Raw genomic sequence first — 72,089 nt, 5'->3', positions numbered from 1 at the left:
AGAAACAAACACACAGAGCCAGCCTTTTACAAATCAAGCTGCTTTCTATGAAAACTACCATTTGGAATTTTGTTAAAGATATATTTGATCATATTCAGAGTCTTCGGCTCTTACATTTTTCTTCTGCTTCTTGTTACATGTACTTCATTCAGTTCTTTTTTCCTATAACATGCTTTCAAGTTGGTATCTTTGAGTTTATCAAGCTACTCTACTTCTTGAAGTGGGAAAAGAAATTGTATTAGCTGTCTAAAGTCAGGTTCCTAATGTGGAACCGTTCTAGGAAATGAAGTCATTCTTTTCTCACCCAGATACCTAATTAAGAAAATATTAGGGATGAACAGAGCTGTTGAATCTGTGTTCTAGCCTTCCCTTCCAACCTACCATGGGCTTTCCAGGGCATCAGGAGTGAAGAAATACCAGTGGAGGAAGAACAGCTGCAATGCCCCAACATTCTCTTTAACTGCCTCGTGTTTGGCTAGCACAACCATTTTACCTGGCATGTAACATGATGCCTGGCACAAAAAAAGATGAATATAAAGAAAGATCCAAAGGGACTAAAAGGTCAATGGATTATCCATTAAGCAATCAAGTCTCAGTATGCCTCAATTTGTCTAGGTCATGATTTATTGCCTGGGATAAATGGATCAAGATCTGTGAGCATACCCCTAGGGCCATTCTTTATCAGATCTTTACTACAGTCATTTTTTAAAGCTCTGGTCACTATTGTGTTTATTTTTACTAGTTGACAATATTTTAAAATTACTTTTAAGCATCATACTGCTCAGATTATTTTAGCTGATAAGGGCACATGGCTTTCTGAAGGTCAAAGGCAAATAACTTGGGACTATAATTTGGTAAACAGGGAAGAAGATTTATCTGAATTATGTGCCGTCCATGTGGCACTCATCCAACTGAGGTATTCATTGTGGCACTGTTGTGGGGGTGGGGTGGGAATGCTAAGCTTTGTTACACTTTCAGGGAATTGTACTATATTTTATCTTGTCTTACCTGTTTAGTTTCTAATGTCTTATTTATACTCTGGCACCAAATTTAGGAAAATAAGCAGTTCCCTTTGCATATTAAACACATGTAGCTTTACTCAGACTGTTTTAACATTCTGAAATGTTCCTGAGCTGTGATGTCATACAACCTTTGCTACTTGGGAAATGAGGGCTTTGATGCAATCGGTTGCTTGACATCTTTTATTTGGCAGCTTTGGCTGATAAAAGCTTCACCAATAAGTAGTAGTCCACTAGTGCAAAGCCAGAATGGTTAAAAGTGATTCTAGAGAAAGAAGCTACCCCTTTCCCACAGAGTATGAGTTTTGAGGAAAACTCTATGCCACTTAAATATTTTCTTTTTTAAAAAAAATTTATTAATTATGCCATTACAGTTGTTCTATTTCCCCCTTCATTCCCCTCCACCCTGCACACCCCCTCCCCCATCATTCCCCCTCCTTTAGTTTATGAGCATGTGTCTATAGCAGTTTTCAGTACCCCTTGTTCCAAAATTCCTCACCAGAATTCTTAGACACAGTTTCTTAGGGATAGTTGGTCTTAGAGTAAAGGGAGTATTTTAAAATGATAAATTGTACATATCAATCCATGCATACTCCTCACTTTCAGTTCCTTCCTTTATCTCAAGAGACAGTAAGTGGTTAGTGACATAGAGTTTGGAAAAAACACATTATGATCCCTTTGGCTAACGAGCTAAACACAATTCATGAACTAAGGTTTCTGTCATTTAAGAAATCCTGACCCTCAAGTATATCATGGGAAATATATTTTTTTTAGATAAGCAATTCATTTTATTCAGGTTTGGCTCTTACATTTATATTTACCCAGTTTTTAAGTGTGATCTGGGCTACATGCTATTTCAAGGCTGTGGAAACATTTTTTCCCCCAGGAAGCCAATATAAGTGAGACTTTGCTTCTCACAGACAACAGAAGGCAGAGAAACTAAAGTGGTCACTGCTCTCAGGTTTGGTAGTGAAGGGGGTTGCAATAAAGCAGTCATACTGATTTGAATTGCATTAATTGATTAAAAATAAAAACAACTCCAACCTTCCTAATACATTCTCGAGTACTTTTCCACTAGTTCCTCAAGTGTGCAAAAATTTTTCTGCCTTTTGTTTCTTTTATTTATTTCATTATCTTTATTTATTTATTTTTCAAGTACAGTTTTTTGTCTATTTCTCTTATCCCAGCCCCCCCACCTCCCTCCCATTTCCACTCCCCTTAGTTCTTGTCCCTGTGTCCTTCATATTTGTTCCTCCAAATCCCTCCCCGTTTTTCCCCTTAAATTCCCTTCCCTCTCCCCTCTGGTCACTGTCCCCTTGTTCTCTATTTCAGTGTCTTTTGTTTCCATAGAGGTGAGTTCATTCTCTCCCCTTTATTGCAACGGACCCTCTTCCCTATTGCAATAGTTTAGAATAAAGTCTTCCTTACAGTTTAACACCATTTAGTGAAATTGTTTTTTTGATACCCCACAATCTGAAGAAACACTATATTTATTTTCTTATGTTCCAGTTTAGTCTTTTTTCCATAAATACTTTGCATGCATGTACTCAGACCATGTATAGACCTTTTTTTTTCATTTATCCTAAGCATTTCTCTGTGTTCCTTTATGATGGTCATAATTATGATGTGATGTGCTCTAAATATAACACATATATTACCTTTTTTCCTACTTGAGACAAAATATTAGCTAAATAGCATACCAATGCACAATTACAACATTTTTCCCCAAATACTCAGCCTTTATTATCACCTGGTAGAATCGCAAGAGTGTAATCATTTTTGTGCTCATTTGGTAATAGTAAAGCCCTGAAATTAAACTCAGCTAAAGTAAGGAGGCAGGGCATGATAATTAATACTCATTTTTGTCAGTCAATTCTGGCAAGTTGGCTCTAAATTAGTTCAGGCTGTTTCTCAACCTTTAATTGCTCTCTACAAAGTGTGATCATGCACATTTGGCTATATATTATTGAAGATTATTTCTAAAAATAGTTATATTAGCTGTGACTGCTAAATGACTTGGAATAACACAAAAGGAGAAATAGGTGATAAGCAAGAAGAAAAAGGACAGATATTTCAATGTTAATGGGCACACATTTTTTATACAGGGACATATTTGGACATCGAAAGTAGGGACACAAAGGTTGTCAACTTTGGGGAGAAATAAATAATCTTCATTTGTAGGCACACGCAGTGAGCTGTACAAAAAAGAATTAGATGTTGGTGATGAGGTTTAGGAGAGAGTTCATGTTGTGACATATTTTGCTTATGTCCTTATGTGTTGAATTTCATAAAATGAAACCCCCTTTTTAATGGTGAGGCTGAAATACTCCCCTAAGACATTTTGAATTCAGAGGTGGTGATATATCAAGTTGCTGTTCAAAGGGTAACCAAATGCTCTTGTGAAATGAATACTAAATAATCTTGATTCTTTAAAAAAAAAGTCTTGTGTTTTTCTTTCTTTCTTTTTTTTTTTTGAGGGGGAAATGTTAGGGCTAAAATAAAGATAAGGACTAGTAATTCCAGTGGAGTTTAATAGAAAATGATATTGATGTTAAGTGTAATTTAAAAATTTGAAAAAATATTGGTATAGTAGAGGTGAATACAATTTGGCACCTTTTTTCAACTGTACTGTTAAAAAAAGGAAATTCTCTATAAATGTACAGGTGAAGTAGGAGATGCTGTGGGATATTTAAAAGAACTTGCTGAACTGTGAAGACTGATGTTTGAATCATAAAATCAGATTCTAACAAAGTTAATACATTTCAAGCTTCTTCTGTCTCTAGAATTAATAAAATGAGAATGATGAGTGATTGCAGAATTGAAAACAAATTGGCTTGCATTTTGAACCACGTCAAGTTTAATTTAGCAGAGATGTTAATTTGAGGTGATTTTATGTCAATAGTTACGGGGAAACGTTATTGGGACCAGAACACTCAGCCAGACGTACTGAACATGTGCCCTTTGGATTCACACAAGCCAAAGATGGATTGAAGCAAGCCGAAAAGGTGCTAAGTCATCACACGCCTATGATTCTTGGCTCTCTGCCCGAGTGTCTCAGAAAGCCTGAGACATCAGATTTCCTAAGTCAATATTTCCTAATTATTATACCAAACTCACTTTCTGTTCTGTCAAGGGAAATTTTTATTTCAGATCTCTATGACCTTTACAAAGTGTCACAAGGTAGTGTTATAAGTAGTGATTGGTGTGACCCTGTTTGCTCTACTGAAATTGCCCCACAGTTTTTATATATTTGAGTCACAAGACTCCCATACTTGGTTATTCTTAGTGCCTTTTTGAATATTCTTCTAAATCAGGCGAGGACAATTCCATTTTGTTCTATTCATTGTTGCGAAGTAACTATTCAAGAAATTCTGGAAATTATTAAAAAGCTTCTATGCACTAGGCACCCATCTATGAACTCAAGATACAGGTGTGAACAGCAGAAAGTCAACGTTATGCTCAAGTTTAATGAGGAAAGATATCTGGTGACTAGTAAGTGTAAAATATAATTGAAGGACAATAAAGCAGGATAAAGGGGCCAGCAGTGACTGGACTGGGTTTGCTCTTTTGTGTGTGGATCATGGAGAGCTTTTCTCATGAGGAAGCATTTGAACAGAGGCCTAATGGAAGCATGTGGGTGTTCTGAGGACAGAACATTCTATGCAGTATAAGCAGCAAGTACATTCCAGGGCTGTTTAAGGAACAGTAATGAGCTTGGTATGGATCTAATATGTGTACTTGGGCGTTAGAAGTTGAAGCAGTGACAGAGATAGAAGGGAGTCCTAAGTGCTGATGTGTTATTTGGATTTCACTATGAATAGGCTAGGAAGGCACAGATGTGTTGTCAGGAGAGGAGTGATCTGATCTGAGTTAGGTTTTAAAAAACTACTATGACATCTATGTTTGGAAGAAAACCTAGGTGAAAGTAAGGAGAAGGGTTAGAAACCTCTTGCAAAAACCCAAGCATGAGAAGAGAGTACCTTGGCAAGAAGGTCGCAGTGACAGTATGAAAGATGAGCATATGCAGAATGTGTTTTGAATGCAAACCCAACAGTATTTGCTAATAGATTGAAAGTGGGGTGTGAGAAAGAAGAATAAAGGCTAAAAACAAGGTTTGGGCCTGGTGGGATAGAATTACCCATTAATAAGAGAGAAGACTGGAAAAAAGGTAGGTATTGTATGTATGAGAAGCTTTCATTTCAAGATACTTATTAGCATTTTCATTGCCATTATTGAATAAAATTCTAGATTTCAGGGGACATATTGAAACTGGAGATTTAGATTGGGTCATCAACATGTGGACGGAACTTAAGGCCATGTTATGGTATGAAAACACCAGGGAGTAAGTAAGTATAAGACAAAGAAGCTTCCTGTAGATGGATCCTGAGATATTCCATCAAAACAGATTGGATTAATAAGGGAGACCAATCTACTGAGAAGGAAGCTAAGTAAAGAAACCTTCTTCCCAATGGAGATCTGTGGTGGTTTGTCAGGAATTATTTGTGGAAGATCTGCGGGCATAGGTCTGTCAGGGGTGGGTCCAAGGGAGCAGAGAGCAGTGGCATAAACACTGCTGTTTAGGGTGTTAGGATAAACAGCTCTTTCCAAGATTTTTCACTGGGGAGGGAAAATAAATACTATGTTTATTGATAAGAAAGGTGAGACAAGAGAGACTTGGTTTATGTAGTTAAGATAATAATACAAGAACAAAGTTTTTTATTTTGTATGGAAGGTAAGTTCAAATATCTGATGAAAATCTAGCTTTTACCCCAGTTATTTCTATTACAACCCTCTTTCCCCTTCCCCTTTGCCTTTGGGTAGGTTTTCACTGCAGTATATCCAGCTCGAATAGATTATATTCTAGTTTCTCACCTCCCCAGGAGTCTCCAGTACCTTTTGACATTGAACTGGGCAACAAGAATCCAAACAGCTTTCTGCCAAACAGAAAAATATGTCTCATGCATTGTGATGTGACCACTCTCAGCTTCAAAATGGGCCAGCTCGGAACTTCAAGTTGATTAAATTGGAATCAAATGGACTCATAATTCTGCACAGCAGCTTTCTGCACAATGGAGTTAAATTTACTACAACTCAGCCAAGGGTAGCGCACGCCATATAATTTTGTTGCCCATACCTCTTTGGGTTTTGATTTACTGGGATGTGGTTTGCTGTTGAGTGAAATACAAACAAATGTTCCCTTCTAAAAACTGAGCATAATGATGGCACTTTCCCTCCTTCTCACATACGCACCCTCTCTTTGTCAAACTTTAGTACCACTTCTGAGACAATTGAGATAATTTGGCCATTTAAGTACTAACAGCCACCGCAGTCTTGGAGCCACTTACTTCTTTAGTACTAAAATGCAGTATAAAAGAACATTATTGCTTATTGGAATTTTAATGTCTTTTTATCGGGCTTGAATCATAAAGAGCATTGGAGTTGACTTTGTGTTTGTTCTTAAGCACATATTGAAAAGCAGAAAGAAAGGACAAAAGTTTTTAAAAAATAATTTGCTTCATATCCCTCTAATTTTGAAGCCACCTTTGGGTTGTCCTTTGAAAACAGCACTTTGACTTGGACACAGAGGCTTGTGGACAGCCTACCAGGGAGTTTTTAGGAAGCAGGGAGATGCCAAAGCGAAGAAAAAGGCGCAGCTTGTAGTCCTTTCAAATTAAGAGTCTTAACCAGAGGGAAGGCAGGAGGGGATAATGGGGGGAAAGTGTTGTCAAGGAACATGTATAAAGGCCACAAGGACAAAGCCAAAGGGGGATAGGATCCAGGGTGGGAGGTGGGGATAACTGGGGTTGGGGGGAGTGCTGGGGGAAAAATGGAGGCAACTATACTTGAACCACAATAAAAAAGAGCTTTCTTTCCAAAGATAAAAAAAAAAACTGATTGTATTTATTTTGTGATTGTCATGAAGTAATTAATATCACATATTCATGACACATAGCCTTTAACACTATAGTTAGCTCATGGAAAGACTGGTGAGGTGTGTCCTGCATTTTAGTTGTAATGAGGCTGTAATGGGGTGAGGAAAGTCAGTCTCCCTTCACCCTGCACGGTGGGCACATGTTCAAGTTTGGGATTTGCAGGGATGAGATTATCTGGGGAATGAACACCCTGAAAAGTTGCTTCAGAACATCCAACATTACTGCTTTGTTAGAATAAGACGTGAAAACGCATCTTAGAATGATGGTAGACTACAAGTCTCCATCTTATGGTTTAATCTTAGCTGTGTCAGTTACTAATTGGGCAAACTCTCTGAGCCTCAGTTTTTTGTTTTTTTTTTTTTCAGGAAAATGGAGAGAATGATCACAGCCAAAATAACAAGGATAGCAAACACATGTAAGGCTAGAGTCATGCGCACTGTTCTAAATTCTTTGTATTTACTACCTAACTTCATTCTCAACAATTTAGATAGGGGGATATTAATCTTATCCCCATTTTGTGGATGAGAAAACTGAGTAATGTTTCAGAATAGTAGGAGGCAGAGACTAGGCTTTAAACCAGGCAGCGTGATTCTTTTACCCACATTGGGATTCAACCGAGGGTCGAGGGAGCTTTGAGAAATAAATGAGACAATGCAGGCAAACTTCCTGCCATGGTTTAGTGCTTAATAAATGTTAAATATTATTATTGATGGAGTTCAGAGATCCCATTAGCTTTACTTTCCTATTAAAATTTAGCAGGCCAATATAATAGTAAATAGAACTGTTACAATCTAGGAAGGGAAACGAAACATAAGACCATTATCTAAGAATTTTAGCTATAAAAATTCTAATCCAAAGTGGGAAGAAAAATTGTAATTAAAACAGCATCTCCTCTGCTGTTTTCTTGCTCTTGATGAAATTGCTAGCTTCATTCTTCATCATTGCGCTTTTAAGTTCATAACTGAATTCAAAATCTTCACTGTCATTTAGCATCGGCAGCTGCGTTGGTCTCTCAGGTGGCTTAAATCTACTCATTGTTTCACTTTCTTTGCATCAAAAATAGCTGTTACTTGCTAAACTTTTGGGAAGATGTTTCCAAAACCAGTAATATGGGACTGTATTTCTGTTACTCCTGACACAAAGGATATTGCATGTTTGTCTATCCATTTATACCCATGTTTACAAGTTTCCAGGAAAGTGAGGACATCAATTGCTTCACACTTTATGTTCTTTTCTTCTTTTTATTTGCTTTCTTTTAAAAAATAATACATTCAAAAGAAGAACTTCTTGAAAATATCATGCTGATGTGAAATAAAAAGCACTGAAGTCAAAATCACCCAATTTGGCCTGTTAGTGGAATTATCCGTTACCTTCTCAGAAGCTGACTGTGAACTGAGTGTGCCTAATTAAATAGGGTCCCCTTTAGCTTGGTGAACAGACACATTTATAGGAGCTACTATGTGATAGAGAGCTACCTGAAGGTATACTAGGAAATACGATTTTAAACCTTAGATTTTGTTATGTCTTTTTGTCAATCAGTTAATATCCCTGGAACTTTATAGCCTTCATTGTGAAATAGAGGCATTAATGCCTACCTCATAGTGTTGTTATGAGGCGTTAGATATATAAATAATCAAAATTTGAGTCCACATGTCAGTGGTCCAACACTGACAAAGCAGTTCTCCAAATTCTTTCAAAAACCCTACCTGTTTCTGACTCACTGTTCCACCATCTCTAGGCTGTGCGTCTAATACTTTGTGACCCAAAAGGGTTGCTAGAACTCCAGCCATCACATTTGCCATCACACAGCATGTTGTAGAAAGGTTAAGAAAGACAGGTTCCCAGCGATGTTCAAGATAATTTCATAGAAGCTACATGCAACTAGTAACTTAGTCTTCTGGCCACACATAACTGCAAGAAGGAGTGAGGGGAGAATACCATTCACTTGGACAGCAATGGTCCTAGCTCAAAATTAGACTCCTTCCTATGAAGAAAGGAGAAACATTGAGAGGCAGCAAGAGTGTCCGCTGCAGATGACAATTACACCTGTGATTTTTATCTTTTAACTTGAACTGAAAATTTTAAAAAGTGAAAATCTTTACTGAAATGTGTTTCTATTCCAATGGTTTCTCTTTTAGCATAAACAGGATAATGGATGTGAAAACTCTTAAAAGGAGTAAAATGGCTAAATAATTGTAAAGAAGGATGTTTTTATTTCCTTCTTTTATAGTTAGTGGCTTTGTAAGTGCCTATGTATCAGGATGTTAAAGAATCACTGAATCATGAGCTGAAAGATAATTTTACATAAGAGGGTCAGAGATATTTAGGAAATACAGCTAAGAAGAACATCAAAGGGAGCTGACATAAACTTTGATGGTTGAAATAGGCACTTTTTGAGACTAGCATAGAGTTATAAATTTATAGAATATGCTTTTATTTTCAGCAGACATGGACAGATCTATTTTGTTCTTTCGGAAGACCAATCATTAAACTCATTTAGTATTGTATGTAAGAAAAAACAAGATGGTTAGCTGAGTATATAGTAAAAAATAGCATTAAATGAGTATAGCACATTGATATTTTACAAATATGTACTTGAATATCTACAGAACAGCATGTGATAGACAAGGTATAGCTTGTTCCCGTACTTGGAATTGGCATCCTATGTAAAAGCAGTTTGCCCAAATACTTAATCTATAAACTATGACTAATTGTAAATTACTATCTCCCTAGGCGATTTAATGGTCAAAGAGAAAGTAGAGACTATTGAATAAATAGATGATAGATAGATAGATATGACAGATAGATAAAAGATGATAAATTATAGATATAGCATTAATAATTTATATATGATTTGAAAATATAATGCTTAATAACTGAATATTCCTATAATTATACTTTGTTCTTCACTCTGTGGCTGACCAATGAGTATATAGGATACCTGAGTTTTTTACAAATAAAGTGTCTGAGCCTTCAGATTTTTCTGAATTTTATAGGTGTTTTATGTCTCTTGCAATCTTTGGACTTTCCTCCACGAATTGCTCAGCTGCCCCAGTGCATGCCTATAGAATAAACATATGGGGGTGATTCTCTCAAAACCATTTTCAAAGGAGAGAGAAAAATATAGAGAGAAAGAATTAGAATGTGTTACAAAGTGCACGAGAAATTTTGAATTGACCTAAAATAGTGGTTGTACCTTGGAGGTAATAATTCAGTGTCTAAGGTTATTGGTGCGGATAAGGAAAAAAGTAATCAAAACTGGAAAATCGAAGTGATGTGCTTATTTTTATTCTAGTACTCTATCAACCTAAAAGTGTCATGATCTTAAATGGAATGGCTTGAAAAAAGCAAAATACTACATTTTAGAGAGTTAAGTCAGAATGGCTTCTAAGGATGACTCTAAAAGGCCATCTAGAGTGATAAATCGGGTGTTGGCCCAAGAGCTCTCTAACTTTTAGGTCCTATCACTCATCAACTGTGATCCAGCCATGATTTCTTGTCCTTAAAGTCCTGCCTCCCCAGTGCTTTGTTGGTAATCCTTGAATGCAGGGTTAGGCAAAAGTAGGTTTACAGTTGTGAGTACAGAGAAAACAGTTTATTCTTGTATCATTATTTATTCTTTTATTATTTTCCATACAAACAACTGTAAATCTACTTTTGCCCAACCCCTGTATTATACCTCCCTTGCTCTCTCATCTACCTCTAGTCCTAACCTGGCCTCATCCCCAGACCCCATCTTTATTCACATTTCCCACACTAAGCATGGCACATGGTCATATTTAATAAGAACCTTTCCTGGAAAGTGCTATGGCTTCTACAATGAATTGGTTGTTGGGAGGAACATCTCTTGGAAGATTTGAACACAGGAATATGATGAGTCCTTGAGAAGTATCTCCTGGGTTGCTGCACAACTCTACTAAAATTAATAGATATTTGAATAATATTTTACTTTGGGAAAAACATTCTCTCATGTAGTTTCTCATTTTAAGGAAACACCATTCAACACTATAAAGTACTTGGGAGAACCACTAACTCCATTTAGCAGCTTGAAAAGTAAATTGTACAAAAGGTAACTTACTGTCCTTGAAAGACAAGGTAATTATACAACCTGGGCAAAGAGACCCAGGTCTCATGACTTCTTCCAGTCCATGGCTCTTCGCAGCAACACAGCAGGTCCTTTCTTCCCCGCCAATAGTTATGGAGTAATGCATATATTTTTTAGACTATTTCCAACCTAGAGAGAATCAAGCATCATGTTTTACTATGGTATCTGAAAGACTTAAACATTTTTTGGTGTGTTTTCCCTCCCGGTTTAATGGAAGTGCTCCCCTTGTGGCAATCATGCCATGTACGTCCTATAAAATTTCTGACGCTCTCTCCTGTGAAAGCAAGGTAGTATGCATCCCAGTTACTTACCAAGGAGATCATCTCCATGCAGGGTCCTTCATGACCCCTACTAGTCTCAGTTGGGAATCCACTGACCCAAAACGGTTGCCTAAAGAAATTCACTTTGGCTTCAAATGCTAGTATTCCCCAGAATTGAAGAGACAGTCTTGGCTCATGCAATTCTCACATGTATAAATCAGAGGGCTTTTAAAATCAGTATTTTATTACACAATTAGAATAGTATCCTCTTTCTCTTTTTTTGTCCTTTAATAATTACAGAAAAGAAACTACTCCTTCAGTAATCAGTGTGTTTTTAGGTTGTATGTTTCTAAGTTGATTGATCTTTCTTACTGTCTGTTCTCCTCATGCATTTTATCATTGTGATAGGGGCTTTCTGCAATTCTCTGATTTCTTTCTATTTTCCCCAAACCATGGCATCAAGAATTAGATGCAGTAATGCTTGGGGATAGCTGCCATTACCTAAGACATCCTTCAGGCAGCAGAAGCTGATACAGCCTAATAACCTGCAAATCTCATGATATGTGAAAACCTAGTTTTCCATTTTTCTCTTTTGATTGTCCTTACAAAGGACTGATTTCAAGGACATTCCTTTGAAGCTGGAATAAATGTTTATAGTCTAAGCTTTGACATTTGATTTTTTAAAACTAAAAACTTCCCCTTCAGTAACTTAACAGAGTAATAATTTTTATATGGACAGAGTGAGTTTATAATGTCCAAAATGGGTAAAATTGTATGAGGTACTGACATTTCAAAAAATATTAAGACAATTTCAGCAACTAGAATTGTACCTTATATTCATAAAACAATAAAAATTGTTTGGTGAATTGGGTGAAAGAGAAATAGATGAATAATTTTTTTCCTGGAAAGATTTATTTATTTATTTACTTACTTAGTTATTTATTTTTACTGATGTTCAAGTACAGTTGTCTTTATTTTCACCCCACTATGGGCCCCTGCCCCACCCCTCCCCACCTCCAACCCTCAAACCTATCCCCCTTTGGCTTTGTCCATGTGTCCTTTCTACATGTTCTTTTTTTAAAAATTTTTATTTAGTTATTTTTTAAGTACATTTTCTGTCTATTTCTCCCATCCCAGCCCCCCCCCCCCCATCTCCCCCCTCTCTCCCCTTCCCCCCCTCTCCCATTCCCGCCCCCCCCCCCCGCAGTCCTCATCCCTGTGTCTTTCATACTTGTTCCTCAAAATCCCTCCCCATTTTTCCCCTTAAATTCCCTTCTCTCTCCCTTCTGGTCGCTGCCCACCCGTTCTCTATTTCAGTGTCTTTGTTTTTATTCTGTTTGCTTGTTTGTTTTATTGTTTAGCTTCCTGTCAAAGGTGAGATCATATGGTATTTGTCCTTCAATGCCTGGCCTATTTCACTCAGCATAATGCTTTCCAGTTCCATCCATGTTGTTGCAAAGGGTAGGAGCTCCTTCTTTCTCTCTGCTGCATAGAATTCCATTGTGTATATGTACCACAATTTTTTGATCCATTCGTTTACTGATGGACACCTAGGTTGCTTCCAACTCTTGGCTATTGTAAATTGTGCTGCTATGAACATTGTGGTGCATAGGTTCTTTGAAATTGATGTTTTAGGATTCTTGGGGTATAATCCTAGCAGTGGAATTGCTGGGTCAAAAGGCAGGTCGATTTTTATTTTTCTGAGAAAATTCCATACTGTTTTCCATAATGGTTGTACCAGTCTGCTCTACATGTTCTTTGATGGAACTTCCCTTTTTTCCCCCCCCATTATCCCTCTCCTCCCTCCCCTCTGGTTACTGTCAGTTTATTCTTTATTTCAATGTTTCTGGTTGTATTCTGCTTGCTTGTTTGTTTTGTTGTTTAGCTTCCTGTTAAAGGTGAGATCATATGGTATTTGTCTTTCACTGCCTGGCTTATTTCACTTAGCATAATACTCTCCAGTTCCATCCATGGTGGCCTTCTTTCTTTCTGCTGCATAGTATTCCATTGTGTAAATGTACCATGGTTTTTTTGATCCACTTATTTACTGGTGGGTGTTTAGGTTGCTTCCAACACTTGGCTATTGTAAATTGTGTTGCTATGAACATTGGGGTACATATGTTCTTTTGAATTGATGTTTCAGGATTCTTAGGGTATAATCACAGCAGTGGAATTGCAGGGTCAAAAGGCAGTTCCATTTTTAGTTTTCTGAGGAAATTCTATACTGTCTTCCTTAGTGGCTGCAGCAGTCTACATTCCCACCAACAATGTCCGAGGGTTCCCTTTTCTCCACAACCTCTCTGGTACTTATTGTTTGTTGATTTGGTTATAATGGCCATTCTGATTGATGTAAAGTTGATCACCAACTTACACCATACAGAAAAGTAAATTCAAGATGGATAAAAGACTTAAATATAAGTTGCAATACCATAAAAGCCCTAGAAGAGAACATAGGCAGGAAAATCTCAGATATGCCATGAAGTAATATTTTTACCAATATGTCCCCCAGAGCAAGGGACATAAAGGGAAAAATAAACAAATGGAACCTCATCAAAATAAAAAGCTTCTGCATAGCTAAAGAAAACAGCAGTGAAATGAAAAGGAAACCAACTGTATGGGAAAATATATTTGCCAATGATACCTCAGACAAGGGTTTAATCATATATATATACATATATATATATATATATCTATCTATCTATCTATCTATATATCTATCTATCTATATATATATATAGAGAGAGAGAATTCACATGACTCCATTCCAGGAAGACAAGCAACCCAATTAAAAATGGGCTTGAACAGACACTTCTCCAAGGAGGACATATAGAGGACCCAGAGACATATGAAAGGATGCTCAGAATCACTAGCCATCAAAGAGATGCAAATTAAAACCACAATGAGATAGATGAATAATTTTCATTCATTCACTCAATCAACAAATATGTAGGGCTCTTGATATGCAAGGTACAGTTCTAGGTTCTGGGGATACATCAAAGTACAAAACACTAAAATTGTCTGACATTGGAGCTCACATTTTAGTGAGAAGGAAAGAAAAACAAATAATATAAGTTAATTATAATTAATTTGATGAGAACAACTAAAATAGAGTCAACAAGTTGGAGTATAGAGGTATAGAGTATGTATATAAACTTTTAGATAGGCTGTCCAAGTCAGATGGTGAGATTTGAGGAAGCCCTATTTCTGCTTGGGAGGACAGATTCCATGTTTAAGGGATAGCCAGTTCAAAGGCATAGCAACAAAGCACGGTGCTTGGAATGGAGTGAGAATGAGAGAAGAGGAGAGAGTTGGGATGAACAGGTGAGTCTCTGTAGACTATTAACAATAATGTAGCAAGCATTCTAAGTAAAATAAAAAAAGCCTGAGGTATTTTCTTGGACACGGTATCCTTTTATCCTTTTCTAGAATGGGCCGCCAGGTTGAGAAGACATGACATCTCTAAGCCAAAAATATAGATTTGAAAAGACACATTATGAACAATGAAATTTTATCCCTGTAAGCAACATTATAGGTTAAGAGCATATAATTCAAGTCTTCTATTTTATAGGTAAGAAAATGACTTAGAGAAAGATGTGATTTGTTCAAGACCAGGCAGTTGAGTGCTACTGTTTTGTTTGTTTTTATGCTCAATATTGGATCATTATATGCTGTGTAAAGAGTCATGGGGAGAAATTAAGTCCTGGGTACTAATTATTTTTAAGGCTAAACTTTTGTGGCATGACACCTCATTTCATATCTGTATTTTAACTTGTCTAAAAGACTGAAGATACAATAAAGAATATTAGTTCCTGGGCTCTTAAGTGAAGGACACACTATTCCTAGTGGCTGAAGTCTGGGTTTCTATTGGGGGTCAATTTTTAAGCCATGATGTATAACCTTTAAGTTGTAGCTAAGTCAGGTGGCTTGACCTCTCCAAAGTCGAATCTCCTGATCTGTGAAATATAGGTGTTAATAATAACACTCTTGTGAACTCAGAATGAATTAGTGCTCAACAATCTAATGTAAGTTTTTATGTTATCTTAATTATCATTGGATATAGGCCAGTCAAATAAACATTTGCTGACACCTGTATGTTTCAGGCACTTGGACACGGACATGAAGAGATAGATGTTGTCTTTACCCTCAGAGAAGCCCAACCAGCCAAAGGGATATCATATCCCCAGTATTGCAGTGCACTCACTGAATTGTGATAATAAGGAGGCTACAGGGAGATCGGGGCAGTGCAAAGAGAGAGGAGGAGCATAATACTTATATCAATGCATCTTGTACATTGTTTACAACACAGTAGGGATTAGAAGATTTAATGAGGCAGAAAAGAATCAGAGTTTGTAATTTCTTAGTGGGGAATAATCTTTTGTTAAGGGAAAGAGTGACAGATGAACTAAACCATGAGTGGTATTTATACACGTGGAATTAAGGAGGAATATTCAAGATGAGAAAGTGTATTAGCAAGGAAACAGGGATAAGAAAATAAGTCATAAAAATCACACCAATGATTTAAATGAACAGAAATACAGATTCCTATATATCACCCAAAATATATGGACTCAGTTGGTATGGATTGGGATCAAAGAACCTAACATTTTCATTTCTATGGTTTTGCTCCTGATCTAGCTGTCCTCTTAGTTTGCTGTTGTTTTAGGTGTGGTTGTTAATAACTGGGAGTTTGCTGTCCTTTCACTGTCCATCTTTTTTATCTTCTTTTTCTTAGGTAAGTCCCTTTAACATTTCATATAATAAGGGCTGGGTGATGATGAACTCCTTAAATTTGATCTTATCTGAGAAGCACTTTATCTGCCCTTCGATTCTAAATGAAAGCTTTGCTGGATAGATCAATCTTGAATGTGGGTCTTTGGATTTCATGACTTGGAATACTTCTTTCTGGCCCCTTCTTGCCTGAAAGGTCTCTTTTGAGAAATCTGCTGACAGTCTGATGGGAGCTCCTTTGTAGGTGACAGTCCCCTTATCTCTTGCTGCTTTGAGCAAGAGATTCCATTTTAATCTTGGCTAATATAATGATGATGTGCCTTGGTGTGTTCCTTCTTGGGTCCAACTTCTTTGGGACTCTCTGAGCTTCCTGGATTTCCTGGAGAAGGTACAGAAAATAAGTAGCATAGATGGTAGGTAGAAAATAGATATGGGGGAGGGTAAGAATAGTATGGGAAATATAGAATCTAAAGAACTTGAGACACGTGGTCATAAACTAAAGGGGGGAGTGGTGGGGGAGGGGTGTGCAGAGTGGAGGGGAATGGGGGGGAATAGAACAACTGTAATGGCATAATTAATAAAATATATTTTAAAAAAGAACTTAACATTTTTAGCAAAGCACCACAATGATTGATACTGGTGATCCATGAAATGCCATTTATGAAAATCTAAACTAGAATGTAGAGTCCTTGAAGGGATTTCTCTTGAAAATCAAATTTTAAAGGTAGGTTGAATTTGATTTGTGAGAAGCTTTCTAGCAGCTTTAACCAAAAGCTAATATTTAGGTAATTAACATTTTTTTTCAAAAAGACAGCGAAGTGATAATTAGGGGAGAAAAAATATTAAAAGCTCTGTTGACACTTTGCTAGACTGTAGAAATTAAAAAGAAAAATCACAATGACTCAGGGCTGACACCTTTTCTTCATGCCATCAGCCTTCCTTAGAATGGTAATGTTCCTCTGAGACATTGATGGTGCTTTTGTTTCTTGCAGGAAGATGTTCTGTGTCTTGGAGCCTGAGTGTCATGTGGCAGTTGCTACGGTAACTAGTTTAAGGACTGTCATTGAGTTACCAAGTAAATAGTCCTGTAAGGCAGATATCATAACTGACAGGTAAATTAAGGCAGCCCTGTTCCTGTCAGTTTTTTTATTCTGAATTCCACTGATTTCCATATTTAATAGAGGACTCATTTTCTCTTGCAAAAACCTCACTTCCTTAACTAGCAGAACATCATTTGAATGCACAGTTGACAGTCCCATTTCTCACTTTAGTTCTCCATACCCAGGAATTGATTCCACAAAACAACTCTGAACTGATGATAGTAGATAATTAAGTTGGTGTATGTTAGCCAAATAAAAATTATTTTTGGTGGTTGAGATGAGCAAATGGTAGTTTCTGCTCTTGAAACCCTATAAGACCGAAGTCTTCTTGATGCTTTTTGGTACTGATAGCTATGACTTCCATTTAAGTACTTATTAGGGCATTTGAGTAAACTGTAAACTGCTGATTAATAAGTGCTTTGGTCCAACCCCAGAAAACTTCTTTAGGTTCACCTTGGGGTACACATGAGTGACCCTCTTTCTGAGCAAGCACTTTAATTTTTAGAACTGAATAGCCACAGTTGTCACTTTACTCCCCAAATAGAAACTGATGCATGTGACGGCCTGCTGTGCAGCAGTGTCATGGATGAGATATGAGACAAGTTCACAGGGACTACGGAGTCCTGTGGAGGGAAAGAGATGGCATTACTACTCCCTCTACAGGGAGGCACCTCAGAATGGCCTGGCCACTCACTCTCTCAAGGGGAGAGTGCGCTGACCTTTGCCTAGACAGACTTTTATTGGGTTTAATTTGCGCAGGATTACAGACACAGCTCATTAATCATTGTCAGGCAGTAAGGATCAAACAGTAGATAGCATACAAAGAACTATAAGGCTTCTTCTGAGTCAGGGTCTATCAGGTAAAAGGCTACAAAATTTTGGGGAAAAAACTCATTTCCTGCTTGGGCCTTTATCATTTAACTAAGAGTATTCTTAGCAAAGCAGGCTTCACAGGATTTTACATATCCTTTATCAGGCCTGATCACCTGGGGAGCCTGCCCTTTCCAGCACAGGGCTGCACCACCCTCTGTCATTGTTTCAGGCTTAAGTCAGGCAGAGAAGGCAAGATAGCCAAGAAATTAGGAGAAATGAAGACTCAGGCTTCATCAAAGCTGAGGGGCGAGGGTCCATCACCCACTTTCTCCATAGCCCCCCAAGTCCTTCCCTGGGGCCTCCACGTGATCATGCTTGTCTTAGGTTGTTCCACCCTTGGGGAATCTTACTCCTCACTGGCTAACTGATCAAGCATTGGGGGCCAGTTATGGATGAGGAAAAAGGAGCAGAAGCGGTGCCCCTGCCAGGGAAATAAGCTTTGTCTTAGTGGCTTATGGTCCAAAGGAAGCTCACTCAGGCTTAGCCATGGGGGGTTTACAGCTCCTGAAACCAGGCAGGATGGTTCCCAACAAAAAACCATGTGGGCTGCCTTTAATTACTAAAATTGTGTTTGTGTTTCAGGTACTTGACAACAATGTTAATACCAAAATTATGATGTTTAGCTTCAGTGAGAAGCTAGGCTGCAATGATTTGTTTCTAAAGAGGGCAAGCTTCATGCAAACTGGTATTTCTTCTACATTTTGACATTTCTTCTTTAATTTTTACTTCTGAATCAGGCCATAGATTTAGAAAACAATGTGTATTTGCCTTTTCTATAGAAGGATTTTTACAGTCTTACTATAAGATTTTACACTTTTCTCTTTGTCAAAGGTCACTGTAAGAAATAAATACATGGAGATTTGCCCTGGCCAGTGTGGCTCAGTGGATTTGAGCTTTGTCCTGTGAACCACAGGTTCAATTTCTAGTCAACGCACATGTCTAGGTTGTGGGCCAGGTCCCCTGTAGTGGATGCATGAGAGATAACTACACGCATTGATGTTTTGGTCCCTCTCTTTCCCACTCCGTTCCCCTACTAAAAATAAATAAATAAAAAATAAATAAATAAATAAATAAATAAATAAATTCTTTAAGAAAATAAACACATGAAGATCAACTTACATCTTAAAAAAACTATCAAAAAATACCAATTAAAAACGATTTTTTGGTTATTTTTTAATTGGTTTATGACGTTTGATACTTTCAGTTCCTTTCCACGTGTATGGTTACTAAAAATACCAATCATTTGTGGTATATATTTATTTCGCCCAAGAATTAAAAAAAAAACCAAGTTTATCGGAAAGCTTCGGGCTGATGAGAATTTAGACGTTTGTTGTCTGACACTCTTAGTTCAAGACTTCCACACTTGAAGTCACTGCGTGGTTGGTAAATGACTGGTCTGCGTTCTAGAATGAAGAAAGTAGAAGGGTGGAAAGTAACAGACATATTCAAGCTAAGCCAGTCCGCCTTTTTTATAGTGCTTTTCCAGAAATTTTATCTAGAAAATTTCACTCCTATTCCATTCACTAGAATGGAAATACATGCAGAGGAGCCTGGGAAGTATAGTTCTATACATTGACACATTAATTCTAGAATCCATTAGGAAGATACAAGAGGAGAAGGATTTGGGGACAGGGAGCTGAAATACCTACCTTGTCCCCCTTCAGTCTTGAGTCACATTCTTTATCCTGACTCTGCTGGTTTTACATTTGGACTTTTGAAAAATTTTCTTTCTGCCTTTGAAGCAGGTAGCATCTGAAAAAAAAAAAACCACACACACACACACACACACACACACACACAATTTACTAAATAATAGTACTAATAGCTCAAATGGGGTGAAGAACTGTGCTAAATATATTACCTAAATGTTTTCATCATTTTAGAAGCATAATGAGGTGGGTTCTATCTTTATCTTCATTTTGCCAATGAATATGTTGATATATGAGCATTTAAATAACTTGTGGAGGTCACCCAGCTAATGCATGAGAAATATGGGATTTTAACTCATATTTTTGGCTGATAGGCTCATCTGTTTATTAGTTTATATATTCTTCTGTCCTACATACAGATGAGTTGATTTGTATTCCCTTATATCCTTAACTGAGATTTCTTTTTCTCCCATGATTGCTCAGCCAAAGCGAAACTTTTCAACATTTCTTCCACCTTTCTTTTACATTTCTCCATACTTGTATCTTTATTTCATGTAAAAAATGTAGCTCTGGATATCTGGGGGAAAGATAGCCTGAATTGAATGTACTATAATGTCATTTAACATGTTTGGATTGATGCCTGTGAATCCATCATCTTATAATTAACATTCAATATCTGACTTCTCAGCATATTGGAAACTCTCTGAGAGCAGTGATGGCATGTGTATTTGTTATAGTTTTGGTTACAGTTATTAGTAGAAGCTAACATTTATTTCATCCCTTCATTCATTTAGTACAATTTCATTTCACACCTCTTATGTTCTCAGCACTGCCCTGGGGACTGGTGTCATAGCAGTGAACAAAGTCCTTGTCCTCATGGAGCTTACTGCTCGTTGTGAGGGTGGGAAACAGGTGGGCTAAAGGAAAAAAAAACCAGAAAGATATGTAGCACTTCACAGGGTTATAATAATGAGAAAATGAAGGGAAGATAAAGAGAGGAAGTGCTAGGATGGAAAATGGAAGAGATGCCTGTTTCCTCATTGTGCAGGTGATATTTGATGGAAGACCACAAGGACACAAAGGAGCAAGCCAGGTGGATATCTGAGAAGAACATCTCCTGAAAAGGGAACATGAAGTGCACAGGCCCTGTTGGGGATAGTATGCAAGGGGACATGTGTAATAACACATACAAAGGCTATTGTCAAGGATGCACTGATACATCTGGGTTACAAGCGTAGGCCTTTGAAAGATAAAGAAGAAATGTAGTTGTGAGCTTATTTCTTTCTAACCCAAGTCTTCACATAGACCCCGAATCTTATCTTAGAAATAATGTAAATGGTGCAAAAGCTAAGAAGCAAATGGAAAGCAACTGAAGCCTGTGAATCTAACTTTTTCAGTCTTGTCCTCAGATGATTGCCTGCCTCACTAGGAGAATCTCTTTGACAATCAAGAGCAATGTGTCCTACTAATTTTGGCAAAGCAGATGAGAATCACCACATTGGGGACTTTACATAAAGTCATTATCTTAATAAATACTTTTTAAAAACCTTCCAAGTAAGGTAGTTTCTTCTTTTTACAGATGGCTACAGGGAGATTGTTTTTCCAGGTCCCAGGAAACTACTAGCCAGCAACATATTACAATTTCAAAGGTCTGACAACTTGAAAATTAGATGTCCTCAAAATTAAGATAGCGTTATACAGAATAATTTCCAGAAGAAATAATTTAAGACATAAAATACAGAGATTGCTTTTGTTGTCATATTTTTGAAGTTATTGGTAGCCAAAGAAGTGGAAAAGAAAAAAGGAAAAGAAGGAAAAATATAGATAGTACGAAAATATGGAATAGGCTAAAGAAACAGAAAAAAATAAAATTACGAAGAACATCAAGGTGGGGTTTATAATGGATTTATCAAAATCTATGCCTAGAGTTGAGTGTGATATGATGTAGTTACCATTGTATTAAGTTACACATTGATTCATTTACCTATCAATCCGTACATATCTATTGAGCACCTGCTATGTATTAGGCAGTATTCTAAGAGGTAGAGATGCACAGTGCATAAGAACAAGCAAGGTTCCTGCTTTCACGGAGCATGAATTTTAGGAACATAACTAAGTCGTGATATTGTTAGGCGTCTGTTTTCTATTGAAAAAAACACAAAGTGGGTAAAAATTGATGAATAGTATTGTTTCTCCTCCTCTTCCCCCTCCCCTTTTTTTCTTCTTCTTCCCCTTCTCCTCCTCCTCCTCCTTCTAGCTTAGCCAGAGTACACTTTTCTGAAGAGGTGATCTTTGAACAGAGACTTGAGTAAATGTAAGGGTCGACTGTGATAATCAGAAAAATACTTCTCATGTAGAGTGAACAGCAAATTACAAGGTCTCAAGGCAGGGCCACGGTAGACATAGTATGTGTGTTTGGAAATGTTGAAGTCCAACTAATCAACTCTTTTTTTTTTTTAAATAAAAATTCTCTAGAGAAAAAATTAGGGGGAAGTCCCAATACATGGGGGGATAAATCAGTTCGGGCCTTTAATATTCAGCTGCAGTTATAACTCGAGATTATGGTGAGGTCCCAAAATGTAATTTACTGCCATTTATAAAGTTTTATTTCTCTGTAAATATATTTTTCAAAATTTTATTAAATACCTACTGTTTCCCAGGTAGTTTTGTGAATCTGCAAATTTGTTATTTCTGTGTTTAGATAGTACAATAATTAAACATGCATTCCAGTCTCAAGGGGGTTCAATCAAAAGAGTGAAATATTCTATTTAAATAGTTAAGAAACTCCACCAGAGGCAGAATGTTTGACTGCCATAGGAGAAAAGATGATGTGAATCATTCAAATAAAGATGATATCAGTATAAACTCCAGTGATACCAAAGTCTTTCTGGAAGAAGAATGATTTAAGCTTTTGTGTATTGGGTCTATTTTCCAAATTTTGTCACAGTAATTATAACACAGTTTTTAATCAACTTTCCAAGTATGTTTGTTGGTACATAGATGAGTGAGCACTTTTTTAGAAATTAATTTTAATGGGAAGGACTATAGCAATTTCTACATGGCAAATATCAAATTACAATTTCTTAATTTTACTTGCTTACTAAGTCACAATGTACAACCTTCTAGCAAAATATAGAAATAAAATTTCACACAATTGTTTTATTTTCTTCGTGGTATCTGAAACTTCTAAAGCATAGCTTGTAATAACAGATGTCAAAGTATAGTGTGAATGTATACAATGAATAAAATAAGTGAAAGCCTTTTTGTGTTTTCAAATTAGAGTAAAGCCAGAAAACAAAACCTTAATTTCATTGATCACTTTTGCATAAAATAATACACAGCTATTGAAGATAAATTAAAATACTCAGCTATCTAAAGAAGTAGCATTAGTCCTTACTGCTATCTAGAAACAACTAACATTGTTGAGTTAATGATCCTATTTACTTCTTCAGGTTATTTGCACGCATGACATCTTTTCTAGTAGGAGTGAAAAGACTTCTGAAGACCTGTTAAATAGACGTCTAAAGGAAGAACAGTTTAGACATATAGTGATTTTTCTTTTATTTAGCTTTAATTTCCAAGGTTCATTGTAAACACAGAGACTTGTTTTGACAATTGCCCAGGAGATTATCTTTCCTTCAGGTTAAATGCAGAGTTGTTGAAATTCAAACGTAAGCTCATTCAATGAAGCCTCTTATAATTGGCAGAAATACTGACTTAACTAAACATTTGCCCTGGAAAAATAAATTTGAACAGGCAGCCAAGTCACAAAATTGTAATTGTTCTTACTCGACTGTGTATCTTATTTGGCATTTGGTCTTTTACTACGCCCCATATATATGGCATAGTGATATATATATATAATGTTCAAAATATGGTCAATCTCATGGTCTTCCAATATTATTTAAACTTTAGCTCTCTGAATTATTCAGAAGTATAATTCACAAGTAAAATATTTACTGTTTCAGTTATTTAAAGTATACATTGTAATGAAAGGTATAAAAGAACAAGGCTATATATGTGTGCATATATACATATACACATATACATGTATAGTCTGTTGATGACTAGAATATGTTATTTGTTATGCACTCATTCAATCAACTAATATTTCTGGAATGCGGATTTAGCCTTAAAACACAAGACCTTTGAGATATGGTTCCTATCTTAAAGAAATGGTTCTCATCCAGGTATGACTATTCCCCACCACCATCCAAACGTTTGACAATATCTGAATACATATTTGGTTATCATGTCTCGTGGGGATTGGGTGCTACTAATACCTCATGGTTAGGGGTCAGGGGTGCTGCCCAGTATCTTGGAATGCACAGGACAGCCTGCTCAACAATGACCTAGTCCAGTACATCAATTTTGTTGAGGTTGAGAAACCCCATCTTAAAATATTTCCCAATGTTAGTGTGGGAGGCAGGTGTGCTATTATATCAATGGAATTAAGATAAGTACCAAGTATAACTATGTACGGTAGATATCCAAAGGGTGTCTACTTCCCCAGAAAAAATCTGAGTGATCCGAGGAAGTGATGTTGAGCTGGAAAGAGGGAGGGAGGTCAAGAAGAAAACATTTCAGAGAATGGCAACAGCTTGAGCAAAGACATAGAAACATCACACTTCAATGGCTTTATAAGCTTAACTAAGCTGGAGTTCAAAGTGAGTGGTATGGAGCCCTGTGAAGAATCAGTCTGGAGCAGTAGTCAAAGACTCAATTATTAAGATGCAGTTTTGTAAGTCTGGATTCTATGCTGTGGTCAGAAGAAATCCATTGGAAAGATCCACGGGATCATAGAGTATGAAATAGTTATTATGAAATACTCTGGCGGCCAAAGAAAACTGGAACACAACAAAAATGGTTATGCATGGATGTCAATTTGGCCGATGATTATATAATGCAAATTGAAAATCCTGAAAGGCTTATCTGTCTCACTAAGACTGGGATTTGATGGTAGCTACTGGATAATGGTGACCCCAAAGAGGCCGAATGGATGGAATTTGCCTCTTTACTGAATGTTGGGGTGAGATATTAAATATACATTTTTGAAAATTAGTGGAAGTAAATTAGTCTGTTCAAGGAAAATATTAGAAGACAGATACTCTGAAAATACTAATTTTTAATTGTCAAGCAGAGAAAAAGAGATTAGCTTTTAAATGTTAGAATAAAATGTTAGATATCAGAGACATAATGTGGAAAGGGTGACATGAAGAGATAGAAAGAGGGTAAGGGGCATTCTGGTTGGTATTTGAAATGAAGGTGCTACAAAAGAAATTTCAATTTTACTGCAAATCAATTAAATTATGAAAGAATTACTTTTAAAACACAGTGGTACCTCAGTACTTGTAAGCTTTAGAACTCAGAAAACCTGCTTACTCATCACCTTTTGATGAGGAAAAAAAATGTCTCAGCACTGTGTGCTTGCTCAACACTTGTTACACCTACTAGAACTTGCATGAGTCACAATGCTGCCCTGCAAGAGAAAATGCTCTATCAATCATCGCTTGCTCACCACTCATTGGAACAAACTAATGATGAGTACCGGGATACCATTGTACTTATATAGAGTAACCAATAACCAAGGAAGGGGACCCCGATTCCAGAATGAAGAGAACAATTTCAGGTAAGATCAATAATCAGTCTCCAAATCTCACAAAGCTACCAGAACTTGGAAACAGACATCCAGTGCTGATTCTGACATTCTAGTGCCTTCAGAGGGGAGACCAGGCCACTGGCTCCATACACAAGGCTGGATGTGTACTACCTGTGTAATGCTGTCCTACTATGTGCTAGGAAGCAGGACTAGGAAAACTCTGGTCACTAGCCATTAGGGAAAATGAGTCATTGTTGAGAAACTGGCAGTAGAAAACAGCTCTAAGCGAATTTGTGCATTCCAAGTTTGTATTACTTTTGTGGTGTGGGAACGGCAGATTGAGAAATTAATGAAAACTCTAATATAAGCTCAGTGAAGCTGGTAACAGCAATGCAGATGTGGGTATGATATCACACTCGACCGATGTGGCTGTAAATTTCAAAATGCCCCTCTATTAGTCAGCTCAGGCTGCCATATCAGAATACCACCGACTAGGTGGCTTAAACAGCATAAATTTATTTTCTCAGAGTTTTGGAGGTTGGAAGTTCAAGACCTATGTGTTATTATAGTTGCTTTACTGGTGAGGTGTCACTTTCTAGCTCAGATGGTCACTTTCTTGCTGTGTCCTCACATGGTTTTTCCTCCAAGCACAAATACTCTCCTTGTGTGTCTCTCTCTCTTCTTTCATGTACACCAATCCCAGTGGATTAGGGATTAAATTTTATAATACTTAAATTAATTACCTCTTGAAAAATCTGTGTCCAAATACCGTCACATTGGGAGTTAGGGCTTCAACAGATGAATTTTGGGGAGATAATTCTGTCCATTCACAACCTCTATGATGATGACTTGAGTAAAACATTCAAATCACCTATGGAAACTCATCATAAGGGAGAATGCGACAAATAGGAAAATTCACACCCCATAATCAGAGATAGTGGAATCATCTAGAGGAGACATTAAAATATATTTGCTGAAAAGTTTATACTGAAAAGATAGTTTAAAAGATAAATAACAATTGTGGACATCAGATTCCAAGTGGTAACTGGTGGAAGTAAATAGGCGGTAGCAGCATGAGATTAAAGGGGAAGAAAGTTTTTTAAAAGGGAAAGGTCTCATATTTTTCACATGCAGCAAAATGTTCAAATTACTGATATTGACTGTTAGATTTAAATCTGCTTGCCATTTTCCTGAGCAGTTTGGGGAGACTGGTGAGAGGAGAAAAATTTGGACTTGAGTTGAAGAGGGAAGAGGACAGATAAGAAAATGTTTGCAGTATATTATTGGAAACAAGGAGGCAAGGGGGGAAAATCACCTGTTTATTTATAGAAGCAAGAGAGAAACAGGAGTTTTAAAACTGGGAAATGACAAATGTGAACTATTTTAAGTAGTCTAGTTGTGGAGGAAAATAGGTCAGTGACTACAGCTAGCTGGGGTGTACGTGTGTTTGTGTGTGTGTGTGTGTGTTTGTAAAGATTTGGTCATGTTAACAGACTGAAAGGGGAGGTGCCATAGAAAGGTGGGCAGTGAGAATAGAGAAACAAAGGTAGAGGTCTGATGGATTAAGGTCCTAGAAGAGATGGGCAGGGTTGGAATCAAGAACACAGATAGAAAGAGTAGGCCTTAAGCAAGAGAATCACTTGTTCCGAGATTAGAAGGAAGTAGAATGTGTTGTCAGTGATAGGTGTCTGCCTGCGAGGGTGGGACATGGAGGGAGGTTATGACTCTTAGCTTCAAATTTGCCTGTGGAAGATCTGCAGCAATGTCCTCCATGGAGAAAGCATGTGTAATTTTTTATTGTTGATGGTGGTGGTGTGTTTCTCCCCGATCAAGAACAATAGCTCCAACACTGACCTACTCTGTGAGGTGTGTCCTCTGATGGAAAAAATGAATTGAAGCCCAACTCTCCTTCTCTAAAGAAGGCGGTTTTTTTGTATGTGAACAGTCACTGCTGAGACTTCAAATCACCACACCTTTTCAGAAAGTCATGAAAGGTCCACAGAGGGGAATGATGTATGAGAGTTACTGGCTAAGCCTTTTGGGAAATAAACAGGAACCAAGACTCCACATTTCCATCTCCTCTACAAAAACAGCTTTCCAAAAATAGATTCCTACAGTCACAGTTGAATGTCATGTTTCTATTATTGCGATGACATGAAATCATTAAACCACTGCCAGTAGTAAAAGTAGTCCTGTCTGGTTATAGAACCGCTCCATGGCATTCAAAGAAAATTGCATTTTAAACGACACACGGAGAGCAATGTCCTCCCAAGGGGCAGGGCACGGACTCAGGTTGGGCCCCCACAGCAATTTATTCACTGTCCTCCTTTGATATTGCTGCCCTATTCGATTTCGTAGTTCTGAACAGTTGTGTTTCACAGGCTGGAGCACAGGAACCCAGGTCATAAGAATGTTTCACAGTTTTTCTGAGTCATCTCAGAAAAAGATTTTCTAGATTTTTATGATTCCTGTATTTAAAGTAACTGGAAAATGTTAAAAGGATTTAATATCAAGACTCGATTCCCCCTCTAAATCTCTCAAGGTTCTTTGTCTAGACTTGTCTTTATGTCACATATATCATGTAACCAACATGATGAACTTCCTACTGTATGTCCGGCATGTTATCTCAGTGAATTCTCAAGAACCCAAAGAGGTAGATATTATGGTGATCAACCAATGAGTACACTGACATTGCAAGAATGAACTCAAGCTTTCCCAGATCAATTCAGACTCAAATTCATGTCTGAATAAAAAGGAAATTGAGATTTAGTTAATTTCATTTAAATTGAATTGAATATTTCTTGTAAGTTGTGAACCTATTTAACAATGTACAAGAAAGTTTTGGCTTCTTCAGGCATTTAAACATCATCACTGCTCTGTTCATGGCACATACATTTTCCATGACATCTCAGTCTGTTAATTAGTTTAATATATTTGAATGCCCATTCTCTTTTATATAATGAACTTCTTAAGAGTAATAAGAATGATGAGCAAAACAGGACAAAAATGTCAGGAAAGTTATACAGTGGGACTCATAAAAGACCATTGTATTGGAGGTAGTCACAGTGGTAGACATTTATGCTCTCCAATTTCCCATTGTGTTTTGGGGCAGCACACAGCAATGGTTACACTGGATTCCAGGAGGATTTTAAGAAATACATTAGGAAAGTGATCGCTCCTTCCCTGGCGTCATTAACATCTGGAATCCAACAACAATGTGTATGACATAGTCTCAGCTCCAAGTCCTGTTCTGTTAACTTGGACATCCATAGTTGAGAGAATGCACAAGCCTCTATTCTGACAGGATCTGTGTGCTGGTCTGTAAGCCTTAGAGTTGCAGCTCTTTGACATACTTGAATGTGGCTGAATCTGCTACCTCAGCATTGTACCATAATTGATTGGTTAAAGATTTTGCAATAGCTGACTTCCCCATGATCAGCAGGAGGCTAGCTCCTTCTTTAGGGGACCGGCATGAAGGAGATAATTCTGGGATGAGCCAAATCTTACTTCTCTCATCCTGGTCTGGTTATGTTTTTATATCATCATTGTGCTTAATATAGTGTATTACAATATTTAACTGAAGGGAATAATGCATGGATGAATGAATGAATAGTTTGTAGAAAAACAGTGTAGTCAGTTGAACTAATTTTTTCTCACAGTGCCTCTCCATTCTAATCCTTCTTGATAAGGGCAAAGAGGTAGCCCTAATTAGAAGTCTGCTTCCCAGCCGAAGTCTAACTTTCTCCATGATAAACCCATCTTCTCTTTGATCTGAAACTCAGACTCACTCAGTCATCAGATAATCCTTACCACATCAGCAATGGAGTCACAGACTATAGAATAAGGACTCTATGTCTCTTGATAAAAGTCCTCAAGTTCATTTTTTAGTTCCTTTTGCGATGTGATAAAATCTTCCTTATTACTACTCAAAATCCCCTGGAATTAAATCTTAAATTTTAATAATACCTAGCAATTTTAAATGTTCACCACATACAGGTACTGGGACAAACACTTAACACAGATTATCTCTTTAATCTTCACAGAAACCAATGAAGTGTTTACTGCCATTATCCCTATTTGGTGGAGAGGATACTGAGGCTCACAGAGAATTAATAACTTGTCCGAAATCATCTAATATCAAGTAATCAAGTGTGAATGACCTGGAAGCAACCACATCAGCTGGAACCAGCCTTTTATTGAGGGGAAGGTGTACAGAGACAGAGCAATAGCAGGTAAGCAATATTCTTAATGCCAGGAGCACAGAAAATTAGCGAGCCAGATACCAGACTTGGGAGGAGCCCACTCTTGAGCTGTGGGGCTAATAAGTGGCATGGTTAGGGAAACATCAGGCCTTCCTCTGGGATGGCTTGGAGACAAGGTCAAAACTTTGTGGTAACAGTCCTGTGTAGCTGAATCGTAGCTTCCAGTCCTGATCTTCAACCTCAGCATTTATAACTGAGACCTTACCAGCCTATGCCTAGATGCGATGAAAGTCTAGGACTCAGGCTTTGTTTTTATAGTGGTATGTTGTTGGAGATTCTTGACCTTTAGCTCTATTCTGTCTTATCAGCATTCTGTCAAGATGTCTGCCTTAAGAACTCAGTTGTGGCCAGTTTCCATATCTCTGGGTTTTCATTTTCAGATAATCCTGTTCTTTGAGGGATGGGGAAGTGGTATCTTAGGGAAGATCTCTGAGGATCTAGCCTACTGAGTATCCAAGTTCGGCAAATGAATCCTTGCCATTAAGTGGTCAAACCTTTATTTATGTACTGCAGTCTCATGTCAGAGTCTTCCCAGTCTTAAATTATTTGCAGTAATAACTTGATATAACTACCTATATGTGCATTTTAAGTAGCATTTATAGTCTCTAGTATCTACTTTTTCTGTCATGTAGTATTGTCTGTGTTCCTAGTTGACCATTTGAAACACTTATGTACTATTTACCTATTTCTAGCCCGTATAACTCACCATTTTGATACTCTGCTTCATCAACCACCTAAAGAAGATATGTTGTTACCTATGGAATTGATAGGCTTATTCACTGGGTGTTTGGGGATAAACAGTGCAGAAACTCTGAGAGGTAGGGTTCCTTAGAAGAAATAGTAAGTCCAAATTAAGAGTATATGACTTCTGTGCTGTGCATCTGTATATTTAGGAGGTAAAGACTCTCTAGTTGTCTCCGTGAAAATCCATTTCATTTCACACAAATATATGTATATATAGACAACATAGTGCTTATTATGTCTTATTGAAATTGGATTTCCTGGAACCCTCCAATCCTTCTTGATGTGTCCTCAACTCTTGAAATGTCCTGGCTTCCTGTATCGTGTTTTTGTTTTTGTTTTTTAACTGGGACTAGCTCAATTCTGGCAATTGTGGCAAATGAGGAAACATTCTCTGAGTGCACCTCTAAAACCTCAAGTAGCCCCGGCTACCCCAATGCAGCAAAGTGTGGAAGGAAAAGAATGAGGAAAACACCTGGTGATTTCCTCTGTCAGCATTTCCAGTCCAATGTTGTAGGCAGAATATTAAGCCCCAGCATGCGATAGTTCTGCTAGGAAACAGTTCTATGGCCAATAAATAGAAACTCCTTTAGACCATGAAAAATGTAGCAGTTCTAAAGATACCTGCACCTTTATGTCAAAACACACATAAACGCCTAACTGGATTTAAAGATTTCTTGAGTATTTGTTGAAGGCAGTCTTCTGATTTTGACTCCGTGAACATGCTTCAATGTTCCTTTTTTCTCTTCTCCTGGCTCTTAGTCCATTTGACTTCCTTCCCACTGACCCACTCTCTGACTTTCTTTAGATAATTTGAAAATACTGACCTTACAGATGCCAAGAGTGAAAGGGAGCTTCACCTTCTCTGAACTCCAAATAGCAACTCTCTTTTCTCATTCCCAGAGGGATTTTTGTAATCTTGTTATAACTGTTTCTGTTGTACTATAATGTCTACAGACAAAAAAAAATAATGAGCAAAGCTTCTCATTAACTACATTTTAATGGGCTTTGTTAAAGTCAGCTCACCCCAGTCTCAAAGTGAAAATAATAACAAAATCCTTGACTCAATAAATGAAATAAGCGTATAAAAGTTAAGATGCTATTTGACCAAAATAATATAATAAAAACAATGTAGAATCTATCATTGTGGTTTAAACTTTTCAAATCTAATGTCTCTTTTGATTAAAAAGCTAAAGGACTCTATAAAGTAGAAATATACACAAAATAAAATCTATAAGAAAAGTTTGAAGATAATTTTAGAATGTGTGTGTAATGTATACAGATATGTATATAGACTTCACATTCAAATCCCAGAATTAACTCTGTTTATTACTTGCAATTAGGGTATCACAAGACTGTACTGTTGAGTAACTGGATTACAGGTGTGTCCAGACCATTTCCATTTTCATCTTTGTGGTAGCAAGGTAGGGTCAAGGTAGCCAAAACTTTGGGGTTTTTCTTGTCCTATTGTGAGAAAACACAACATTTTTCCCCATAAGTCATAGAAATATAATTTTCTATGTTATCCTTAACATGAAATAATTTGAACACGTTGCTAAAGAATTCTTCATTTACTCTTTCTGTAGCTATTTATAGAGTACCTCCTCTTAAGTATGAACTAGTGTGTTACTGGATGTAGGTGTGGAATAAAGGTGACTAAAGTTTGTTATCTGACCTTGAGGAAATCATAGCCTATAAGGGGAGATAGATGGGCAGATAACTAAGCACACTACCATATTCCATCTATGTCAACCTAAATGTGGAAGTCAGCCTAATTTTATTTGGAATGAGAAACAGGGTGAGAACACACTGCAGAAGTGATGTTTAACTGACTTTGAAGTTTAAGTGAAGTTCATTAGGATGAATATGGGTTGTAGCATTGTTTTTCCAATAACAATTTTTCTGTTACAACATCTTTAATGGTTACATACTATTCCATGCTGCGGATATAACAAAAAAATAATTTAACAGAGCTCTTGTGTTTGGTCATTAAACTACTTCCATTTTTGTTTTGGCAACTAGAGACAGCAATGACATAAATATTCTTTTAGCTCAATCACAGTAGTCATAGAATACAGCTCTAGATGTGAAATTACTGCTTCAGAGAATCAGCACATTTTTAAAGATTAAATATATTTTTCAAGGTGGCCTTTTTAAAGAGTAGGCCTTTGAGGTCAGGCAAACTTGCATTCAAAATGTTAACATTCCTTTTGTTGGTTATTTGACCTTAGGCAAGATGCCTAACCTCCATTACTCCTAGTATCTTCCTTTTTTAAAATGTGAGGATCATAATACATAGCTTAAAATGCTGCTTTAAAAACTGTAGTTGAGGTTAATAAATACTTATTAGAGCTCCCTTATACTTTTGACAGTAGGTACCAGTTAGTTGCTAAACCCTGGTATTAAAATTGAATTGAAGTGTTCTAAATATTTTGGTTGTCATTAATTAATTTCTAACAGAAAGTATGCACTGCCTAAATAATTGTGTGGTGTAGACAGACTTAGCTTATCAAATGGCTCAAATTTCAAAAATATTGACTCGTTATTGATATACATAACCTAAAATTGCTGGATTGTGGTGAAAAATTTGGTCTGAAAATAGGAATGTTCTAGTATTTAATGAAGAGACAGAAACCTGGACTAAAAAATCTTATTCTTCCACTTTGGCCAATGTCATTCAACCTCTCAGACCTTGGTCATATCATCTGAAAAAGGAGCATGAGGTTACATTTTCTTTCTGCTTCCAACAATCAAATGAATAATATAAATTTAAAAAAGATAGATAGACGATAGATGTCTAAATCATTATTTTAATATAAACTATTGTTATTGGTCTTTAAATCTACCATAAATCTTTTTACTTATTGAAACATGTGAGGCATCATGCCAAATTTACACTTCTTTCACGCTACTCAATGCATTTTGAGTTTTTCATAGTATATTTATGTATAGGGCGTTGACTTGAAAGATCTGGATTTATTTTTGAACTCCTCTCAGCACTCCATAATTACCATTGCCCAGAAGAGAAATGCTATTTTGCCTCCTGCGTCATCAACACAACTGTCAGCAAATAAGGAAGGCATCGTCTTTCCCATTATCACTGCTAATGCATGAAGCAGAAAAGAACAGCTGGGTGTTTACACATTGAGGTATTAGAAGAACTGACATTTACTCAAAATCTGTTTTCAATTTCTATCTACCTCTTTTTTGCTTTAAGAATATATTTAAAGAAAAATGTCATTTTTATCCCAGAGCTTATATTCAAACTTCTAATTCAGTCTTTTATTGATCTCAAAATCATTTATCTCAATGTCATTTTTCCTCCTTCACATAAAAATGCAAAGTTAATGTTGACTACTTAGTGGCTATTTTACTTATCTACCTTTACTACTCTATTTGCTCTGTATTCTGTATTTCCTCAGCTGCTTCATTTCCAGTCTGGTCTCCAGTTTTGCTTCATCTTACAATGGCAATGGGTAGAAATAATCTTTTAAAATGAAGAGTTGCAAGGGCTTAATCTTGCTGCGATAAAAGGGCCATGCCATAGCTTAGATATTGACTCTTTAAGAAAGTGAAAAATCTGTAGCCTATCCCTGGCTGGTGTGGCTCAGTGGATTGAGTGATGGCCTGTGATCCAAAAGGTCACTAGTTTGACTCCCAGTCAGGGCACATACCTGGGTTGTGGTCCAGGTCCGTGGTTGGGAGTGTACGAGAGGCAAGGGATCGAAGTATGTCCTGCACGTTGATGTTTCTTTCTCTCTCTTTCTCTCTCCCTATCCCCTATTTCTAAAAATAAATAAATATTTTTTAAAGCTGTAGCCTACGTAGTTATGATGTGCCAAAATTAGATAGTATAAGGTAATGTTGTTACATAGGATGTTTTTTTAATATATACACATGGTGGGATTGTGAAATAGGGCAGCTGCTTTGTAAAGCAGCTTGACAGTTTCTCAAAATATTAATGTAAAGTTACCGTGTGATCCTGAAATTCTGCTAGTAGGTATATATCCAAGAAAATTGGATATATATCTACACACAAAAAAACCCTCATGCATGAATATTTATAGCAGTATTATTCTTCATAGCGTCGAAGGGAAAACAGTGTGTGCACATCTTACCAACTGCTAATGGATAAATTACATATGTTGCATCTATAAATGGAAAATCACTTGGTCCCTAAAAAGAAACAAAGCCCTGATAGGTGCTACAACCCAGGTGGGCAGACTGTGAAAACGTGACTGACAGTAAAAGTAGCCGAACATAAATGGCCACATATTCAATTACTCCATTTACAGGAAGAGTCCACAACAGGACAATGCACAGACACCACAAGTTGATTACTGGTTTCTAGGAGTGGGAAGTGAGGGAAACTGAGGAATGTTTGTTAATAGGTATGGACTTTTTTTCAAAGATTTTATTTAAGCATTATGCTGAGTGAAATAAGCCAGGTGTTGAAAGACGAATACCATATGATCTCACCTTTAACAGGAAGCTAAACAACAAAACAAACAAGCAAGCAAAATAAAAACAGCGACACTGAAATAGAGAACGGGGGGTCAGTGACCAGAGGGGAGAGGGGAGGGAATTTCAGGGGAAAAAAGGGGAGGGATTTAGAGGAACTAGTATAAAGGGCACAGGGACAACAACTAAGGGGGGTGGAAATGGGAGGGAGGTGGGGAGCACAGGGTAGGGTGGGCTGGGATGGGAGTAAAAGAAAACTGTATTTGAAAAATAATTTTAAAAAAGTTCTTGAGGAAGACAGATTTGGGACTGATTGCATGCACTGCTGTATCCCAGTACTTAGGATAGTGCATGACACATAGTGAGACATTTAAAATAAATATATTTAGAATAAGTGAATTATAATAGTACAAAGCATTGGTAAAAGAATAACTTAAAAAGAAAATCCACTTGAAAGATCTTTTTCCCAGTTTTAAGAGTATTAAAAATATGGAAGTTAATTACTAAAAAAAAAAAAAGGTTTTATTTATTTATCTTTAGAGGGAAAGGGGAAGGGAGAGGGAGAGAAACATCAATGTGTGGTTGCCTCTCCTGAGTCCCCTGCTAGGAACCGGCTGGCAACCCAGGCATGTGCCCTGACTGGGAATCGAACCATGATCGTGTGGCTCGCAGGCCTGTGCTCAATCCACTGAGCTATACCAGGCAGGGCAGGTATGGAACTTTTTGAAGTGATGAAATGTTCTAAAGTTAGTTATTGGTGATCACTGCACAACTTTTTAAATATACTATAAAACCACTGAATTATGTACTGTAAAAGGATGAATTTTGGGTATATGATTTATACCTCAAACTTTTCTATAAAAACTAAGGTAAAATTCACATTACTAGAGAATAGAAATTGGGAAAGGTGGAAATACAGGAGGAATTATGACTAAACAATTTTCTTCATAAGCTTTTAATATTAAATATTATTTAGGAACATTTCTTTTTTTAATGACTTAAGGAAATCTTTTCATTAAATGAATAACAAGCATTTTAAAAAATTTCAAGTATAGGTGATTGTCAATTATTCACCAGTATAAGATATATAATTATACAGTTTGACAACTAGGGGAGGTATTTGTGATCGCTGACCCGTTCTTGGTGTAGAGGTTCGTTTTCTAGGACTTAAGACCTGAATGTTACTCTAGGAATGAACTACAAACTGGCAGCCTGGTGATGCTAAGGGTTGGTGTCCTCTGTGTGGGTCTCTGCAGCCTGTATAACTTGTTGCATTTGGCTCCTACAGTAACAGATCCAACTATGATCAAAGACATTGTTCATCTACTCCTCATTTGGAGGAAAGTGTGGATGTCCAGTTTTTGTCACTGCAAACAGGTTTCAAGGCTTCTCCAAGCTGACTGTGGCAGGCAGGTAATTCACAGACTTGTAGACCACTAACTCTGACAGCCCAGGTTGGTGAATTAGAAAACAGGTTAGTCGGAAAGCTTCATGTGTCTTTTTCCTAATGCAAGATTTAGTCCACTTAAGGATATTATAATGAGACCAAATCAAATTTATAGCAGAATGAACAAATGAGAATAACAAATGGAGGTCAAAAAGTGCTTTCACAATTTTATATCGCACCAGTTAGATCTAGAGTGAAGGGACTTAATGCAAGTTGATGTGTGAGATTGCTCCAGTTTTAAAGGAATGCAATTCAATTTGTGTCTGGTTTTATTAAGGCTGTTGGGATAGTGCTTGAGTAATTCAAAGAGAAGAGACATGTAAAGGGTACTGAGAATGTGTACAGAATTGTATATTTATCCTGCACTTTGCTGTTATAATATGCATGGGTCTATTAACTCTCCAACATGCTAAACCTGTTACGATTTCATCTTACATAACTGAGATCTAGCAACTTTGCCACTCAGTGAAGTAATGTGTTCACTCCAAATCTGAAGCACTAGAACTATTTGCCATGCGACACATTTGCTGTGTGGTAGGAAGATGAGGAGTAGATTTCGACCTGCAGTCCTGTGATCTGATGATTAGTGATGGATGCTCACACAAAATTAAAATATGTGTGCTGGCACCTTCCCTGTCAGAGTTTTCCTCTTCAGCCTCACAGCTGTTTATGAAAGGAATATGTTTTTTATGAGAAAGGTCCTAGTTGGGGATTAATGCCCAGGCCCTACATGATTTTACATGAAATAACAGCCATGATCAATGGACTTGATATGTTACCAAGTCATTTTATGGAGCCATTCACATGTATCCTGTCATAATCCTATGGAATATTTATAGTATATAGTTTACAATATATGGAAATTGCGAATCAGAGTGCTTTTAACTTTAATAACCAATGTGTAGAATCAAGAATTGAAAAAGAAAGAATACCAGCCCTGGCTGGTGTGACTCAGTGGATTGAGTGAGGGCCTGTGAACCAAAGGGTTTCTGGTTGATTCCTAGTCGAGGCATATGCCTGGTTTGCAGGCCAGGCCTCTGGTAGGAGGCATGTGAGAGGCAACCACATATTGATGCTTCTCTTTCTATCTTTCTCCTTCCCTTCCCCTATCTCTAAAAATATATCAATAAAATCTTTAAAAAAAAGAAAGAATACCAAATAACATTGATAAAGCCCCCATTTTAGAACTATTTGAGAAGATTCTAGAGTGTTAACACTTTCAATTTTCCAGAAATCATATAAAGTAGACTTTATTATCCTTACTCACAGGGAAGAAAGTTAAAGGGCCCAGGTCATAAGTGTAGTTCTTAGCTGGTTTTCACTTCAGTACAGTAGATTTTGGAGCTTACATTTTTACTTTAGGCTACGTATTTTAAGCACAATTATGATATTGGGATAATAGTAGGCTTTCACTTTTGCTATAAAAATGGAATCACCACTGTCTTGTAGCCCTTGATTAATTTCTTAATACCTTATTCCACCTCACATTTTATTTGATCCAGGTGTACATTCAAAAGGTTATAATTCACTCTTTGGTCAGGGCACTGGGAAAGCTCAAGATCAAAGATAATCTTGATTAGAAAAGATGGTGGAAAGAAAGTCTGTGCTGTCTTCAAATATTCAATATTGTTCCTAGACAGGACCAGTTCTAACCCTTCTTGACTTTCAAACACACTTTGGTCACACCTTAACTTAAAGAGACAGAAAGATAAAGATAAGTAGGCTTCCTAGTAACCAGAAAGACATATGGACTCCACAACATCTGCTAGAGAATGACAGGGAGGTAGGCACACAGTCTGGTTCTTATTTATTAAGGAGCAATAAATAATGTCATAAGCCTCATTACTACAGTTCCATCCACAGTCCTTTCTAAATGCTGTTCCTTCCTATTGTTTAACAGTGTATATAAATGATAGGCGATGAGACTCTGTTTCTTTCCAGAGTATTGGAAGCTCTTTCTCTTTTGTACTGACTTCGTTCTGAGGCTGCCTTTTCTAAGGGCAGAGAAACAAATGGCAACAGCTCCTAGACCTAGAGCCTTTCTACTTACATTCAAGTACTGCACATTTTTACCAGGTCACAGCCCACACAACTCTAGTGAGCGAAAGATGTATTAGTTTGATAAGGCTGCCATAAGAAATTGTCACAGACTAGGAAACTTAAACAACGGAAACATTTTCTCAGTTTTGCAAAACCTAAATTATCTAAGTTTTACATGTCGAAGTGGTGGAACTTGGGACCGTTGGAGGACATAAGGAAGTAGCAGCAGAACCTAAAACTGGTGGCTGAGGTCTCAGTACAAACACTGGGAAAGCCGTGGAAAAATTCTAGGTAGTCAAGGTGACAGTAAGCTTTAAAAGGATGCTGTTAGGGCCCTGCTAGATAATGAAGGAAGTGCTCTTTGTGCCTACTCCAGTTCTGTTGGGATATTAGATGTTTTTGTGATTAATTTTAAGACTCTGCAAGCCCCACTTGTTGGAAATTTTCAGAACACCAAACAAATGTGTTTTGAATGGAGACTACCTCTGAGAAACAGCTTTCTCTAAAACACTGAGTAGTTCATTTGGACATTTCAGGCCATCTTCTTCTACATGTGGATTAGAAAAAAGCAGACCTGTAGAAATGTTGACTCTGAGGGTTGAGAATGGTTAAAAGATACATCTTTTGTTCATCCTCTTCTAGAGATGTTCCTTTATTCTCTTTTCAAGTGTGTGGGAAGCCCTGGCACGCTAATCTTTAGCGTTTTGAGGAAAGTGCCATAAAAAGCTTTTCTATGTTTTGTGTAAATTCTTCCCTTAATTGGAGGTTTGAAGGGGGTTAATGATGGCTATTTTCCTGGGTTTGTTTAAAATTTGCCTCTTGGTGTAGAATCGCTGGCTAGCTAAGTAGGTTTATTCTTAAATTGCTTAGTGGTTAAGCCCATGGGGTCAGAGCTAACTTGCCTAGTTTGAAATTTTGCCTTTGACATTTACTAGTTTAACTTCTCTAACATTCTGATTACTCATCTGCAAAATGAGGATAATAATAGAATGTACTTTGTAGAATCACTGTGAAAATTCAGTTGGTTAATGCCTAACAACACTTAGAACCCACAGCAAGCATCACTAAGTGTTAGGGTTCCTGAAGCTTATCTGAAGGCTCCTTTGCCAAATGCACTGAGAGAGGCACCCTTTGGAAGTCCGCAAGAAAGAAACCTCACCTCTACACCACCGGTCTGGGTCTGAGCCGTGATTTTCAGTTAGAAGATGAATAATTTTAGACAATGATCACTAGTAGCTATTGCTAACTCAAGTCTGCAGTAGTGAAGACATAAGGTCTCCTCTGTCCTTTTGGTGTGATTAAATGAGATAAACTCCCACTCATCTGCCGCTCTGTGTGTGTAAGCCACTGTTACCTTTTGCCTTCAGGACAAAGTAGCTTCGCAATTGATTTCATGGCTTCCATCCTGACCCATTAACAACTCATTCACTATGCAACCGTCTAAATTGTTTAAAATATAAATTGAATGATGATACTTACTTGTTTAATATGTTTATTGATTTTTATTATTTTTGGAATAAATGTCAGTCTTACAACCCTGGTCCACCTGGTCCTGCACAATCCATTTATGCCTAAGTTTATCCCAAGCTTGTCTCAAACACTACCTACTCCCTGGTTCACTATGGACCCGTCACACATATTATTTTTATGTTTCCGGAAGCCCTTTCCTACTTTAGGGGGCCTCTGCATGTTTATACTAAAAAAATCTGGTGATCGACAAAGTATTGGTGATCCCTTTCAAGCACTTTGTCGTTACTCAAAATTGTCTCCTCACAAAGGCCTTTTTTTTGCCATCTGAAGCAGGCAGCCCTGCAGGGTGATCTATATTATATCTCATCTCTTTTGCATATGTCATCATACTCAGTAATTACCTTGTTATTTATTTGTTTACTTGTAATACAGTCTTTCTCTTTCCTGACACTTGTAGACTGACTCGTCTACATTGGTCATTCTCCTATTCCGTAGTACCTGGCACATACTAAGTTCAATGAATACCATTGGAAGGAAGGAAATAAAAGGATAAAAATCAAGAATGGTAGCACATAAAGGTGTCCAATATATTTAGCATTATGAAAGAAAAAATATGTTGTACACCTTAAATGTATATGATATTTGTCCATCATATTGCATGAAAGCTGGAAACCAAGATAAAAATAAAAAAAGCAGAGACAAAATTTCAATACTGAGCAGGAAGATTTTCTGACAATTAGATAATGCCATTCAGCACAGTCTTGACCCTGGGAGCAAGCTTTTGGGATGGAAAACAGTGTTTCATTTAAAGCCACGAGTCTGAGAACTCTCTCTTTCCCAGGAACAAATCAATGTCTCTTTCCAAGGGGTATTGCTTGGCAGGACATCTCTAGACTTGTCCATCAGGTAAATGCTGGGCTGGCTGGGGGTTGTCCACTGTGTACAGATATGGACACCACCCTGCTTCTGACACAATCACGCTACATGCAGAAATTAAATGTTCCAGGCGGGATATGGTACCCAGTCAGGACTTCCCTGGTTGCAGTCTTTGCTTTGTACCTGCTATCATTCCCTCTATTACTGAGCGGCAAAAGGTCTACACGAACCATCTTCATCTCATGTGCTCTGCATCATGGCACGTCTATTTCTAGGAGGCCAGGATAGTACTTTCGCTCCAAATCTGTTCTTGAAGACTCTTTTCTCACTGAAATTGCTTTTCCTGTCTTTACCAACTGGACACTAAAAAACACTATAGCAAGAGGACCTATTTTAGTTTTGCCATCCATCATCTGGAATAAAAATATGCATGGGGCTGTTTCGGAGAGAGAGGGAAAGAGAAAGGGAAGGGGAAAGAGAACGTATCTGGTGACGTGCCTCCTATTTCTTATAAACGTCACTTGTCAGAGACTTCTCCAAAAGACGTCCTCCCACAGGCTGTCTTGAAGGACAGGCATTTGGGGCTCTGAAGGTTGAGTATATAGATATATTCTCAGCGTCACTGATACTCATATTCAACTTCGATTGCTTACCTAGTTCCAGGTGTCATTCTAAGAGCTTCTCATATATTAGTCTATCATGGTGTCGAAAGTGACCCATGAAATTGTAGGGATGAGATGTTAACCTGATAATCTGGCTTCAAATGACTTATCTTAACCATTATAATCAATTCCCCTTCATGGCTCTAGTTTTGGAGTTTGACTGTTTCTGTCAGCATGTAGGATACAGGGATTCTCACACATACCAAAATAAATTGGTCATTTTATTTTAAAAAATATTCATCATATAAAACCAATGGCTTCCAAAAAAATGCTTCCTGTTTGCTTCAAAGCAAAATTTCAGGCTTGTAATTATAATTCTACATCTAAGGCTAGCCAGTGTTTGAATCCTGGTTACCAAAGCAACTGACTTTTCCTCAGCATCTTACATGGGATTTGCAAAACGAAACGGTTTATACTGAAAATGTTCTAGATTTTTTTTAATGGGGCTCTCAAGTACATGTACATCTCAGAATGAAGTCTATGTAGAGTTGTCACCCCTTTTGTCTATCCAAGTTTCTATCTGCACCCCATGCTTAGGAAGGCATGAGGAAAGGAAGATAAAACTGTGCCTGTTGGCTGAGTTTAAGGACTCCCTGAAGAAATAAAGCCTTCCATGATGTGCTCAGTTATAAAGTGCTGATAAAAGAGATCAGTTTCTGCCCTGGCTGGTGTAGCTCAGTGGATAGATTGCGGGCCTGCAAACCACAGGATCGTGGTTTGATTCCCAGTCAGGGCCCATGCCTAGGTTGCAGGCCAGTTCCCAGCAGGGGACTCATGAGAGGCAACCAAGCATTGATATTTCTCTCCTTCTCTCCTTCCCTTCCTCTCTAAATATAAATAAATAAAATATTTAAAAAAAGATCAATTTCCAAAGTGAGAGTTTCCAAAGACTTTAGATCAAAATATTATAACATCATACTCTTTTTATACATTGTCTATGTGTGCATATATGTATGTTTTATGAGCCTCTGAGAGGTATAGATAAGTAGTTGTTTTGGGGAAAATTGTTGCTATTACTAAGAGTCTCCATTTCAGAGTCCCAAGTATTTAAATAGAAGCTCCAGAAAATAACACTGGGACAAAAGCGATTCTGTCTCAATTCTGCTATTTACAAGCTGAAGGACATTAAGCGAGTCACTAGACCTCATTTGAAGATTATTAAGAAAATGTAAAGAAAGTGATTTTAGTGTCATGCCTGATAGATAGAGGACACTAAGTAAGTGAAAGTTAATGCAAGGCAATTGTACAAAAAATACAGCAATCCTTCGTTTCAAGCTCAGGGTAAAACTTGGGACACAGCCGCAGAATGAACTCCCCAATTAACTGGTGTGCCGGTGCTAATGCCGCATGAATGGACAGCACAGAGACGGTGGGGAATCCTAATCATGCCCCGTGATCCTCCCCACCATTGCTCTGTGCGCCAGACCGAAAACTATTGAGTCTGTCATGAGAAGAGCACTTTGGACAAGCCAATCCCACCTTTAAACTTAGCACTTGGAGCCTTCTCATCAGCCTGTTCATGCTGAATCCATCAGATTAGTTAGGAGGTGGGAAGGCCATGAAGTATTGGACCCTACTGTCCCTTCAGGGAAGAGTTGGTGTGTCCAAGAGAAGGACATATATAAACATTCTAGAGGTAGCCCAAGATGCTGGGCTCCTAAGAATGGGTCAAGGAGGTTTTCATGAGGATGGGGTATCATAGGTAATTTTCCCCTACTTTGGTCTGAAAGCCTTACATCTCACATTTTGCTAGAATTTGGGGTGGGGGGTGTTGTGCATGTGTTGATGGAGCAGCTGAAAGCATCCCGGGTGCTTGAAGAAACTAAATTGCAAACCAAAACAGCAAATGCACAAAGGCAAACAAACCCAACATGGTTCATGTTTGTATAAAACACTTTTGAATAATGAACAGTTTTTAAGTAAACTTGCCAGTACTAAAATCTTTCAAAAAAGAAAACACCCTGTTATCTGTTTTATGAAATACTTATCAATTTTCTAAAGTGGAAAAAATATTAGTTAGGATAACAAGGAAAAGGATTCAGGTCTTGGAATTTGTAAATAGGCAAATGTTTGGTAGGGGTGGGAAGGTTCTTCACAGACTCTTAGGAAGACACAATTTCTACATCAGGGGAAAAAAACAGTTTAGATACCATTTTCAAAACTATGGGTTAGCATTTTATTCTAAAAGCCTGTTTTAAAAGATGATTTTTTCCCATTGAATGAGCACATCTTTTCCTCCCAGAGAAGTAAAATTAGAACCAAGAGGAACAAAGGTTTTGAAAACCTGGTGGAATGGGTATTTCCATCACGACCTGAAGGGTTAAGCCTGGAGCTGCCACTAGGTGTCACGTTGGGATCACTTTTGGGAACACAGGCTCCCTGACTGGTTCTAAACAAGAGGCACCTTTTTGGTTAATTTCCATCCACTACTGTTCAGTTTCTTTAAATAGAGACTTTTACTCTGTGCATGTCAAGTTTCCGGAGCCTTTTGATTTGTCTTACAGGTATTTACAACCATTTAAACTTTTCACCCCACAACACAGGCCTAGCAGAAGGCAGATGTAGAAAAAGGGAAGTTTGATTTAATGGTACCACGTTGTAGGGAGAGAGAGGTCTCTCTTAGTCTTGTACCCCCATAATCTCCTCTGGTTTCCCCATGCTAGGACAGCTGAAATGAACATGCAGTCTGCCAAATAAGGACTCTGACAAGAATGCAATTGATTGCCACCCAAGATGAGTTCCATATATGGAAATTTGGGAGCTTGCCCTGATTTTCTTCATCCCAGCCCCTCCTCCTCCTCCACTCCCTAGCCCTTTCCCTGTGTGACCTTCCTAACTGAGGTCCCCAGCATTCTCCTCTCTGGGTCACTTGGTTAACTTATATATATATATATATATATATTATGTAAAATGGTTCAAATTGGAGTGCTAATCATGGCTAACTCCAGAAAGACTGTGATTTGAAAGATAACACTTTAAGAGGGTGCTGTTTTGACCGTAAAGAGTAACACTTCAGCACAGTTGAAACAGATGGTTGTGAAGGAAAAGGGATGGCAGTTTCTCGTTTCTCAAGATTTTTCACAAGGCTACCTCTGCTGCTGTAGGTAAAGCAAGCCCTGTCCCTGGGTAGGCAGAGATGGTGAATAATTGTTGTAACCTTTATTTTTTCAGGATTAGATAGGTTAATCCTACCTGTATAAAATAAGACAAGAAAGTGTGCAAAAAACAAACAGAAAATGAAAAAACAACAAGCAACCTGTTCCTGGAAGAGAAATAATCTCTGGCAGAACAGATCTCTGACGGAAGTCCTAAGAAAAATGAAAAACCCAATAAAATCCCAGATACTCAGGTGTAATAAAGCAGCACAAGGTGCTAGGATTTGGAAACTTGTAGAAAGCTTCATCATACTATAAATGGAATGTCTTTTCACTCCCTTGGAATTTTCTGACTTTTAACACATTTCAGAATAATTCCTTCATACCTTCCTTCCTTCAACATTATTTAGAGTACCTATGAATTGTCACCATTATTCTAGGAATTAAAGATATACCAACCAACGAGATAAGGATTCATAGTGTCCCTACCTCCATGAAGCTTACATTCAAATAGACAAAGCACACATCATAGATTTGAAAAAAATTACTTAAAAATGAGAAGTCTATGAAGAGAGAGAAGGATTAAACACTGGAGACCCATGGGAGACAATGTGGCTTTTATGTAACCTTTTGTAGAAGTGAATACGGCAATGAAACAAGCAAGCCATTTTAGGCTCACTTGGCTGTATAATCTTGAGCAGCTCACAGACACTTGGTTTACTCATCTTTCAAATGGGAATGATGCTGAGGGTTGAAGTGTGCATGTCTTTTATCTGAGCACTTTGGGAAGGACTACTGAGAAAGTGACTTGGCAGCTGAGATCTGAATTCTGAGGAGCCAACCACAAGATCTATGAAAACGTTTTGCAGAGTGAAGACCCAAAGAGTATAAAATGTTTGCCCTGGAATTTCCTGGTGGATTCTAGGAATCTGAGAGAAGTCATCGTGGCTACAGTTTCATAAGCAAATAGTGGAGGGGGGGAAGATGAGTTCTCTAGGATATTATAAGAAATTATATAATATGCCTCAACTGAAGATTTCTAGCATAGATTGCAGCCAGAACAAATGTTCAACAAACCTCCCTAGAAAGTTCCCACTCTCCCTGCAACAAAATTCAAACTTCTTACATTAGCCTACAAAGTCCTATTAATTTTCACATCTTAAGACAAAGTCTGGCCCATGGAAGTACCCAGAAATGTTTTGTTATAATAGTTTGCAAACCTATTCAGAAGAGGAATCATGTTATATAAACTTTGCTAGTTGCCGTAAATCCTTTCCCAGACTTCTCTGTTCTTGTTGGTAGAATCTATCTCCCACTACAATGGTTGAAATAAGCAGCTCTTTAGTCAGCTACCTGACTCCCTTGCTGCTAAACCTTGGCAGATAACCCAGTTCTGGCCCACGAAGAAAACAAGAGTATAGGAGAAAGTTTTCATTTCCTAAGAAGGAGGCACACCACAAGCCTGCTCATCCCTTTCCATTTGTGATCATGGTAGTGTAAAGATGAGCTGCTTTGAGCAGTTGCAGTCATTTTTTGATTATTAAGGCAGAAACCATCAAAAGCTGAGGGCAGTGAAAATATGGAAAAACTCTAGATCTACGAAGACATAATTTAACCATTGAATTAACTTGGGAAAGACCATCTCTTGACTTACTGTTTTGAAAATTACTAAGTGCCTTACTGTTCAAACAGTTTTTTAAAAGAATTTATGTACTTTTACAGAATATATGATATCTGATACAAGTATATTTTATTTTGCTATGCTGTTAGTGTAATGGAAAGATAAAAAATACCCTACGCTCAGTTAACATTGGTTGAGAAAACATTTCGATACAGTTCTTCCATAGGTAAAGGACCTTAAAATGATGAATATATTTTATGTCCAGGAATCAGGTAGCAGCTCATGCACATTGAGTGGAAGAACAATAGAAATGGAATCATTCAAACATTCATTACCAAAATTGTTTACTGTCATTTCATTGTTTTCAGTGTAGATTCTCATAAGCAGAATATATGTTTTAAGTTAGAGTATATTTTAAATGCCATTCAACACTTTTCCCCCATAGAAAGTTTTGATTCCTTTCTTTCTCAGTTGGAAACATAAAAAAATGGCCTTGAGCTGAAGACAATGGTGATAATAACAACAGCAAAGGTGGTGGTGGAGATGGTGTTAAATTCACTGTTGTTAATATTGACTCTCATTTTTGAGTGCTCACAATATGCCAGGCATTGTGATGAGGCCTTACCTTGTCATTTGTCACTGTTTTTCCATGAAATAGGTATTGTTATCCCAGTCTTGTCCAAAACTAAGACCCACAGTGACCATGTGAATTTCTTATTTCGGTTGTTTGATGGGAATAAATTTTGGGAGAAGTCACTTGGTAAGGCCAGACAAAAAATGAGTATCTGAAATGATTGAGGAGAATTCACCACCTACTAGGGCAAATGGTACAGCAGAAAGTGTCTATTGCTGATAAAAAGAAATTTCATCTCCATCTGGAGAAAAAATTCTATGTATATCTTGCTGGTATGGAGTTTACGGGGCACCCTACATAGTTCCCTTAAAATAGGTCCTGATCAATGTTTATGAATATCTCTGAGAATAACGGCATACCTGCAAATCCCTTAGAGAACTGAATACAGTGTATAGGACAAACACATAGATTTTTCTTTCTTATTATTTTCCTTTCTTATTATTTTCCAGAAGTTATTATTATTTTTTTTAGAATGGTACCAGCTGGGTTTCACAGACCAATAAAATGATAAGCCTATCTCTCCAAATGTCAGTATCTACCTCCGGCATTTCTTAGAAATAGAAAGATCCGAATCTGGGCTTTATCTGCTAAAGGGCTTATTTTCTAAAATAGCGTTGTCTTTTATTGTATCTGTGAAGAATACTGGTGTGTACAGAGTTCTGTAGATGAATCCACTGCCAAACAACAACAAAAATCTTACTTTCTTGTTGTTATATTACTTGAAGTTAAGTATAACTGTAACTTGTTTGATCGGTCAGCAAAATGGTACTTCTATGCATAGAACCTCCTTGATTAAGATAAGTAATTCATCTTCTTATTCTTAAAGTTTAGGCCAGGGAAATAACAGAAGGGATTTCAAGCTGAGGAATAAAAGACTTTAATGTGCATCTTCCTTTTAATCTTTTGTATTGACTCAAGAAAATAAAGTTGTTTTTTTCTTTTCATCAGACATTTAAATTCCTACCTGCAGAAAACGGGATAGAAGTATATAAAAACTGTTAGCATCGACTGACTAAGTTTATCTTGTCATTAAATGGATTGTCATTCCCTGGTGACGCTGAGTTACAATTTCAAAGAAAATCTCCAGATATGTTGGAGATCATGAGAAGATGTGCAGTCCCATGGATCCATGCGTCCATCCACTCAACCACCCACCCAGCCTTATGTCATCTGTTCATCCTTACATTTATTTACGTGTTCATTCACTCACTCTAGAATCAACCAAAACTGAGACCTTCTAGTAAATGCTGGGTAATTATAGGTCAACACATACTGATTTCCCCTCTATTTAACATCATTGTCTTACTCTTCCTATGCCCCCCAATATGGCCTAACAATGCACTTTGATGAACTCAACTTGAAAATTGCAAATTGACCCTGTATAAATTTATGATCTAGGTGGTTATCATCACACTACTATTCTGTTGGTGAGTATTTCTCATCTAGAAGATGAAAGAGCTAATCTAGTTGAGTTAGTTTCTAACAAATGTTCTTTTTGTTTTGTTTGTATGTTTGTTTTTTAATGCTGTTCTTTATGTCTTCTCTTCAAAAGTTAGATGGTAGCTAAAGGTTTGTTTATTTCTTTGAATAGAATATCCCAGGTCATCAAGGGACATGTACAGTGTATGTCACTTGAGAGAGACATACATTAAATTAAAAGCCCTTCATATGGGCTTCAGGTTGAGGTGCTGATACACTGAGTAGTACATTTTGAAAGTATTCAAGTTGGCATTTGCAAATATCATAAAGTTCCTCTGGAGCAACCGCAACAGATGTTACTTTGAAAGCTCAGGAGAAAAAGGCTGGTTTAAATAAGAAAATCAGGGCACCTAGGATAACTCAAATAAAAATATTGAGTAAATCTGTGACAGAAAAGTAAATATATATACAGATACACAATTCCCTAATATCCATGGAAAGAAATTTATTATTCCTTTGATACATTTTAATGGATAAGTAATAGAGAAGAGGTCGGAAGCATGAGTTTGAGAAGAGAGACTAATTTCCCTCATCTTTATGTCCTCAAATTCCATCTAAATTCTGATGTTTCGCTGAAATTCTTATTACCACAAGGATATCTTGGAACCACTTACCCTAAAGAGAATATTTGTGTCTGATATTAATTTGTTATAGTTTTAGCTTATATTGGTGTTATTTTACTCCTTCAATGAGATATTTCACCCACTTAATATAAAAAGTGTTTTCATTCATCTAAATAAGGAATAGCCAGGATAATGCTTTGTATATAGCAGATAATTAGTAAAAAATTGATTAGCTGTCCTAGGTAGACTGTTGGCAGAATTACAGCCTCTACAAGATATTACTTATGATAATTATAAATTATTTATCAATAATCTTTCCATGTATATCATTTGATCACCATGGATACATTATTCAAATAACACTTTTAGTGAACAGCTTGAGGTATATATTTCATATCTGTATTTAAATGGAATTTTATAGGAACTTTATTTTCTAAAATTTACCTTTCCTTCTCTGCTTCTTCTGTTATCCTTTTACATTTTTCATACTCTAACCTAGGATAGAACCTTTATGTAGTAAAAGCTTATTGTTAAATAGCTGAAAGAAGCATCTGAGATCATCCCTCTGGAACAGATGGTTAACTGCTCATGAAAGGTGTGTGTTTCTCTTCCATAGTACAAATCACTGGTAGAAATGGCTGCTCTGCTTAGAACTATTTTTCAGCCTTCCTCGAATCCTGTTGGCCATGCACCTCATTCCCACTAACAGAATTTGAGCAGAACTCATGGGTATCATCACACCTTGATTGAAATGATTAAGAAATGTGAGGGCTTTCTCTTCCTCTTTTCTCTTCTGAAGCCCAGAGAGGTAGCAGAAATGCAGAATAATAGGAATTTTATAACTGAGCCATGTGTAAAACTTTAGCCACCAGATACCCTAACCATCAATTAGGTGAACAAGATATAAACTTCTTATTTTGGTAAGCTGCTGAGAGTCTTGGGAATCTTCTGGTATAGAGGCAAGCTTTATCTTTATCTAGTTTAAGGACTTACAAAAAGGCTAGGAAACTGAACCTTGGAGATGTTAGCTGGTTTAAATAAGTCACAAGATGCTGGAAAAAAACTGGGATTAGAATTTAGAACTGCTGGGATCACTCATTATTTTAAGAGGCTGCAATAAGCAAAGAAACAAACAAATGAGGAAAAATTTTAAAAAGAGGTCAAAGACTGAAAGAAGGGCCAAAACCTATCTCACCAATGAATTTTTATTTAGAAGGAGTCCTTGAACAAAATAAAGGTGGGACTCCTTTCCCCTCTCTTCCCTCTCAAAGGGAGTAAGTCCTCTCCCGGTTAAGTTAGGTTGGATGGAGAGGACTAGCATGATATCTGCTATATGTGATACATTACCTACTCTGATTCTGCATGTACTCTAACTTAAAGAAAGATACAAGAAAGGAAGCTTAAAGAGATTTACTGATTTTTAAAAAGGCTTGTATTTCCCACACTTTTAGACAGCTTGCTTACCTCATGGTTCATCCAAGACCTCCTTCCTTCCAAAATATGTAATTTCTCTTTCTGGTGTTTTCTGATAATTCTGCATCTGACCTCATGGACATATTAAATAGGCATGTGTCTCTAAGCCTATGCATATCTCTATCGCCTTGCTATTGGTAATATTTATGGGCTTAAATATGGGAGAAAGAATATCTTCAAGTAGAGAAGTTTCCTGTTTCAAAGACAGAGAGGCATCTGTGTATCTTCTGCCTGGACTTTTCCCCAATGCATTGGGAGTTTCTGAAACATGCTCTGTGCGACAGCTGTAGAGAGAATCGGCATTCTGTACAGTTACTAGTTCCAATGTTTTGAACGTCTCCATCTATGTAGACTAATTAAGGGTGACTTTTTCCATGGCTAGATTGTGATTAGTTATTGGTTTATGTTTTGTCAAGCCACCATTTGTGAAAAGACCGTGCTGAGTTCTGACAAGATCGGTTTAGATAGTGTTCACAATGGCGAGCAGTTTGCAAAGGACATGCCCATGCAGTGTGATTTGTGTTGTTCAACTAAAGAAAAAAATTGATGGAGGACTGATACCTGGGGAAATAAAGTTGGGAGAGAAAAGATAGAAGGTCCTGAAAGTAAAAACAGAAGAGCAAAACAAAACCTAGGTCTAAAATACATCTTTGCTCACTTCACAGTAGTGTGATAAGGAAAATATCTAGCCAAGTGAAGCATTGGTTGTTGTTTTGCATGTGTGTCTTAATGTACTCCTTTAGTGATCTCTGAAAAGTCAGAATCCCTGACTGCAGAGATGTGATTAGCCCCTTGTCCTCCACAGGCATTAGGCTCAGCACATTGGATAAACCTGCCATTACAGCAAAAAGCATATTTCACCTTTATATTGCTTATCTGTTGTTGCATAGCAACGTGACTGGAAATGTAGTGACTCAAAACCACACACATCTATTATGTATATTTTTTGTGAGTTAGGAGTTCAGAATGTTTTAACTGGATCCTCTGCTTCAGATCTACCTTATGAGGCTGCAGTAAAGGTCTTGGTTGGGGTTGTAGTCTCATATGTGTCTTGACTGAAGAAGGGTCCAGGTTCAAACCCACATGGTTGTCGGTGGTGCTGATAACCATGTGGGACAAAGGGGTTCAGGTTTTTGCTGGCTATGGATCTGAAAGCAGCCCTGATTGCTGTCACATGAGTCTCCTTAAAACCAGCAAGGGAGGGCATCTCCCAGTTAGATTGCCATGATAATCTCATGTCCTATAGTTATGTACACTGTCACCTTTGCTCTATTCTATGGATTAGAAACAAGTCACAGGTTTTGCCCACATTCGAGAGGATTACGCAGGACCAAGAGAAGACAAAGATAATGGAATTTACTTCATTAAAATCATAATCATATAATCTCAACACTTCCTTGATGAAAGTATGTCCCAACAGGTCTAGAGAGAGAAACTAATTAACCAAATGCCATCCATTGGACTAACAATCACACTTGTACAAGAATCCAGGGCTTCTTAGGATGTTTTAAGCCGCTTTTTCTCTTTTAAATATTCATTTGGTAATAACCACTTTAAAAAAGTGTGTAGAATAAGAGGTGCTCATGTTTTCATTCAATAAATATGTATTGAATGTCTATTATGTGCCAGACACTACTCCAACCCTGTCAATAAAGTGATAAAAAAGTCCCTGATCTCCTAGAGAAAGTGGGAGAAGAGAACAATGAACGAATAAAAAATATTAATGTGTAGAAAGTCAGGTGCTGTGAGGGTAAGCAAATCAGGGTAAAGGGCTAAAGGGTCACAGGGTTTTGTTATTTCAGACGGATGTCCATGGAAGTCTACTTGTAGCATGAGACCTGCGCAGCTGAGTTGTTTTCTATAACATACTGATAAATTGATTTTGAAGTGAAAACATGAGTGATGTGAATGGAGACTTGTGTCTCTATCTTGGGGTCCAAGGGGGAAATTACTGAAAAAGATCCGAGTTAGAAATGGATAAAGTTACAGGTATCAGGCAGATTGTACCTCTCTTAGAGTTGGATATGCCATTGGGTTTAACACCTTCCTCTGGTATAAAAGTTAGATGTAGTTTCCAAGGTCAAAGAGCAAGAAGATGCTATTGTGTGCCTGGACTTGTGTCTAAAATCAAGTTCTGTGCCCCAGACAAGGGGTTACTCCTTTTAAGCTGTAGAATCTTTTTCTAAAAAAAAATATATTTTATCAATCAATCAATAAAGTGGATAAAGGTGGGGCTTCTGTGCTTGATACAGAGGCAGGCGGGAGGTGCCCAGGACTCATCTTGCCTACTAGCCATTCCAAATCTCCCTGGCTTGAATGCAGCAGCCCCATCTGGTTGGAATGACAAAGCTCAGATTATAAAACCCACTCTGCTAGACCTCCTCTGGGTCCACCCACTCGTTAGCATGACCAAGTGTCTGCTGTGAGTCCTTTATAAGGCTTCTCTTATTCACAATTTGACAGGGTCACTACAATGTTTGGCTGTCATGATAGGAATTGGTGTTCTCCTTTGTTTTCTCTCCCATTTCAGGATGGTCGATAGGCCGAAAGACAGTTGGATTTAGTGAAATTGGCAGTAGGGTGGAAAGGACTGTGTTTCCTCAGACAAAGAGACTTCTGCTGCAATTGTTCAAATCTCAGGCCAGTAAAAGAGCAGGGAAAGTTCCTTTTGGCATAAATAAAGTAGGAAATCCACAAGAGGCTCTTGGCACTCAATGTAGATTATCTTCCACTCAATGTAAATTATAGAAAATTTTGGTAAACTGTGGATCTGGGGAACTTTGGTTTAGCTAGGTCTACCCTAATTTTAAATAAAAATAATGTGTGGGACCAAATGCAAACGAATATTCTTGAAATGAATAAAGCACTATTGAGATACATTTCTACAGACTGCAGAAGAAAAATACTTTGCTCTTAAGGAAAAAAAAATGCTAGAAAAAAAATCCAGGGAGGGGTGAAGACAGATTACCACAGTCAATTATTAATACAGATGAGCCAAGGCCAGCTGATGCTATCACACTTCATCATTCAAATTCTCATTATTGGAATACACAACAGTGTGTTACTGCAGCAGTACTTTCCCTACTGTGGCAAGAGGCGTTAATTTCTAAGGAGCTGAACAAGTGACAGTGAGCTTCCGAAGGGGCTCGGTGCTCAATGATTGGATTGTAATTATTCTGAAAGGGCTTTCATCATCATTACCCAACATTCTGCAAGTGCAGCATGTTTGAAAATAAACCATGGCCCAGCTAGCACCACATTTCAGATTTAAACATTGAGCCTCTGGCTTGCTGATGTATTTTTGTGTATGAGAGTATAGATGAACACAAATGTACTCATTCAAGCATACATCATTTTAAAGCTGTTTAGCCAATGCATCTGCATTTGTGAAGACTAGGAAATCTATGTGAACAGTTCTCAGGCCATGATGAATGCAACAAGGGTGGAGCACATTCATTCATTCCTTGTTTCATTCATTCCTGTAATCTTTATAGGTTAAACATTTGGCACTGTTCTCTTACCACAATAAACAGGATGAATAAAATCCTGCCCAGAAGGCAGTCCCTATACCACAAATTTATCCAGGGTATGTATGAATTCTTCTTCTGTTTACACCCAAAAAGAACAAGCTAATTGTCTGTTTACTTTGCCAGTTTGCTTTAATTACAGGGATTTCAAGGCCATTAGCAGATGAAGCTGTTTACATTTCACAAGTAGGTTTGAATTTCACCTCCCTGGCCCTTCACCCCGCTTCCCTTCCACATGGGGCAATAGGGTAAAAAAAATCTTTCTCCACTTTTAGGAAAGAAAAATAAATCAAGTGCTCTAGATAAATTTTCAGTAGTGTATCACATCACACAGATAGTCCTGAGTGTCAGTTTTTGCAAGTATGTGTAACACCTGTTTATGTATGGTCGTTTAACTATTTCCTGCTCTTCTGTTGTTTGTAACCTAATTATAGGACACTGGATACAAGAACTGGTTAACTGTAGTACTAGGTAAATTGCCAAGAAGAATTCAGGTGGGCGGGGCAAGCATTAAATACTGGAGTCATTCTGAGAAGGGGCACATCAGGGTGGAGAGCTGCTTTGTGAAAATAGAGAAGTGAACTGGGAGCCAGCCAGGTAGAATTGAACTCCACTGAAGTTTGTGGGAAAGTGTTCACCTAGGAGTTTATTTTCTAGTTACCCATTTCACCTTGACCACCACTCCCTTCTTTTATCTTCTTATTCTAATTTCAGAAAATACCTGTGTGCCTATACATTCTACCACCACTATGGCCTAGCCATTGTCTTAATTAAAATAGCTTCTTAATGAACTTCTTTCCCTGTAACCTTTTTTTAAATCTGTCTGCTGCAATCCTAATGTCACAGCCAATTTTTAAAATGTAAATAAGATCACATTATTCTTTCATTAGAACCTTCCCATGACACAGGAGTCCAGTCTACTTATGGGGGCTGACAGTCATTGACCTGGGGCTGCGCCCAACTCTCCAAACAGGGTTCCTGTCACCTCTTCTCCATCCATTCCAGTTGCCCTGGACTTCTCTCATTCCCATAACTCAGAAGGTCTTTCCCAAAGCAGAGCCATTGTCATTGCTGGATAATGTTAAATTTAAGATGTGTGTATAATGATACTTGAGTACATCATGGGATCAGAATTGCTAAGCACATTTTGAAATTCTTAGACAGTAGAAAATTATATCTACATTGTACCCAGCAAGGAGTTTTTGAAGATGTGACAAATGACTCAGATAACTTACCCAACTTTTAATTAAACATTTTAGAGAGGCTTACAGTGTACTTTCACATTCATAATATTTTCAACCCTAAAATCTGTTATTATCAATAGCGCACAGATGGTGACTCTGTGGTCCAGAAAGAGTAAGTTGCTCATCCAACATCATGCACTTGAGGTGGTGGCAGGGTCAGAATTTGCTCTATGGATTTCTGACCCGAGGATTTGGGAAGTTCTCACTGGAGTACACATTACATATTTTAGAGAAAAGTGTTCATTTTTATGTGATATGAAATTACAGAGATACTCAACTTTCTCTGTCTCTGGTAAGATTTCACCTCCAAATTTCAGGATTTGGGGGCATTTTTTAGTAATATAAGATTGGATGAGTGGGAAATTCCTTTAGCAGTTTCTTTTACATAGTAATTGTGATGGCTGTGAGTTAGTGGGAGGATATGCAGGGAGCAGTTGGCCTTTTACTCTCTATGAGATGCTATTTCTCTCTCCTTGGTTTATGAGTATCATTGCTTTAAACATTAGCTTACATTGATTTTCAACATGACTCATTATGTAGTCACTTTATTCTGAACTACCTAAAGGAAGTGTGCATCAGAGGTAAGTGTTAAACAGTTGGAGCTGTGAACTAAGATTCAAAATGATTATGCCTATACTAAAATCATCATTGTAAAATCTTTTGACAAGTTTTAATAGCCACTAGAATGAAAAGCTCAAAAGAGAAAGAATCTTTAAATAAAAGACTTTTTAAAAAAGATTTTATTTATTTATTTTTAGAGAGAGGGAAAAAGATAGGGAGAAAAACATCAGTGTGTGGTTGCCTCTCATGCTCCCCCTACTGAGGACCTGGCCTGCAACCCAAGCATGTGCCCTGCCTGGGAATCGAACCAGTGACCCTTGGGTTCACAGGCTGGTGCTCAATCCACTGAGTCACACTAGCCAGGGCTATTTTTCTTTAAAAGAAATTCATTAATGTATGCTACGTGATCTAGTCTACGGACTAAATAAAAATCCAATAGAGCTAAACTTGCTGTTGGACATTAGCAAAGTAGCAAAGTGATAGTGATTGGTTAGTGTTATGTATTTACCTCATTAGTGGAAGATGTTCTTGGAGGATTAGTGAAGAGGATCAGAGTAGGATAGCTCATTTGTGAGTCACGGCTCAAGCAAAACTGCTATAGGTATTAAGAATTGACTCTCTTTTTCTACTACTAATTGAATGTAATACTCTGAGGGTATTCATGAATACTGGGAATTGATTCTCAGCATTTAATTGATAAGCTCAATGTCTTCTTTTCTAACTCATTAGGTTAATATCAAGAAGGCTTTGCTAAACCAGCCCAGCAGAGCTTGGAGATCTTATATGTCAGCAGTTAGTTCTTGAGTGTAGGGGAATTTCTTCTCTGAGGTCTAGTTTGTGAGACCAGTGGTAGTTCATGGAAACAGGGGAGCATTAAGAATGTAATTCTATGTGCATTTGGCTTTTGTTTTCTGGGAGATCTAGTTTTTTCAGAGGTCACTCTTTTCAATATGCATCAGAGTTCCCTTCTTCCAAATTGAGTGTTTTTAAAACAAATCCCTGAAAAGTCTTCTAATGTTCATTTTTACAAGGTCTCGCCTATGTGCCTGTGGGGGAGAAGGTGAGAGTGAAAATCCAAAGACTTACACCTATGGGAAATAAAAAGATAAAATATCTTGCTTTCATTTAGCCAAGCCAAAGAGGAAGTCATTTTTAATGAAAGGGGTTAAGTTATTTGATTCCCCAAGTGAAAAACAGTTTGCTCTGTAGCTATTGGTATACTGTAATTTATTAACAACCAACATATTTAAAAGCTCTTTCCCTCAAAGATGAGGGCTAATAACAATCTGAAAGAGAACGTGTATTGTTGGTAGTTACCGACTTAAAAGGATGTTGAGCGGAGGACTAACCATAATTTTTTTCTCATCACCCTGTTTATCAAACCAGAAGTGGATTATTGCACCACTTTAGAACCGACTGTTATTGGACAGCCTTGATTATCAACTCTTTGCAGCAGGCATTTTCTGATAGCAAAACCTGTATTGCAATGAGGATAATATTTAGCCTTTGACTAAGGGGTCTCTGTGTGGGTGGTGTTCCTGTGGAATAAGGGTAAATAGAGACATGATAATGTGAGAAACTGGCTCAGCCCTTGACTGACTTTAATCAGGTCATAAATACTGGGTGGTCACCTTTAAGACTCAGTAAATGCCGTAATAAATTAAGAACTGCAGGCACTTATACACACATATGTATGTACCCACGCAAATTCAAGTTTGACTACTGATTCCTTTAGAAAGGGAAAGGAGAAGCCATTGATCTCACATTCTAATGCAATTTAAATGGGAGTTGGCCATTTTCTGCTGGGAACCTCGGCATTTAAATTTCCCTTTCTCTGGAGGAGAGGAGGAAACAGCAAGTTTACACACAATGCCCATTGAATTAAAAAAGTGGTTTTAGTTTGCATTTCTGTTAAAGTTACTGTTATTTTAGCTTCTGTCAAATTCTTGTATCAAAAATTACTCCTCTTGATGTCAAGAATAACCTGGGTGGCAAGTTCGATTACCTCCGATTGACTTAGGAACACGCACAGGGCTATGATCTGGCCACTTCCTCCTTTTCTGGGTCTATTTTCTGTCCCCTCTTTGGTCAAGCTCTCATCTGAGTCTTTAGATGTCTCTACAGCATTCTGCACTCTTCCTCTCTGCCTGGCGGATTCTTACTCAGTTCAACCCTTAGGTCTCCACTTCAGTATCACTTCCTTGAAGAAGCCTTTCCTGACACCGCCAACCAGATTGTGTGTATCTTTCCTACATAGGTGTGCTTGTGCCAGCACTGCTTTCACTTTTCCTATGTGGCTCTTAGCACAGTGTCTCAATTTAAAAATTGTTCGATGTTCATCTTTTTATTGACCGTGATGTCCAGAAAGAAGGGAAACATGGCTGTGTTGCTACAACCACCCATCAGTGCCAAAGATATAGTAGATGCTCAATAAATAATTATTCAACAAGTGAATGAATGGTGCCTGGGCCATCAACTTAATGCCACAGTTGTGACTGGAGCTCAGTTCTCTAGATTTTGGAAGTCATATTCTTTGCATTGCAGGCCACTATTGCATCCTTGCTTCCTGGCAAGACTTCCTACCTTGGTGAGAATTCAAAATAGCTTGGGGTTGTTACCAAAAGGGATGTTAAGTGAAGCAGGAACTGTCAGTTTTAAGTGAATTTGAGAAAAAAGACAGATGGAAAAGGAATCGAGATGTTAGGAAAGAAGTATGAAACTGTTGTTAGGGGTGAACTAGATAGTTAATGAAAAGAAAAGGACAAAATTACTGAAATCAACCAAATTCCATTTGGCATTTTCGGATCAGGCCCTCAGGTCAGAAGTATACTGTTTTGGTAGAAAGGTGATTATGAAGTATAAAAAGTGCCCATTATAGCCTTGGTCAAGTTACATGACCTCTTTGCCCTCAGTTTTCAATGTTGCAACTTGAGTGTGAGATTACACCAACTCTGAAATCTTCTCCATCTGCAAACCTGAATTTATACTTTGAATGGTTTCGCAGCTCACACAAAGGCCTAGATGTCAAGGCCATAACCACAAGTAAGAAGAAAGAACCTTGGGGAATTATTATTTTCCTAAATGTTCGTGTTTTCATGAAATCTCTCCCATTCCTCATTCCTCATGCCCCATGGTCACAAATTTACTTCTTAATTCCAGTTGGACCAAATTCGTCAGTACAGATATGTGGAAGCTAAGTACAGATACTTAGGAAGCTTGCTAAAATGCAGGTCCCTGGCTCTTACTTTTGAGGAATCCAATGTGGAAAGTCTGATGCGGGGCCCCATGAATCTGAATATTATGAAACTCCCTGGTGAATCTGAAACCATTATCTTATAGGTCAGCATTTAAGAAATACTGACCTTTTCTTTATATCAAAGAACATTTAAATAAGTTTACTCTTACGAGGGGTCAGCAGTCAAAGTGTGTTGGATTATATCCAGGAAATATTCCAGTTTAATAGGCCAATATATTGGTTGCTATTTTATGCATCAGTGGCACAATGGGCCTGGTTGACACTGAAAGTTGATATAAGATCATCTAACTCACTAAATACGAGACAGCGTGTTTTGCAGAAATGTAGACTTTATACAAGGTCCCCTGGCTTATTCCCAACTTGAGGTACCTATGGCTTCTTAGGCTACTCTCATTCCCACCCCTCACATTTGGCTGTGGCAGTTGTCAAAGTGTTTTTCTTTATTTCTTGTTATGTTACTGTTTGTTATTAAACAGTGACTGCATTTTCCCCCAGACATGACTGTGTTTTAGTGGTGGGCAATGCAACTGCTTATACATAATTGTTAAAGCACTTTGCAATAATTCTGGAGAAATGTGACTATAGAAATGGAAGTCATCATCATTGAGCTTAAATTAGAATTTCTGGTTTGAGTTTGAGGGCTTGGGATGGAACCCACTTGTGATTGCCGGGAAATCAACATTTCACATCATTAGTGAGTTGACTCATCTAAACTGCAGCCCTGATTCTCAATGTCGTTCACTTAAGTGTTAAAGTATCCATCCAGAGGTGGAAGCAGGGAAGGCAGCACCCATGCTCAGAGAGGTGAGGGACTGGAACACTGAGTTTCATTATGTTGCCTTATGATGCCAGGTATTATCATACAAACATGTCAGCAGGTCAGTTGGGGTTATACTATTGTCCTCTCTAAGGTGCTAAAAAATACCAAACTGGACTGCTCAGGAGTCATAAGTAAGGAAAACAAGATCTCCCTTCTTTCTCTAAAGGAGCACATGTTGAACTTGTCTTTGGTTGGTCAACAAAAACACTTCCCTGCAATGACAGTTTGCGCGTTTCGACCAGGTTAGCACCTGCAATAAACACAAACTATTCTTTTACTACTACTCTCTCATGTAGCCACCCCACCCCCCTTGTTATAAGCCAAATATCCCAGGCAGCGTTCCTCCCCAGGGGACTTGCTGTCTTCTCTGCCTTAAATCTCCTCCTGAGGATAAGGATGGCTCACTTCAGCTCCTCCTTCAATCCTGGACCAGTCGCCACCGGGGCCTCCCTTTGACTATAGCACTTTGAAGGCACTTTGATTGCCCGCCTCTGGCATCTCCCAGCTCCTTTCTTCACTTGTTTCATCTTCATAGCATTTATTACTGTTAGACATAAACTTTACTTATTTATTGATTCCTTATCAATTTCACCCCTAAAGCATAAGAGCAGGGATTTTGGCTTGTATTCATTCACTACTGGTGAGTGAATTCAGTATCTAAATACATTTCTGAGATCTAGCTGGGTGTCTCAGTTGGCTGGAATGTTCTTCTTTACACCAAAAGGTTGCAGGTTCAATTCTTGGTCAGGGTACATACCTAGGTTTTGGGTCCATCCCTGGTAGGGGCTGTAACAGGAGGCAGTGAATCGATATTTCTCTCTCTCTGTCCCTTCCTCTCTCTCTAAAATCAATGAACATCTTCTCAAGTGAAAATTTATGAATAAATAAATAAATCCATACATAAATAAATCCATTTCTGATACTTTGTAGTCACAAATTTGCTGAACGAATGGATGTATGACTGATGAAGCAACCAACGTGGTAAACCAACGTGAATGCAAAGTAATCAACAGGGATTTATCATCAGAAATAAGGGGAAAGTACCTCTTTAATTGACCTTAACTTTCATTTAAATTTTAATTTAAAGATATATATCTTTAGATGGTTCTCCTTTTTAGCTTCTTATAAAGACTTAGAAAAAGCTTCCTTTTTTTTTGGTCTAAATATTATCTTGGCGTCAAGGTGTCTCCTGGCTTTTCCACAAATCTACTTCTGAAATTACCCAGACTTAAAAAAATATTTCAAAAATATTTTTTTAAATGCCCACTTTGTGTGACATTTTCATGCAGGCTATGAGAATGCTAGGAAATGTAGTTATGAACAACACATCCCTGCTCTTTGTTCCTTGAACATTTAGATGGGAAAAATTCACAATCAGTAAGTGGGAAAAGAAAATTCCAGCATATTCTAGGAATGCACAGAATGAGCATTTAACTTTAAAATACGGAAATGCTTCTCATACTGAAACTGGAATGGGGAGGAAGAGCTGGACAGGCTGGGAGGAGTAAAGAGAATCCCAACAGAAAGGGTACATGGGGGCTGGCGATTGCTATGTATTCAGAGACCAAGAGAAGAACAGAATTGTGAGAGCCTCGGGTAAAAAGACAAAAAGTCAAGGTAAGAAGCTGCAGAGGTCTAGACTTTTAGAATTGTGCTGAAGTGTTTGGATTTTATTCTACCAGCAATAAAAAGCTGTAATCGCCTTTAATGCATTCACCAATATTCTGCTTCTCTTTTCTTCAGCATTTGAAAGATTGCACTTCTCCATTCCCTTTGAAGCCAGGGGTGCACTGAATTGCTCTGGTCAATTAAATGTGCTTTACACTCAGGCAGAGCCATACTCATAATTCTCTGTACTGCTCAAAGGATCCAGTGATCCCTGAGGCCCCACCAAGCCTGGATCCTTGAGTGCCAATAACAAGCGGAGCACCCCTGATGACCTACATTAGATTTGTCATTTGCATGCAAAATAATGTTGTATTTGATTAAGCCACTGACATTTGGGAATTGTTTGTTTCTACAAAATCATTAGACACTTGGAAATGACAAAAAATTAACAGATGTAGAGTATAGTGAAATGGGTGTTCCAGTGATTATTTTGGCTACAGTGAAAAAAATGGGATAGGATGAAAAAAAAGAACAGAGGCATACAGACCAGTTTTGAGGCTGCTGCAGTAATCTAAGTGAGAAAAGTTATAGGAATCACATATATTTTATAAGTATCAGCTAAAAGAATAGTAGCTAGAAACATGACCTCAGGCATTCATAGTGGAATAGAGAAAAATGGGCAGGCACAGAGTTTGTATGGGCAGTAAAACCAATAAAATTTGGTGACTGATAATTTATAAGGATGTGAAAGATGAGAAAAACTTTAATGGAATTCTCAAGTTTCTGGTTTGTATAAATGCAAGACTTCAGCAGTAGTATATAGACCATTAAAGAAAGAATATAGTCTTTGGGATGATGAGAGATAATTAGTTCAGTATCAGACTGTTTTTGATAATTAGTTTCAGTTGTCTTTGAGATGACTGTCCAAAATCCAGTCTAGGTATAGATAGACAATTGCTTCACATTGGAGCTCAAGAGATAGGTATAAACCAAAGATACAGAACTGTGAAGCATTAGGCTATAGATATAGAATGTAGATGGCAATTTAAGCCACAGTTACAGATGAGCTCACCATGGGAGTGGGTATTCTATAACAAAAATACACTTGAACATAGCACAGATTGACCCTGTTTATTTGGTAAGAAAATGGGTTATGGAAGAAAACTGCCTGATTACATAATCCTGAAAAGCAAAGCAGATAAAAACCCCACACCAAACAGATTTGATTCCAGAGAACCAACCCAAGGTGTGGGAGTCCAGAACAATACCTCTGGTATTGTTTTTCTTCTGGTTTATTCTTCTTCTTACACCAGTGCCAGTCACTTAAAGAGATATTTTATATTCAATCTCTAGTGATAGAAAACTTAATGATCTACTGTTTTTAAGCTGTGACTTCTGCAAATGAATGTATTTGCATCTTTATTTAATTCTGTCATTGGAATCAGTAGCCAGGAAATAAAGTCTAGAATTTTAACTGAAGGTAGACTTTTCCTCTCAGTTAATTATTTTGAAAAGACCTTAAGCAATAAGCTTATCCATATTGCATAGCTCATACATAAGTAACTTGACAAATTCAGCCCACAAAATTAGTTCAATTATGATGTTGCAGTTATGATAAGTTCAGTTGTCTATTCATTCAGAACCAGTTTTGTGTGTCTGTGTGTGCTTACCATAAGCATATAAAATATTCAATGTGATTTTCTCATTGTTGAGGAATAAATTATATTGAAGTGATGATCAAGTGTCCTGCAATTTATAAAGTAATGGCCAATTTTCATGACAACCAATTATTTGTATTTGGGCATGCAAAAATTTGGATGTCAAGCAAGTGTTTATCTAAAAATATGAGTTTTAAAATTTGGATATTTTCTGCGAATGAACTTTTTTCATGTTATTTGTTTATATTGGTTTTGGCTCATTTCATAAGACTATGGAAAGGTCCTCTGGCATGATAATGAAATAAAATGCAAGCATTCAACATTAGGTCATGCACTGAGATTACAAAGAGATGCATTCTGTCTTGAGAAAGCAGGAGGATCTGTGCTACAAGGTGATTCTCAGCTTGAATTCTGAGGGATGAATGTGAGCTGCCTAGACACACAAAGGAACACAATTATTTCAGGTAGAAATTTCACATAGAAATGCAATAGATCTAAAGTACAATAGGGTCTGTCCATAAAGCTGATGGGTAAAGTGAATATGGAAGAATACAAGTGATGAAACTGGAAATGTTAACATTTGACAAAATTTCAGGTTAGCTTTAATTTAAACTTAAATTGATCCCCTTCTCCAGAGTAGGGATTGTGTAATTGATAGTTGCGAAATCTATAGTTTTTACATTTCAAGTTAATTATGTTCCATAGTCCATAAAGAGCTGTGGGTTAATCCTATACAATCATCACATAGTAAAAAGAAGCCTCATTATGATTCTACATTAATTTTAATTCTCAACATTTCTTTTAGGATGAGATGATTTTTCCAATTGTCCTCCTAGATCATTTAAAATTATTTCAAAAGGGCGCCCAAGAGACTATTCCACTTTGGAGAAGTTGTAGGAACTGCATGTATCTTACACAAGTAAGATAGTAAAATGCTTTTTTAGAAAACCCATAGAAACGGCACCCCAAATACCTGCCGCTAACCAGCTGGAAGAACTTGGGTTTCTAGGTCCATGTTGTCATCTCCATCTCAGTCTCTTTCCAAAATGCAGAAGTTAAAATAAATTATATTTAGGGCCCCTTCTGCTTCTTTGCTACATAATCTTTTGATTTTACTATTTGTATGTTGAATCCCTTTATAAATCTATATTTTGTGTTAGATTCAACAAATGTGATATCAAAGAAAAAATACAGCAGAATTAGTCCTCACGGACATGAAGCTTACAACCCGGTTGGAGGAGAATGATTTTAATGAGATATACACTGAAATAATCTGGTAATGGAAAATAAGTGAGATAAGAGCTGGGAAAGAATAAAGGCAACCGCAGGGTGTATGAGAGCTGACAGCAGGATGAGTTGGATGTTGTCAGTGCAGGGACCCAGGGACTGATGCGCTGAGCACCGAGCCTTGTCAGGGAGGCCCTCTCTGGAGAAGTGACCTTTGGAGGAAAGGGATGGGCACGAACCTTCTCCAAATGGCACTGTGACTGTGGCTGTTCCTGGGGAGTCAGCAACTTCCTCCAAAGCATATGGCCTTGTGGTTTCTAAAGGTCAGCACATGACAGGGCAATATTTTATGAGTTTGCTGGAGTTGTACAATGTAAGATGTGGCAGAGATTTTATTTCGCATTGTAAAAATTGATGTGACAGCCTTCAGACTTTCTTGATTAAGAACAGGAATGCAGAGAGAGGAAAGATGGCAGGTAGGTAAGAGGGAGCAGATTCCACTTCTCCCTATACACAGAAGAGAAACCTGGCCAATCTACGTAGCAACAGAGTAGACAGCCACCAGTACCACTGCATATATGAAAACAGGAAATCAAAAATTGTAGCAGACATTGAAAAACCAGATGGTAAGGAGAGTGCTAAAGGACAATAAGGGCCCAGGGATTAGTGCGGGGACCAGGGAGGCTGCCGCCCCAGGCTCATTGGGCTGGTCACAGGGCTCTTGGGAGAGAGTTAGGTCGGCACTCCCTCTCCAGCCAAGTAGGGTTTGAGCAGCACCGGGAGAGACCTGGTTGCTTGAAGTCACAGAGAGGGGAATAAGGACTAAGTGTCAAACACATGGGGGCTGTGAGCACCCACTAATAGCCCTGGGAAAAATGTGTGCAGGAGGCTGACAGGAGGAGGCTTGGCCAGGTGCATGTGCCCACAACCGGGGAGAGAGAACTTTGTGGACCGTCTGGGGACCACACCCAGGGACCCGGGGAGAGCATGCATGCTTCAGAACACTGGGAGCCCACATCTGTAAATCTGCCCCTCAGCCTGCTGCAGCCAGCAAGAAGAGAAAAAATGGATTGGCCAGTTTGAAACCAGCAAGAGTTTTTTTTATTGTTTTTGTATTTTGTTTGTTTGATTTTTTAAAGTGATTTTTAATTATTTACATTTTTATTATTTTTATCTCTCAATTTCTTTTGCTTCCATTTTCTTCTTTTTTTATTTTATTCTGTTTTCCTTTCTTTCCAGTTTTATCTCTTCTACCTTCCTTGATCTGCTCTTTTTTTTTTTTTAAGAATATCCACAAATGAGACAAAAACCCCACAGAATTGTGAAAAGACCAGAGTTGAACCTAAAGAGGGGGCATCCCAACAGCTGAGATAGAGACAAATTTCACTTTGCTGTTACAGAGAACCTGCAAGATATTGCATATTTGTATTATTATTATTTTTACATCTTTTATTTGAATACTATTTTCGTATTCTTCTTTCTGTTTAGTCTTCTTTGCTTGGCTGGTTTTATTGTATCATATGACAGGTTTCCCCTGTCCTCTCATTCATAGTGTATTGCTAATTTACTGTCCTTCACTTCACCTGTGTTCCATTAGCACAGTACTCAAGGTCTAATACCTTCTATTATTGCTATCTAGATCTCATAGATTTTGTCATATGATTGTTGCTCTAATATTACTGTAAATAATAAGCCATTTTATACTATTGTAAATACTACACAACACCCCTCCCAGATCTTAGCCCACTTCACAGTTTCCTGAACACTATTACTGAAGTGGTTAACTCTATTCTCTCATACACTATACCTATTTACTATCTTTTATTCTCATCTTACCTCAGAATATGACCTCCCACAACCTCACTACTTTCTATATCCAACTCACAATCTTTCCCTCCCCAACAAGAGTCTTATCTTCTTTCCATCCTTTCTAAAAAGTGGCTACTTGGGTGGAATAGAACAGTTAACACTATACATAGCCAAAGGATCTCCTATATCTTCCTTACTGGCTGCTACTGTAAATAGCATAGAATACTCTCTTGCTGTCTTAAACCATTTTGCCTTACCCCTCCAACTAATCACAGAAAAGAGTAGGTGGAAGTGGTGAACACCAGGATACCTGAAGGAGACTGAACCACTGACTCTCACAGGTATTCTACCACAGAAGTTCACAATATAAACCCAGGGAGTCAGAACAGATCAACTTAAGAAGCTGAGGCTAACAGGAAGAGTCTCACAAACAATGGGAAGACAAAGAAACAATCCCCAAATGAAAGGAAAGGCAGAAACCTCAGAATGAATGCTAAATGAAATAGAGGCAACTCAACTATCAGATATTGAGTTCAAAGCAATGATTATCAGGAAGCTCCATGAGCTCACAGCAAATTACCGGAAACTACAAGGAAACTACAATGAACTTGCTGCAAACTGTATCAACATGAAAAAGGAAATAGAAACTATCAACAAGAGGAAATGAAGAATACAATCTGAGTTGAAGAAGGAATCAAAACCAGAATAGATGAAGCAGAAGATTAGATCAGTGAGCTTGAGGACAAAGTAGAAAAAACACCCAGAAAGAGCAAGAAAAGGAAACGAGGCTCAGAAAGAATGAAGAGGGATTAAGAGAAATACAAGACGATATGAAATGTAATAATATCCAAATAATAGGGATACCAGAAGGAGAAGAAGAAGAGAAAGATATAGAAAACCTATTTGAAAAAGTAATGATGGAAAACTTCCCTAATTTGATGAGAGAAAGAGTCATACAAATCCAGGAAACACAGAGAGTCCCAATCAAGAGAAACCCAAAGAGGCCCACTTTAAGACACATCATCATTAAAATGGCAAAATTCCAAGACAAAGAGAGAATCTTAGAAGCAGCAAGAATGAAAAAGAAAATAACATACAAGGGAGCCCCGATAAGGTTAGCAACTGACTTCTCCATAGAAACACTCCAAGCCAGAAGAGAATGGCAAGAAATATTCCAAGTAATGAGAACCAGAGGGCTACAACCAAGGCTACTTTACCCAGCAAGGCTCTCAATCAAGATAGAAGGCCAAATAAGGAGTTTTTCAGACAAAAAAGTCTGAAAGAATACACCTCCACCAAACCGCTCTGCAAGACATGCTAAAGGGACTGCTTTAAGAAAAGGAAGGAAAAGAGAGAGAGAGAAAGGAACACAGGTCCAAAAATGACAATGAAGAAGTACCTATTGAAAATAACCTTAAATATAAACAGACTAAATGCTCCAATCAAAAGACATAGAATAGCTGAATGGATAAGAAAGTATGACCCACACATATGCTGCCTACAAGAGACATACCTCAGGACAAAAGACCTACACAGATTGAAAGTAGAGAGCTGGCAACAAATTTTCCAAGCAAATGGACAGGAAAAAAAAGCTGGGATAGCAATATTCATATCAGACAAAATAGACTTCAGAAAAAGGGCCATAAAAAGAGACCCAGAAGGTCACTTCATAATACTCAAGAAAAAAATTTACCAAAAATACATAAACATTGTAAATATATATGCATCCAACACAGGAGCACCCAAATATATAAATAAAATCTTAGAGGACTTCAAGAAACATATTGACAGCAACACAATTATAGTAGGAGATTTTAACACCCCACTGTCAACATGGACAGATCTTCCAAACAAAATATCAACAAAGATATTGTGGCATTGAACAATGCCCTAGATGAAATGGACTTAATTGATATATACAGAGCCCTTCACCCCACAGAAGCTAAATACACATTCTTTTCAAATGCACATGGAACATTCTCAAAGATAGACCACATGATAGGACACAAAATGAGCCTCAACAAATTCAAGAAAATTGAAATCATACCAACCATTTTCTCTGACCACAAGGGACTAAAATTAGAAACCAACCCCAAGGGAAAAAACCCCAAACACTCAAAATCATGGAGATTGAATAGCATGTTATTAAACAACAAATGGGTCAAGAATGAAATTAGAGAAGAAATCAAAAGTTTCTGGAAATATGAACAACAACTCAAAATTTATTTGACACAGTGAAGGCAATCTTGAGAGGGAAGTTCATAGCAATACAGGTCTACCTAAAAAAGATAGAAACATTTTAAACAACAACCTAACCCTACTCCTACAAGAACTTGAGGAACAACAACAAAGACAGCCCAGAGGTAGTAGAAAAAAGGAAATAACCAAGATCAGAGCAGAATTAAATGATGTAGAGATGAAAAGCACAATTCTAAGGATCAATGAATCCAGGAGCTGGTTCTTTGAAAAGGTAGAAAAAAAATTAACGAGCCTTTAAGCAGACTTATCAAGAAAAAAAGAGAGAGGACCCAAATAAACACAATCAGAAATGAAAGAGGAGCGATTACAACTGACACCACAGAAATACAAAGGATTGTAAGAAATTACTATGAAGCACTGTATGCCAAGAAACTTGAAAACCTAGGTGAAATGGACAAATTTCTAGAAAAATATATTCTTCCAAAATTGAATGAAGAAGAAGCAGGTAGCCGGAACAGACAAATAACAGCAGAAGAAATTGAAGCAGTATCAAAAAAAACTCCCAACACACAAAAGCCCTGGACCAGATGGCTTCACAGGAGAATTCTATAAAACATTTAAGGAAGAGCTAACCCCTACTTTTCACAGACTATTCAAGAATTCAAAATGATGGAAGACTCCCAAATTCTTTTTATGAAGTCAACATCATCCTAATCCCAAAACTAGATAGAGACACAACAAAAAAAGAAAACTTCATGCCAGTATCGCTGATGAAAACAGACGCTACAATCCTCAACCAAATATTGACAGACCATATCCAACAATACATTAAAACAATCATACACCATGACCGAGTGAAATTCATCCCAGGTATGCAAGGATGGTTCAACATTTGCAAATCAGTAAATGTAATACCCCACATAAACAAAAGCAAAGACAAAAACACATGATCATATCAATAGACCCAGAAAAAGCATTTGATAAGGTACAACACTCATTTATGATAAAAACACTCAGCAATGTGGGAATAGAGGGAGCATTCCTCAACATAATAAAGGCTGTATATGACAGACCTACAACCAACATCATACTCAATGGGCAAAAACTAAAAGATCAGGAACAAGACAAGGATGTCCACTTTCACCACTTCTATTCAATATAGTATTGAAAGTCCTATATTGAAATATTAAAGTACCAATGGCATATTTCACAGGCATAGAACAAACACTTCAAAAATTTATATGGAACTATAAATGACCCCGAGTAGCTGCTGCAATTTTAACAAAGAAGAACAAAGTAGGAGGGATCACAATACCTGATACCAAACTGTATTACAAGGCCACTGTAATCAAAACAGCCTGGTACTGGCATAAAAACGGACACATGGACCAGTGGAACAGAACAGAGAGCCAAGAAATAAACCCAAGTCTCTATGGTCAATTAATATTCGACAAAGGGGGCAGTAACATAAAATGGAGTAAAGATAGCCTCTTCAACAAATGGTGTTGGAAGAACTGGACAGCTATATGCAAAAAAAAAAAAAAATGAAACTTGAGCACCAACTTACACCATACACCAGAATAAATTCAAGGTGGATAAAAGACTTAAATATAAGCCGTGACATCATTAAAGTCCCAGAGGAGAACATTGGCAGGAAAATCTTAGATAGTTCATGCACTAATATTTTTACCAATATGTCCCCTAGAGCAAGGGACATAAAGGAAAGAATAAACTAATGGGATCTCATCAAAATTAAAAGCTTCTGCACAGCTAAAGAAAACAGTATTAAAATAAAAAGAGAACCAACTGTATGGGAAAACATATTTGCCAGTGCTCTCTCAGACAAGGGGTTAATCTTCTAAATATGTAAATAACTTACACGACTCCACTTCAAGAAGACAAAAAACCCAATTAAAAAAATGGGCAAAGAACTTGAACAGACACTTCTCCAAGAAGAACATACAGAGGACTCAGAGGTATAAGAAAAGATGCTCAGCATCACTAGCCATCAGAGAGATGCAAATTAAAACCACAATGAGATACCACTTTACATCGGTCAGAATGGCCATCATAAACAAAGCAACAAACAAGTGCTGGAGAGGTTGTGGAGAAAAGGGAACCCTAGTGCACTGTTGGTGGAAGTGCAGACTGGTACAACCACTGTGGAAAACAGTAAAAAATTTTTCTCAGAAAACTGAAAATGGAACTGCCTTTTGACCCAGTAATTCAACTGCTGGGATTATACCCTAATAACCTTGAAATGCCAATTCAAAAGAATCTATGCACCCCAATGTTCATAGCAGCACAATTTACAATAGCCAAGTGCTGGAAGCAATTTAGGTGCCCATCAGTAAATAGAATGGATCCCAAAACTATGGTACATTTACACAATGGAATTCTATGCAGCAGAAAGAAAGGAGCTTCTACCCTTTGTGACAGCATGAATGGAACTGGGAAGCATTATGCTAAGTGAAATAAGCCAGGTGGTGAAAGACAAATACCACTTGATCTCTCCTTTAATAGGAACCTAAACAACAAAACAATCAAACAAGCAAAATATAACCAAATAGAGAATAGGCTGACAGTATCCAGAGAGGAGAGGGGAGGGAATTTCAGAGGGAAAGGGGAAGGGTTTACAGGAACAAGTATAAAAGACACGTGGACAAAAACTAGGGAGGGTGGAGGGTTGCATGGGTGGGGTGGGATGGGATTAAAAGACAGAAAACTGTATTTGACCAACAATTAAAATTAAAAAAAATAATAAAAAAGAAAGCACCACCCAACTTTGAAAGAAAAAAAAAAAGAACATGCCTTTTTTTTTTTTTTTGTAGCTTGGCACATGGAATATTTCTCTAAATTATTTTTTTTCAGATAGTGGGAAAGGCTGTGTACCAGGTCCACCCCTCCTTTGTTAACACCAAGCTAATTTGAGCCACCTGAGAATAATTGCACTTATTCATGTTTTGTATCTACTTTGGCTGGTTTGTCAACTGCCTTTTGCCTATGTGGAGCAGGCCTGGACAGGATTTAGGCAGTAAAATGACAGAGTATTGTTTCTCAAGAAGGTGTCAGACAGAATTGGACAGGGAGGTGAAATGTCATAACTGCTTTTCCTAGAAGCTGGACTACTGGTCATTCAATGGCTTTCAGAATGACATAAATAAGAACAAGAATGCAGCACACAAGTGGACTTCTTGTGATAATCAAGACCAGGAACATTTAGATTGTTTCATTTACTAATTTTAGTTAAGTATACCCACCAACTTAAATCTTAACAAAAAGTATTTTCTCTCAATTTTGTTCAGAATTTTTTGCTGCGTGGATTTTGATATACTTGCAGATCATGCAAATAAATATATCTAGTATATAAATGAGTTTGGAAATTAAGCCCAAAAGCTGAGACTTGATATCAACTTAAAAAGTCAGGACTGTATATTGTATTTGAAATTATAAGGATGATTGAGATCACCCATGTAAAGTGGATTCTTCATCATATTTTTTTTTCCAAAATGATCCCACTTTTGAGTAAGTGTACCTGTTTTTCAACAGGAAGAGTTACCTTATTAAATTAAAAGAAAATGTCATCTTTCTGTTTGATCATTTACAAATGAACTGAAAAACATTCTCAAGTATTTTCTGGTGATTAATTTTCCATTTGAAACTGAATTGTGATTTTTTTATATTCATTTTAGGATGAAATTGAAATGAGACACTGATGTTTGTAGTGTTTACTTACTATTGTTAAATAAAAAATAACAAAGCTTTTCAGTTGCTAACTGAGATCTCTTTGAAGGCAATTGTTTTGTCCCATTTGTTGTTATATTTTCAGTCTATTCAGTGTTGAAGGTAATTTATTTTTAATGGAAAATAATGCCAAATGATTTTTTCACCATGCTATTTAATTGACCAGAATGAATCATGGTAAATAAAATACTATGCAGCAAAATATTCTAATTGCAAAGTCTACCTTAATTTTCTTATTAACTTATATTTTGTGTTCCTGCCTAGCATATGTTATAGATTTGCCATGTGGGGCAGATGTGTAATTGTGTGACCAGATATAGCACAAGCCCCCGGTGTTTTAAGATAC

Source organism: Artibeus jamaicensis, unplaced genomic scaffold (assembly GCF_021234435.1).
Source record: "Artibeus jamaicensis isolate MK-2021 breed Jamaican fruit bat unplaced genomic scaffold, CSHL_Jam_final contig_797, whole genome shotgun sequence".
Taxonomy (NCBI): Eukaryota; Metazoa; Chordata; class Mammalia; order Chiroptera; family Phyllostomidae; genus Artibeus; species Artibeus jamaicensis.
Note: the sequence above shows the minus strand (reverse complement) of the source record.